The 72089-nt window shown below is 39.9% G+C and overlaps 1 long non-coding RNA gene across 1 annotated transcript; it reads left to right on the plus strand.

Annotated features, from left to right (window-relative positions):
- Positions 1-24258: 24258 nt before the first annotated feature.
- On the plus strand, positions 24259-57627 carry LOC150039647 (uncharacterized). The gene is made up of 4 exons (XR_016534283.1): positions 24259-24382; positions 53812-53883; positions 54587-54765; positions 57287-57627. It is a non-coding gene; the product is annotated as an uncharacterized LOC150039647 (long non-coding RNA).
- Positions 57628-72089: the final 14462 nt, after the last annotated feature.

Consider the following 72089-nt stretch of genomic DNA (forward strand, 5'->3'; position numbering starts at 1 on the left):
CCTCATTGCCTGTGGCAGGTTCTTTGCAAAGATGTCTGTAATTATTCCCGTCTCTGGATCACACCCAGGCTGTGCAGTTTGGCAGTATCTCCCCTTAGGAAGTAGAGTCTATTTATCCACCTCTTGAGTTCAGTTTGGCTTCCATGGTTGCCTTGGCCCAAAAGAATCAAGTAGACATGACAGTGTGCCAATGCTGAGGCCGGGCTTCACGAGCATTCCTGCATCTCTGCTCTCTGTATGCCTTGCTCAGGTTCAACTCAGTGAGCGCTGAAGAGCTCGTGGCTCAGAACAGAATCAGTGAAGGACTCGGCCAAAGGAACAAAGCTAAACCGCCCGACCCCATCCCAGAGGGTTCCATACGTTGGTTCCCGACACAGCGCTGCTCAGACATGGCAGTGGGAGAATGAGGGAGGGGGAGATGATTAGACCCATTCATTATTGGAACCCTAAGTTCCTGGCACTATTTGGAGGTGGTAGTGATTAAGTTGACAGTGCCTGGATGAGGAAGTGCCTGCCTCTGAAGGGTGTTCTGCATGGCCCCTTCCCGTCCCTCTCTCTGCCTCCTGGCTTTCACAAGGTGAGCAATTCTGGGCTCCAACACTCAACCCCACCCTGGGCCCTCAGCCATGAAGCCAAGCTATCCCTGACTGAATCCTCTGCAAGTATAAGCAAAAATAAAATGTTTCCTCACCGAAAATGGCTCCTTCTGGGTCTTCACCATACTACTGGAAAAGTCTGACTAGCCAGAACACAGAGAACAAAGCAAGAGCAAACAAAGGCAATTATTATTTTTACTGGCTCGGTTCTGTAGTGGCTTTGGGCTCTCAACCCATAGCTGACCCAATCCTCTCCAAACTCCACAGGCAGCGTGAGAGTTTGTAAATCCTCCTATGGATTTGAGGTGCTTGCCTAGCGTGTGAGGAGACCCACCCTCCCCAGGTTCCATCCCCAGCATCACAAAATAATACATGAATATGTAGATTAATAACTGTGTATACATTTGCATAGATATCTACAGACGAGTTGGAGAGCCTCCCTTCTCTGATTACAGCGCTCTAAGGAGAGCATACTCGTCTTGTTTAGAAGACAATTCAATGATGATAACTCACTTTTTGCATGATGGAGCCCTGGGCTACTTTTCTGAGTTCATCACTCAAAAAATCTCCCAACAGCTTGCCATTCTCTGACCACGTTGCCATTTCTTTCATCCCTATGCAGGCCCTTAGTATAGCCCTTACTGCATGCTCGCTCTCTCTCTCTCCTCCCCCCTTCTCTGAAGACTCCTTTCCCCTGAGTGCAAATGGCTGCCTCCTCTTCCTGATTGAAGTCTTGGCTCTGGTGGTCACTCCACAGTGGGTCTCCCAGGTCCCCCATGGTCATAGGCATTGTCTGTACTCTACTCAATTCATTCTATTAAAATAACAATGCTTATCAGAGCTGGGCGTCAGGGGCTCACACCCATAATCCTTACTGCTCAAGAGGCTGAAATCTGAGAATCATGGCTCCGAAACTAAGTCGGGTCAGAAAAGTCCAAGAGACTCTTATCTTCGATGGAGCGACAAAACACCAGAAGCAGAGCTGTGGCTCAAGTGGTAGAGTGTCAGTCCTGAACAAAAGAGCGAAGAGAGAGTCCCCAAGTCCTGAGTTCAAGCCCTAGGACACAGACACACAGACACACAGACACACACACACACACACACACACACACACACACACACACACACACACACAAACTATATAAATATAACTTCATTGGTATCTGAAAAGATCACTACAGCACTAAATGGAGAAGACATTCTCTGAGGACAGGAACTGTATCTCCCATATCCACTACCAGACCCCTAGTATCAGTCCAGGAGCCCACCAACAATTAAGTAATTGATAGGTGACCTCAGGAAGGCAAGAGGGCCCTTTGGTCCAGACAGATCTCCAATTTTCTAACCCTCTCTCTCCTTCCCCATTTCTGTCTCCCTCCCTCAATCCCTCCTTCGCTCCCTCCCTCCCTCCTTCTCTCTCTCCTTCTCTCACCCACCCCCAAACCCGAGTAGCTTGTGAAAAATATAGCAAGAATTATGTCCTATGACTGCCAGATGTGCAGCCCAAGAAGGAAGTGGAATTAAACCTGAAAATCACATCAACAGGCAAAGCCATGCTGTGAGGCCCTATTAAAGCCACAGCGAGCAGACTGCTGTTGTCTCCCCATCTCATCAACAGATGATGAAGGAAAAGGGGAAAAATATCAACCCCCCTCTTTGTGGGGGGTTCTTCCTGGGGTGGGGGTGGAGAAGGGATGATGACTCCCCTCGATCTCTCAGTTCCATGTGTGACGTCCTTACAGGCACAAAGGAAAACCGTCTCAAATCTTGTCTGTCCTAAGAGGCTGGGGGTACCTGCTTTAATGAACTACTTTTGTGGACAAGTTGCCCCCCATGGGCCTCTGCTCAGCTCCCCACTCCTGTCTCCCCAGCAGAGAAAGAAATGGATGCCTTATGTTCTTCATCTAGTTTTGGCTCAGCCTCACAGAACCAAATCAGCCTTGTAAATGAAACTAGGGGAGACCCCGCCTTTACTGCTGGGGTCACAGGAAGGCCACAGAGACATCTTGCTGGACCTACATGGTCGCATTCATTTGAATGAGTGACAATATATGAACGTAAGGGATTTTATACTAAAATAAAGTACCTATGTCCAGTTTCTCCTAGAAAAACAAGTCATCATGGAGCCCACATTCCCCCAGCCCCAAATGCTGCCACTGTTGATGAAGATTAAATGTCTGGACTTCATCTCAGCTCACTTCACATAATGTCACTTCTATACCTCATAGACACTGAGTCTGCAGCCTTTCTTACACCTACATTTACAAACACACTTGTTCACAGAGTAGTGAAAGGAACAGACATCAACTCTTGGTGGTCAAACCCGCTGCAGGCCATGAACAGCCATCTTTGCTAGATAGTCATCTTGAACTGAAGAGAAGAGCCAAGATTTTTCTGTAGCCTTCACCTGGAGTGAGGAGGAGGAGGAGGAGGAGGAGGAGGAGGAGGAGGAGGAGGAGGAGAAGGAGGAGGAGGAAGAGAAGAACAAGAAGAAGAGCAGGAAGGAGAGGAAGGGAAGGAAGAGAATGAAGAGAAGAACCAGAAGAAGAAGAGGAGGAGGAAGAGGAAGAGAATGAGGAATGATGAAGAGAAGAACAAGAAGAAGAGGAGGAAAGGAAGAGAATGGGGAGGATGAAGAGAAGAACAAGAAGAAGAGGAAGAGGAAGAGGAAAGGAATGAGGAGGATGAAGAGAAGAACAAGAAGAAGAGGAGGAGGAAGAAGAAGGGGAGGAGGAGAATGAAGAGAAGAACAAGAAGAGGAGGAGAAGAAGAGAATGAGAAGGACAAAGAGAAGAGCAAGAAGAAGAGGAGGAGGAAGAGGAGGAGAATGAGGAGGCGGTGGAGGAGGAGGAGGAGGAGGAGGAGGAGGGGGAGGAGGAGGAGGAGGAAGAGGAGGAGGAGGAAGGAAAAGAAAAGGAGGAAGAGGAGAAGGAGGAGGAGGAAGATGACATTCTCTCTGCATAAGCACCAGCTTTGGCTATGATTAAAGATCATCTCAGAAGAATAGAAACACAAGGGGAAAATGGCAAGAACAATCATAACGAATACAATCATAAATACAATCATGTACGGTGGATTGCCAACTGTTCAAAATCCATATCTCCATACCGTTACCCTGCCGTAGCTAACTGGAGCATAAATGTGGGTCCCGTGTGCCTTTGGTGCCTCTAAGGACTCTGGAATTTCTAGGACCTTAGTAGATGAAGAAAAACATACGCACCCCCAACCCAGGAGTCAGTACCCACCATGATGGTTAAGATCAAACAGGTATGGCTCCAAGCCTGACTTGCCCTTATCTCTGTAGCTTCCAGTATATCCCCAGGCCTTGGTTTTTTTTAATCTGTAAAATGGGTATAACAACAAATGTGCTAACCTGAAACGTTTGTTGGGAAGGACAGATCAGTTTGAGGTGTACAGCATGCTTGGCACAATGTTCTGGCACGCCATGGATAGGACTGTGTTTCCATGATCCGTTTTGACATAGGACCATAAAGATCCCAGGGTCTTAATCAGGGGCCGGCTGATGCTGACACAGAATTCAAGAAATTCTGCAGCTGGCTCTAGGAACCATAAACGCGAGCAGGGAATGGTCCCAGAAGGAGTTGGGAGAGACATTTTCAGAACCACAGAGGTTCTTACCTCTTACATTCCTCCTCTCCTTACCACCCCAGCTGCCAAGATAAGCCACCTCGAGGAATCATCAGGAAAGAAATATCACATCACAACTGCAGAACTTGAGCATAATATACTGCAGACTCAAGAGGGAGAGGGGAAAGAGAAAACTAAAATAAAAACTGTAAATTTATTACAAGGTTCAATATTTCTGTCTGAAAAAGAAATCAAGAGTTCTACAGTTAGTACTGAAAATCCAAAGTACTACGTTTGCTACAAGAACTTGAATTTTATTTTACCAGAAACAAACTTTTATATGGATATGTAAGCTTTGTTTTATAAAAATAAAACATGAAGTAGAACAAGTAATTGAAATGGAGTAATTTTTTACAAGATATATACTTAAGAATGACGATGAAGAATTTTATGTAGAGAATATATTTTCTAAATATTTCGTAAGAAAGTTATCTAGTCAGACCACAAAAAATTTGTCAGAATATTTATCTTACGAGTTGCAATAACAATAACTATCAAATACAGGTTGTAGGGCATGTGCTTATTTTTTTCATCCAAAATCCGATGTATTTGAAGACTGTGCCAATACCCATTGGGACAGGTAATATCCAATAGCTTAAATAACAGAGTTTCTATTTCAGATAACGTTGTATATTATCCAGTGTCTGAAGATATATTCTCTTCAGTAATAATGATGAGGACCTCAGTTCAAACATCTGTCATTATTCTGTTCTCACTCCAAAACTGATGATGCCTAAGAGTTTGGAAATATACCAATAAAGTTTTGCTATCCAAGATAGACCAGACTTTTATCCCTATTAGAAAGTCCAAATAAGGTGAAATTCTGCTCAGTACTCATACAAAAAAAGGAAGCACTTATAACTTCATGTGCATTTTGATTAGTGTAACTTCATAAAGACCAAGATGTAAAAGAATAACGATTTGTTATTTCACAGTGAGGGACGAGAGTACCAGGATTAATATATTGCCAGGCCAACCCAGAACAAAGAATAATCAATGATTTCATTGGGGAAACCTGTGCAAATTTGCAGAGGAATCCCATAGTATACTGATGAATGTGAAAACCAGGCTAGGACTGACTAGTCTTATTGTACAGCTTTAAAGTGTGAAGAGGGAGGAGTGTTGTAAACCAGCTCCCCACGGGGTCTGACAACAATTATTTAAATACTTAAAGTCTCCAGCAATGGCCCTAAGGGCATACAGAAAAATGAAGAAACATTTAATCAAGAGAATCAAATAAAATCCAATAAAAACAGGGAAAGTCTGTGGCATGAGAGGAATGGTTCCCTCCTTCACCTCTCCCAGCCTAACAGGATAGTAACTCCATTACAGTCAGACGTAGTCAGAAACATAAGACTCCCCATCCTTCATAAACCAACCAAGAGTTATGGTACTTTGGGCAGAGTTCCAGGAGAAATATGAGGAAAACGATGCCAGGCCTTCTCGTTCAATCCTCCCTTCGCTCAGCTCCATGTTACAGAAGGTAAATTCTAATGACTGTAGGTGAGAAGACAATGTTCCTCTATTCCCACTATCCAGACCGTGGGGTGAAATGCTTAGAATACTGGAACTCTGATTACAAGGATTATGGAAAAGCCACCGTAACTGAAACATCATGGCAGCACATGTGGATTAAAGGAACTGAGAATCTGGAAACAAGCCCTTGTGTTTACTATTGTCTCATCTCCAAAGAGAAAGAGAGATGGGGAAAAGGAGTCCTTCTAGCAAATGGCACTGGAATGGCACTGGAACACCTATAGTCTAAACCAAAAGTACTTCAAATTGTATTAATGACGCCACCATGAGAGGTAAAAATATAAAATATTTGGAAAGGAAAAATGAGGCATAATCTTCAGGTAAGCATAAATCAAAACCAAGATGAAACATCTGCCATTCTGGTTACATAAAAGAGCCCCATAAAATCCAGGGTTGGAAAAGGTATCATGAAATCAGAACTCAGAATGGCGGGAACATAAAGAAGTACAGCATTTCACAGATGGCCTAACCATTCTTCAGAAGATTAATACAGACCTACATGTACTCCCAACTCCATATCAGCCACGGGCCCTGATGGCAAGCACCCGTCATCTCTGGCTGGGCGCACCTGGCTTTTGCCTTCATCCTCAGTGACACATGGGAGCACAGCTAACAGGAATGTAGCCCAAACCTGTCCACCCCAGGCTAGTCCCAGCCTCAAAAATAACCAACATTGAAAGGGCTTGGAATAATATCTCAGTGGTAAAGCACCAGCCACCAAGCATGTGGCCCAGAGGTGAATTCAACACCTCCAAAATGAATGCACACACACCTTACACAAAACAATACTAGTAGCCTGCTTTTCAGTGCATTAGCTTGGGGAACGATTGTGCCTGAGGTTATTTTCTAATTGATCAGTAAAGCTTCTCCTTATCACAGTTCTATCTAGTTGATTCTTTTTGAGCTTTCTTTCAGAACTGCAAATCAGTCATTTCAGGACCAGACTAGAGGTACAGCAAAGATTATCCTGAGGCATATAATTTGTTTTAATTTCAGTGAATCCTCAAGAAAAATTTCTGAGACACCTTCAGTACATTTTGACAACCCCTATTATTCTCAATGCCACAAATCATCAGGAAAATTCTAATATTAATATAGTGTGGAGTTATGAAATATTTGCCCAGAGAATAGTTCATATTAAAATTAATATTTAAAATGGCTTGTTTTCTACCAAATGGATTTCATTAATTTCCTACTAACATACAAACATACAGGCCTTTTTCCTGTCTTAATTGTTTAGTAACTACCATTTCTTCTAATCAAGTTAATCTTAATCCCTTTAAAGCACAACTTACAGTAATTCCACAACAAGGCAGCTAACTAGTAGGTGAGTTTTAGAAAAGATGGAAATAATGGCTCTGTGAGGGTTTTCTAAATCATTTTTCATGTATTTTAAAGCCTGCAGGATTCCAAAATTTTTATGACCTTAAAATTATCTCACTTTTTAAACATATAATATTAAACTTGAAATTGTCTATGAAAGAAGAAAAATATGTAGGAGGCTGCAAAACATAACAGTATCCCAGAATCAGACTAAATGTGGACTGTCTGAGCTTAACAGAAAGGCCATCGCCGTGCTAAGTCTTTTCCTCTTACCTACAGAGACCATGCAGTGAATTTTAAGAGTGCAATCTGATGAAAGAGGAAAAGGAAAGATGCTTAGAGAATATAAACTACTCAGAGCATCAGAGTTTCATGGGAAAAGGTACTGTGTTTTAAAATCATATTAATAGCACATATGTTCTCTCTAGGTAACACAACATGCATAAAGCTTACTGAGTGTTGTACATCTAATAATCCATATGCATAACAATTGGCATTGTTCTTTACATGCCTCTACAAAGTGCCGCTCGGGTTCATCTTTCTCTGTAAGCTTTTTACTACCCCACACCGAGGAAAGCTGCAGGAAAAAATAATAAAATAGCATATAGGATAGTTGTGATGGACAGCAGTACCTTCCCACAGAACTGGATGTCTGGTCGACCTCGGTGAAATAGATATTGTTACTTCAGGCCAAGGTGTTAAGTAATTTTGCTCTGTGTGTTCTGAGTACTGGGGAATCAAGTCTCAGTCCCTGATGGCATTGTAAGTTAAGGTGTAACTGATAAATCCAACAAAATCCAGCCGAAAGAATAGGCATTGTTGATCACACATTGCCTGCCAAACAGCCAACAGGCTTGATCCGTGTTCTGTTATTTAGTCTGTTGAGTTTTGTGGATGAGTGGTTCAAGTGAAGTTTCCAGTGTTGTTTCTCAGTCTTGAGAAACGTGGATGGTACCATCAGTCTCTTCCCCACTCAGTAGTCAAGGGCACATCTTAGAGACACCATTCTGGTTTCTTTGGCAACAGAACAGCATCAAAACAGGGAAGCAACCAGCAGGACAGGAAGAGCTCTTTCAAGTTCACATCTAAAAACACCACTCCCAGTCATACATCTGGAAAACAGGCCAAGGAAGACACATTTGAAAGATACTCTGCCTCAATGGGAATTTTGAAAATTATGTAAAGGAATAGGACATTTCCCTTTTGTGGGAGGACAAATTAATACATCATACTAAATCCACTAGGACAACAATGTTCATTGCAGCACTGTTCACTATAGCAAAGATATGGAACCAACCTAGATGTCCCTCAGTTGATGAGTGGATCAACAAGTTGTGGTATTTGTACACAATGCAATTCTATGCTGCTGTCAGAAAGAATGACATCGCCCCATTTGTTAGGAAATGGAAAGACTTAGAAAAAATCCTATTAAGTGAAGTAAGCCAGACTCAAGGGAACTTAGGCTCAATGGTTTCCCTCATTCGTCATAATCAGTAGAAACCTTGGGCTCTACTAGCAGAGATCTGCAATAGAGCAAAATCTTGATACATAAGGCCATATAGTATGAAGCTAATTGAAAGGACCTCCAGGACATTGAAACAAAAGCCATATAACGAATGATTGTTGTGCTTAATGTACTATGTTGTCTCTCATCTCCTTTGCTGTCCCTTGGTTATCTCATATTGGTATACTATCTCACTTTATTATCTGATATATTGAATTTCTTTGTATTTGGTTATTTGAAATTTGATAGGGAAGGGGGGAAAACCAAGACGGGTGGAGGGTGTGGGGGGTAGGGTAATGGGTACCAAGACATGTGAAAGGGTATCAATGTATGTGAATTAATGCACCTTCTATCTGGCAAATATCATGTAACCCTTTTACTAATTACAATAAAAAATAAATAAATAAAAGAAAAAGCATGTGCACTGTTTTGCTTGCAGGCATAGAAATTACATTATTCACAAAATATTTTCTACATAGTAGGTAGGGTAGCTACACTGGACATGAAAGGGCGGGGACAATTAATATGGATGAAACAGTCCTGTTTCATTAACTTTCTACCTTATTGTTCATTTATTTCTTCAATTTCGGGTTTGTCTGAGAGATGAGAGACTCTCTTCTCTCTTTGATTATATCAGAATAAAAATAGATATTGGTCTGGAGGTGTGGCTCAAATACTATAGCACCAGACGTGCAAGCAAGCTGAGCAAATATGAAGCCATAAGTTCAAACCAAGTATTTTCTAAAATCATCATCATCATCAATAAAAATAATAAATAGCATAAGCTGGGGACAAGGCAGAAAAGTTCATGAAATGTTAATTTCTAATTAATCAGCAAAAAGAAAAAATTCAGAAGTGGAGATGTGGCTCAAGTGGTAGAGCATGAAATAGTTGAAATAGCCAAGTGAGAGCTCAAGGTCCTGAGTTCATGTCCCAGTGGTGTTTCTCTTAATCAAATATGAATGCACACATACGCACAGGACTGCCAAATACTCAGCTCACTCCCTCCAGCAGCTCCTGAAACCTGTTATTAGGTTGCAGGTTTGAAGTCTATAGCAACTCCACATCTCTTAGGCACCTTATTTCAAAGAGGATTGAACAGAGGGACCAGGAAAAGACTTAATTAACTAGGGCAGTATTTCTCGAGATATTTGTTGTTGACATTGCAAAAGGGACAACATATTATATTTGATTTCCCATTTTCAAAGCAGAAGGAAAGGCAATCCACAACATAGGAAACATTTCACTTTCCTTCCTATTTTAATCAATCTTGAAAGAAAGACTGGGGTGGGAACACTTAAAGCATAACTCTGCGGTTATTGAAAACCCCAAGAATGATGAACTTCATACATATGATGTTGAAATAACACACAATGAATTGTAGGCACTCTGAACGGCAGTGAAATTTACAACTCCTTTCCTCTGTTCCAAAATAAAATAAGCATTTCTATCTTCCCAGCAAGTGGTCTCCAAAATGAATGCTGTTCTCACACCCATGAGGAAAGAAATAACTTGGGGCAAGAAAGCACAGTGTGTTTTTATTTATAAATTATATACATCACATCACTTTACTAACATGCTGCCAAATATAAAAATTGAAAAATAAACTGTATGAGATATAAAATGCATAGCATATTAGGCATCTCAGTATTTTTCCCCACATTACCTGACATACTGTTCCACATAACTCAAATACTGACTATGATGATGTCTCGTGCATAACTATAAATTTCTACCTCCCTAAATATCCCTTCCACATAGCTCAAAACAAAAAACTTGAAGACAACTCTTATTGCTGGCATGCCTCTTTTAGAGAGCCTAAAAGGACAGAAATAAGTTGAGACCATAAATGATTCTCTCAATTTGGGTAGGTACGATACTAACTGAGTGCTTCCCTGGTGTGAGGCATTGTAATGTCTTCTGTTTAATTTTCCCCAAAACTGCATGTGGTAGATCATCTTCCCAGTTAACAGCTAAAGAAACTGAGGACTAATGTACCTTAGAATTGGCTAGTTAGAAAACAGTAGCAAACTGTGTAAGAATCCTTTCTTGACTGAATTTATTCTGGGTCCATGGCCCGCCAGAGAGAAGCTTTGGATTCCCAAGGGGATCCTTAGCAACATGGGAAGGAGGGGGAAATTTGGGTTGTCTGGAGGCACAGGGAGATGTCAGGGTTCCTCTCATCTTTTGGTAGAAGCGAGGGATGCTAATATTCTGACGTGGACAGGACAGTCCAAGAACATACCCACAGTGCTGTGGAGGGAGAATCAAGAGGTATCAGAGATGAATGACGAACCAGATATGTTCATCACAGTGCAATTTGTAATAGCTGAGTAGTCCAAGACTCAATAAATTACAGTGTATCTATTTATCAGAGCTCTGTGGCTACTAGCATGACACTTTTTCAAAAGAATAACCATATGAAAAAAATTCACACTTCCTATTTACATGTGCAAAAGCAATATTCGCCAAAACATTCATATTCACAAGTCCTAAAAGTAATCTGGTCTGCAGGGTGGTTGTGTTAGAAAAGTATTTATATGTTTATGTATGCACATGGGAAATACTTTGAAAGACATCAGCCAAAGTATTAATTACTATTTGTTGCTGAAGTATAGTAGAGAGTCCATATAAAATATTTTATGACAGAATCATTATAAATAGCCACACATACCACTGTAAGAAGGAAACACTCATACGTAATATAATCTATTATCTCAAAGTCCTTATGAATTCCGTAAGCCAAAGATTTGATACCCATCTTTTCAGAATGTGTCACTGGCAGCATTTTATTTCATTTTATTTTCTGACATCAAGTTCTTTAATAATAGAAAAGAATAGCACCAGGTGTTTCTCACCAGATGCTTTTGCAATGGCAGCAGAGTTCACTGGTATATTTTTTTCAGAGCCAAAATAACACCTACTATTCACATGCCCTATCTTTAAAGCCTTCATTGTTTCACTATGATTCAAAAGTGAAGTTACTCACTCCCGTCCACACAGCAAGAACAATACAATCACGACACTGAACTGAATAAATGCTTGAAACTTCATAAATAGTAGGTATCTCATCTCAGAATGTCTTATGAGTAGAAATCATTATGATGCTGTCTGCCATATAATTTATCATCATCATCGTTTGGGTTTTTGTTCTGGTACTGGCGATGGAACTCCATCACCTGAGCCATACCACCAGTCCAACATTTTGCTGGTTAATTGGAAATGAAGAATTTTCTGTTTGGACTAGCTTCAAACTGATCCTCCAGGTCTCAGCATAGTGAGCAGATAGGATTTCATATGACAGTCACTGGTGTCTTGCTCAGAAGTCTTACTTTATTAGAACACACTCTAACAAATTACCCTTTATTTTACTGACCAGTACCTCATAGTGACCTGGAAAAAAAAATACAACTAAAATGGTAGAAAACCTTCAAAAATACCATGAGATTTATATCGGCCAAAAAAACCTGCTAAGAAAAAGTTTATTCCCCAATACAGATGAAAAATTTGACCTACAGTAGCAAGAAAAACAACAAAAAAGAAACAGCTGGACAAACACAAAATGGAGAAAGAAGATAAGAATTGTGATTTCTTTCAAAATTGTAATGATTAAATAAAATAAAATTTGCTTATTTTCATCTTCAAGGAATCCAAATGGTTTACATTATATCTAGCATACAGACTATTACTAAATAATAACAGTTAACAATATCACAAAGTATAAAGGTTTTCAGAAACATAAAAATGTTAGAAGGTATTTCAGATACTTCTTTGATTCAAATTAGAGAAGATATATCTAATTATGACATGATATCAAAAGGAATGCTGTATAAACTAAGTAAGCAAAGATATTTGCCAGTAATATTAAAAGTAATTCCTGAATGTTTCTCAAGTATGTGAAATACAGAGAAAATCAATGCCTAGCATGACAGTGCCACTTGTCAAAACAGTCTGTTGATTATCTTTATCATGCTCATGGCAAAATAGGATACTGTTGGATAAATAACATCTTCACATAATTTAAATCCATGCTATGTTTTATTAATTTAGATCCTCCGTTTACCCCAAGAGGGGGTGGAGATGATTGGCTACATCTTCTGTTGCAAATATACACAAAGCCTTATTTGCAATGGAACAAAAACACAAATTTAGAATTGGATTGCCGAATGTCCAAAACCCACTCTACTACTTCAGTGCCTGTCTTTGCACAAATTACATAATACTACTGACCTTCCGTGTCTCTATACATTAAAAATAAACAGTTCCAATAATCAGATCCCTCATAGGGTCCGGTAAGAAAAACAATGAGATGTTATTTGTGAAGTTCTGGCAACACAGTAGGGATTTGATTGCTGTGAATTTTTTTTTTATCTCCTTCCCATTGTTACCTTTCTTTCCTTGCTTTCATACCTAGATCTTCACAAGGCAAGTTGATCTGGAGGGAAAACAGAAAGAAGGAAGAAATAAAGGGGGGGAGAAGGGAAGGAGGAATAGAGGGAAGGAATGGAGGGAGGGAGGGAAGAAGACAAAGAGGAATTCACCTTACCAGAGGCTTACACCTGTAATCCTAGCTACTCAGGAGATTGAGACCTGAAGATGGAGGTTGGAAGCTAGCATGGGACAGGAAAGTCTGTGAGACTCTTTAACCACCAAAATTCAGATGTGGAGCTGTGGCTCAATGGGTAGAACTACAAGGAACAGAGCTAGGTCCCTAAGTTTAAATCCTAGTGCCAGCACCAAAACAAAGAAACTCACCTTAAATTCAAAGAATGTTCTAGGGAAAAGGAACTGTAAACAGCAACAGGCTCAAATCCCCTGATTATACAGATTGTGAAACAGACCACATCAGGATCATGCTATAGAAACATGCATGCGCAGGGACCATTTCCTCTTATCCTCCAGAAATGACTAAAACTAGAGGCCATTGGGGAAAAAAACCTTCAACTTCCAGGGCTCAAAGGGCTGATTGTTCCATGGCTACAAATTTCCCTTTTACCCAGTTTATACAAGATGTGGAAGGTGGTAAACTAGGAGTTAAAAAATATAAGCAACATTTCTTTTCTGGACTGTCCTATGTCCTTGTGAGAATTGCTTGTTCATGCAATTCTCAGAGAACACCCCTTGGGCACAGCACAAGGGCTCCACCTTCAACCTCAGAATGAAGAGGAACTTTTCAAAAATGCTATCTGAATCTTTAAAAAGCAGATCAGAAATGCAGTCTCTTCTTACGAAACGTGAACCATACAACATTTCACTTTGCAAGCTTTCATCCCAAGAATTTTATTCTCCACTGGTGAAATCACACAGGTAAAATTTTAAAATAGGGGTTTAAAAAAACTATTGCATTTCCTTTTAAGTTCTTCTATTCATAAATTATTCTTTATATTCCAATAAATACTTGGCAGTTTGGGGAAGAGAAACTTCAATCATGACAAAAGAAAATAAAATTCAGTGCTATTTAGAGCCATTACTTAGACTTTGAAGATTAGTTTTTACCAATCACATTGGTGAGTGATATAGTTTATATTAAAAACCACATAAAATATTCTCTTAATTCACAGAGTAAAACTCCCAAATATAGGTTAACTCCTAAAGAAGGTGATATCGTGACATCACAGAATGGAAGGCCATCTTTCTTCTATCATCTACTTATAGATGTTGGTATGTGCACCCTGTTTTTTCTTTCTGGCTCTACCACATTCTCAGATGTCTAAGTCTTGATTAAAAAGTAGTCACAGATACTCAAAGGAAAGGGACTATCTAGCTAAGGAAAGCTAGAAAAAATTATATCCAGAGCTCTTACCTTTCCATTATTCTGATTACAAACCTGAACACAGAAATGTAAGTTTGGTGAGTCCCAAAAATGTTGGAAAGGGTTGATTACCCCCATCGGAGCAAGGATTAAAAGCAAGTCCTATTTTCGTTGTATTTTTTTATTCAGCACCCAAACTTTTCAATGTGTCTTGCTCATTTATAATCTATATTTGAAATTTAAAGAGCAGTTGTTAAAAGCTTAGTTCCATGGTAGGTGTTCTTAAAATGTATTCTATCCTCTATAATGATATGGTGGCTTAGTTATTCTATTATGGCGTGTTTATCATTGAGAAAACAGAGTGTAAAGAAATTAAATAAGCCCAGAGTTGAGTCAGTGGACCAGAAAACCTGAACTCTCAATCCCTCTGCTGTATACCACAACCCTCCCTATAATCCATATGCAAATGAGTACCCAATTCAATTCAACAAATGTTTCAGAGCAATTTATATTTAGCAAGACATTGTACTTTATGAGAATGAAGCATAGAAATATTAGAGGACTTGCCTGAAATCTCAGAACACTTTCACAAATGTCCATACTAGAACTCAAGTACTAAACATTGGGCCTGAAGAGCAAGCAACAAGACAAGTTGAAAGAGAACAAGCTCTGGAAATGAGACACATTGGTCCTCAGAATCCAGGCCCATCACATCCAATGTATGACATAGGTCTAAAGTGAACCTTACTTATTTTACATCCCCACCAATTAACTAAATTAAGTATTAGGTACTGCTCTGCAATTTTATAGAACTTTTTACTTTGTTTAACACATTCTAGTCTTCTTCGCTGCAAATGAAGTAGATACTCCTCTTAAAAACAATGTGAACACAGTAGTGGTTCTTGCCTGTAAAACAAGGTTTTGAAAGGTGAGACGGGAGGATCATGAATTCAAGGGTCACCCTGGAATACATTTTGAAATCCTCTCTAAAAACCACAAAGGAAAGAAAAAGAAAATATGGTTTCAGAAATATAAAAGCCACATATAGTTTTTCAGATAAAATAAAGGACTCTCAACCAAATTGGAATTTAAGAAGCAATTTTTCAGTTCAAGGATGTCTTAAATATTGCATGTTTATCTAAAATTAAAAATTTACTGGGCAGTTCATATATGTTTGCTAAATATGGCAACCTAAAAATGGCTGTGCTTGAAATAACTAAGAATTTCTTGGAATATCATTCAAAACAGAACAAAAATTTCTTCCTCCTAGAAATTAAAATATCTTAAGATGTCAATAACAAAAAAAACCCATAAGGAAAAGAAAGGAAGGACTTTGAAACTAATTTCCCTTGGGATACATAGCCACTGTAATTATCAGAAGCATTTGGAAATGACCCATATATTGCTTAGAAATTTTGATCAATAATACTTCTAATCTTTTGCCCATTCTCCTCAAGATTTAATTTTTGGAATCTTATTTATTCAAAAGATGTTAGACATTGTCATTTTATTGGTTTATTTCCACCTGTGAACTTTGAACCATAATGGAGACTTTTGTTTTGTATGGTCTGCTCTCCTCCCTTGGCCTGCAAAGGAGACCCTTTGGACTGGACATGGAGATCAGAACAGATGCTCCAGTGCACAATATCCAGACTCAGAGCACAGATTTATTTCCTCCAAATCAGTTTTGTTCAGTGAAGTTTCCCCAGACTCTCAACCACTGCCAAGGTTAATGTAGGCCCTGACTCTGCCTGTTGATTCATATTAAGACAATCAATGATCTTGTTTCATACAGTGTCTGTTTTTAATATAACCTATTTGATGAGGCTGTATTAATTTAGGAGAAATATGCACTGGCATTCTGGCATGCACTTTTCCTAATTATCTCACAGCTCTCATTCCGCAGTGAAATTAGACTGTGGTTATCACGGTTAATGGAAGCCCATAGCTCTTAGCTAAGTGATCTCCTCCAGTGGAAAGTCATCGTTTCTTGCTCCTGGCTACATAAACATGATTGTGCTATCTAAGCAATCCCCTGTGGCTGTGGATGTGAATGTTTTAACAAAATATTCTGCTTTAGAGCTACAGGGTGGCACCTCATTTCTATAAGTAGGAGGATAACAAGATTGGAATGGGAGGACTGTGAAAGGAAAAGTTACCCAATAACAGAAGTGAGACAAGGAGAAGCAGTTTTCAAGGGTGTGCAGGAAATAGGAAGCCTGACCTGGTAGTTATGTGTTCAGATTCAAAAGAAATCCTTTATATGTTCCCTTATGCTTCTCTTGAGTTCTACATCACCTATCTCGCACTGCCCATTTTTCTTTTAAGAACTCAGTAGAATCTTGGTCCAAATGAGGACTTACTCTTCTGTGTGCCTGTCCATCATTCACTTACTAAGTGCCTACATCCCTCACTAGAAAGAAACCAGTCACTTCCTGCATGAAACATGAATCCATGAGGCAGGCAGCTCCACAAGTTAATTTAAGCCAATCATTACAAATTGTAAATACACTAAGAATTTTTAATGGATTGATTTGATACAAAATGATCTGGCAAAACAATTTTTGAAAGAGGGACAACATCTGGGCTGAAACTGTTGTGATTACAAACATTCAGTTATCGGGAGAACCAAGAAAAGAAAATGAGCCCGTGAAGGAATAGTACTCATGAAATCCTGAAGCAGGACCCTTTCTTATTCTAGAAACCAAGCCAAGGCTAGAGTATGAGGAATCATGCAGAGAATACAAGAGAGACTGATTATAAGCTTCCACCAAAGGGGCCTTTTGCCTTCCCATGTTCCTTCTACCAGTGGACCCTGAAAAGGGTTTGACAGCACATCATTCCCCTGGCCTACTGGACAAATATGTAACTTAAAAGGAAGTAATGACACAGGGCTCATCTTGTATTACTGTCTATGCCAGTGAGGATGCCTGGATCAAATAGAAAGGTTAGAAAGTTGAGCCAACTGTAGTTGCATTTATTTAAATGGACTATGAATTCCAGTTTTATCTGTGAAAACAGGAAGCCAGTCCATTTCTGAAAGACTTGCTATTTACAGTAGGCAGTGTTTGGTAAGCTATTTTCACCAACAAGACACTGCTTATATATTTCCACTTCTTTAAGGCTTACATTCAGAGTAGATTTATTTGTTTTCATTCTAAAGATAAAAGACTCAGGAACAGATATAGCAATGAACTAAAATTGGGAGTATTAGTGTTTGAACCCAAGGCAATCAAGTCCAGAATACATATCCTTAATCATGATTACTAGCAGCCAAAATTCATCTTGGGAAGCTAATCAAACCATTAAGGTGCATCAGTATTTAATGCACTGAGATGGCAGCAAGATATTTGACATGTCAAAGAGTATACTTGCCCTGAATGTGCATTAGGTAGAAGATATGAAATATATCTTTAATGAATTTCCATATCTCTGCTTTCTTAGTTATAAGAAAAGATTATCTAGTCACACTTCAAATGGTTCCACTGTTGCTATAGAAACTGCTTTCCTTTAAGTTTTTGAGGTGACTGTCAGCTTGTAAAACACTCAGTGCTAGCAGCAACACAGCACTAATGGATGCCTTTAGGAAATTCTAATTTCCCCCAATGTTCTCCATCCTCTAACTTTTTTTCCCCAAATCAACTTACATACAGAACCTAATGAGAATCAGTGTACTTGCTAGGCAAACATAGTTGTAAATCAAACTGTGGGTCTCAGGCCAGGGCATAACCCTGGGAAGACCTCCTAAGATCCTTCTGTAAATGACCTATTTCCCCTGAAGTTTCTGGGTCTCTAACAAAGGCAATGAAGGAGAAAGCAATAGGAGAAAGAAGAGGAGAAGGAGGAAGGGAGGGAGGAAGAAGAAAAGGAAAAGGAGAGGCTTCAGCGTGGAGGAGAAGGAGGAAGAGGAGGAAGAGGAAATGAAGAAAAAGAAGAAGAAATTTACCCACCTTTATTCAGCAGTGTTAAGAGCCTATTCGCTACCTTCTCTTTCTTCTGTCTTCAATCCTCCACTTCCAGCACACAGGGGGACTTTACCTCTCTCCTCACATTTCTATTCCAGATCCAGAACACTCTTTCTTCCGCCCCTTTTTGCTTTTCCTGCCACCTCATTTTTAATATAAGCATTGATGATTTTAATTCCTAGTGTATCCTACACATGCCCAATCTCTTACTTTTCTATTCTTATTATTTTTTCTGATTTTTATTTACCATACTTAAATGTATAGTTTGTCTTTGAAGTATTGTTATTGTAACCATGGTCTTCTCTCTTCTGAGTGGTAGTGAGGAAATGGAGATTTGTGTGTGGCATATAAACAACGGGCTTGATTTTGTAAGGGTAGTATTTTGTGTTCTCATATAAGATCTGAGATTAGAGATGACATAGAAAGGGAAAGGGGAGTTAAGAAAGAGGTTGATACATCAAGTGGCAACTCCTTTTTTGTACACCTACTTAAAGATAGTTTTTAAAAAAAACACAAAAATTAACTAGATCTAAAATACTTGGGCATAAGAAATTATACAGGTCTCTAGGCATTCACATATAGTGAAACCAAAGGAGGAGACAGGAGAAGAACAGAAAGGCACACTGCCTATGTGCATCTGATCATCCAAAATACTATATATCCACATGAACTCCAGGAAATGAAAGTGAGGGGTTTTTTTCTTTTTAGTTTCTCTTGTCTTTCCATTTTGTTCTGTCTGTTTATCTGTCTGTGGGAGTTTAAAGGGAGGCACAGAAATGGAGAGACAAAGGATAAACAAATGCAGCAGTGGGGCTCACTGGACACTATGCTGAAAATTGTTGAATACAAGTTGTGTACAACTTGTGAGTGGGGGAATGGGAGGGAAAGCCTGAGAGAGAGCAAGGGAAGAGGTGACATTACCCAAAAAAGAAGTGTACTTTTTACCGAACTGTAGCCCGTCTGTACATCCCCTTCACTATAATTTTTAAAATTACAATTACTTTCAAAAGGGAGTTGACATGATATGAACATTCAGAATGTCACAGCAGAACCCATTGCTTTGTACATTAATGTGTATCAATAAGAAAATGCCAAAAGGGTAAGCTCATGATAACTAAATGAAACTATTCTTTCTGGAGAAAGAAGCTAATAGGAGAAAAGTGAACTTAAACATTATATGCAGGAGGAAATAAAAAGGTATTTTCAAACTTATGGTAAGAAATAATACTTTGAAACTTTTTTTCACTGCTAACAGAATTCTGAAAGGCCATGGGGAAATTAAAACATCATCCACATTTTGCTGGGGGGGGGATCTTTTATCCACACAGAATACTGCAAATGCAAAAATTTTAATTGCATTGTCATCATATCAAACCGAGGAAGGTGTTCCTTTCTAATTTTTTTTGTCTAAAGCATCCTCTCAGAACATTTTTGAGGAGAAAAAACTGCATATTTGTTTACTTGAAATTGGATAGGAAAGGGGGGAAAACAAGATGAGAGTGGGGGTGGAGGAGGGAAATGGGGACTAAGACATGAGAAAGGGTATCAATGTATGTGAAGTAATGCACCTCCCATCTGGCAAATGTAATGTAACCCTTCTATTAATTACATTAAAAATTATATGCAAAAAAAATGTCTAGGAGAAATCCTTTGACAACCTGAGTTAATATAATGGAATGCTATTGGAAAGTGAATATATAGATGTACTTATACATATATATATATATACACACACACAGCTGTGACATTGCCATTCATAAGCAAATGATAATTTAGCTTTGTCTTCAAGTGAGATTGAATATAAACTGACTTTCAAGTTCAAAAAGCCATCGTTAATCTTCATACATAAGGACATATAATGTGAAGCCAATTGAAAGGACCTCCAGGATAGTGAAACAAAAGCCATATAACGAATGATTGTTGTCCTTAATGTACTATGTTGTCTCTCATCTCCTTTGCTGTCCCTTGGTTATCTCACATTGGTATAGTATCTCACTTTGTTATCTGATATATTGAATTTATTTGTATTTGGATATTTGAAATTTAATAGGGAAGGGGGGAAAACCAAGACGGGTGGGGGGTGTGGGGGGGGAGGGAAATGGGTACCAAGACATGTGAAAGGGTATCAATGTATGTGAATTAATGCACCTTCTATCTGGCAAATATCGTGTAACCCTTTTACTAATTACAATAAAAAAAAGGTAAAAAAAAAACACAGACCTAGCTCCCTTCGTTACCTGTCCCTTGGTTATCTCACATTGGTATAGTATCTCACTTTGTTATCTGATATATTGAATTTATTTGTATTTGGATATTTGAAATTTGATAGGGAAGGGGGGAAAACCAAGACGGGTGGGGGGTGTGGGGAGGAGGGAAATGGGTACCAAGACATGTGAAAGGGTATCAATGTATGTGAATTAATGCAACTTCTATCTGGCAAATATCATGTAACCCTTTTACCAATTATAATAAAAAATAAAATAAAAAAAACAAGGTGGTAAGTTTGGAGTAAGGAAGGAAAGAAGGAAGTTGAAGTGTACAGTAGAGACAAGAAAGGCTACCACAACCACTTAGGTAAGAGTTCTGACCAGCCATTTCAACTGTCTCCAACTTACTACTCTAGAAGGATCTTCTTCTCGCTAGGGTACGGTGATCAGCGTTTGGAGTTCTTTACTTTCCCCTTCTCTGACCTGTGGCCTTAGGAATTGAATCCATTTCAAGTAGTGCCTATGTACTGATGTGATCCCCAGTGTTCATCTTGAGTACTGCCTGTGCTCTTTTGATATGGACATGTGGGCCATCTAATGCACCACTGCTAATACAGGACCCTTGAACATGTGCCCCACGTCAGCCATCCCAGCCAGTCAGAATCAATGGCAGCACCACCTACTTACTTCTGTTTTCCCCAACAACATTCTAGTCAAAACAACTCTTCCCTGTCACTCCCAAAGGTCTTCCACAGGCACGTTTGTTCCCTAGCATTCATTCCCCACACTGCCAGACACAGGCATTTCCTTTTCTTTTGAAGAACAGCAACTTGCCACATCACAATTCTGAGGAAACATTTACTATGGTTTACCTCTGCTCCTAGAACCAACTCTTACTGTAGTCAAAAGTCCCTGCATCATCTGTTCCCTCCCAATGACCACTTTTCCTCCTCCTCCTCCTCTATTCAAAATATACCAGTGCCTTGAGCATGGGAAGTCCCATTGGAACGGAGCCCATGAAGTCATTCTCTTTTCACTCTTAGGGAAAGGATTTTAAATAAAATTCAAAGTTTCTCTTGGATGCTATATCATAATCTCTGGTTTGGTTCTTTGTACACTGTCCCTCTTTCTGTCCTTGGAGTCAGTCCTTCAAAAACCCTTGTCATTGCAAATTCCTCTCCTTATCTGGAAATTATGTTCCCATCTCCACACAGGATCCACTGCTTTTCCCTATACAGGACTGACAGTGATCCACAATTAAATATTCCAGGATGCGTTCTGATTTGATTACTCATTCTAGTAAAAGGCCACATGGGGCTTCAACAAAACACTGCACAGTGGGAGAAGGGTTTGGCAATTCAAATCAAGATGATCCTGAAGACTTTGCATATATTTGTTTCCTCCATTAGTCTGCTCTCTGAACATACAATATTTACTGCCTCCATTGGTCTGCTCTCTATACATATATTTACTGCCCCTGTAGTATATCAGGCATCATATACATTTTGAAGGGTGACTATCAGCAAATGTAGGTGAAAAGTACACCTTACTCCTGCAACCACTCATGATACTCATATGTCCAAATACACTTCAAATGAAAACCAGTATCTGCTCTAATGCAAATTGATCTGCAAACCTTCCTTGGTTCATAGTACACATAACATATTACATTTTAATGTAGATCTGTTTCATTATCTCTGTACATGCTCTTTTCCACATTAAATTAGGTCTTATCCTTCTGTATCACAAGAGTAGACTATAGCACAGTATCAGCAACACAAATATTTGCCTCACATTACCAACTCAAAAGACACAAAATGACTGGGAAAAAAAACCTTCAAAATATCTCTGTTTTTTCCATTTACCTTCATCCAAATTCCCCTCCATCCCCCCATTTCCTCATGACCGCTTTCAATTGTTAAAAGGAGCACATCATGGAGAGAGGAGGATGGATTTTTCTTCTACTCTATAAATACATACTTCGTAGACATATGTATACAAATATACATATTGCATAAGCAAATTTAATGTATCTTAAAATATAATTTATAAGAGGACAACACTTTTCCAAATGCAACTCAGCAATATGAATTTTTAAAATAGGGTTGTTTCACAGTCATTGGGTGACTGAAAGGTGACTTTCACCCGCAACTACATTAGTTAGTCAGCAATTCAATTTTGTCAGATCTGTAAGAGGGGGTAATAGCTGCAAATTGTCCTGACAGATGCTACCAGCTGCTTCTGTATAGCAACAGTTATACAACTTGCTCTCTCTCAGTTTGAAGCAGAAAGAAAAAAATTTTCTTTAACAGTTATTTTCCATTTTCAAGTTTGGAATTAAAAGTCTGAAACTGCCTCTGTGCACAGTACACAAAAGCCAGTTCACAAAAGCTACTCTGATACATAATTTTAACTGCTGACTCATTTTTTCACAATTTGACCACATTTTAATGTTTCCATGAAATTTTACACTACATCTGAAATAATACCGCATTTTTTTCAAGAACTGTTCAGATCCTTCACTTCATGAAGCCTAAAAACCATGGTGAGTGGTGTGTTCAGTGTATAATGCAGGGAGTACTTGCCACAGGTCCAAGCAGGAGAAACTGAAGTTCCAGGAAATCAGAATGTGACTACTACAAAATAAGTGTCTTGATTCCTGTTCCTTCATTCAACAACAGTAACATTCAACTCCACATGAGAAAACCATTCATATCAGGAAATCATTCTACCTTTAATTCATGAATTCATGCTATTTATTCAAACTCAACAACACCACCTGTGATTTTCATGGTCTCCAGAGTGTCATGCATATGCTCTGTTCTTATAACTCAGTCTTACTCCCAAGGCATGGCGCACTGACTATCTTCTCCTGGGAGGACTTCCTCGAAATTCTTCAGCAGCCCATTCTCCAGCTCAGAATCATTTTTAATATATTTTTATTGTACTTAATAGAAGGGTTACATTATATTCACCAGATAGAAGATGCTTTACTTCATAAACATTGATACCCTTTCTCATGTCTTGGTCCCCATTTCCCTCCCCCGACCCTCATCTTGTTTTCCCCCCTTCCCTATCCAATTTCAAATAACCAAATAAACATATATACAATATATCAGATAACAAGGTAAAATACTGTAACAATTCGAGGTAACCAAGGGACAGCAAAAGAGATGAGAGATAACATAGTACATTAAGGACAACAATCACTCATTATATGGCTGTTGTTTCTATATCCTGGAGGACCTTTCATTTAGCATCATACTATATGGCCTTATGTATCTAGGTTTTGTTCTATTGGAAATCTCTGCTAGGAGAGCCTAAGGTTTCTACTGATTATGACAAATGAGGGAAACCATTGAGCCTATGTTCCTTTGAGTCTGGCTTACTTCACTTAAAATGATTTTATTCTAAGTCTTTCCATCTCCTTACAAATGGGGCGATGTCGTTCTTTCTGACAGCAGCATAGAATTCCATTGTGTATAAATACCACATCTTGTTGATCCACTCATTAACTGCGGGGCATCTGGGTTGGTTCCATATCTTTGCTATGGTAAATAGTGCTGCAATGAACGTCATTGTGATAGTGGATGTGGTATGTCCTTGTTTCTGGACAACAGGGTAAATGCCAACTAGTGGAATTGCTGGGTCATAGGGGAGCTCTAGGTTAAGTCTTTTGAGGAACCACCTGTCAGGAAGGCTCTTTTCCTTTGTTTTGCAGAAACTGTTCTGTATTCAAACAGAACCCTACCTGTATTAATCACTTCTGGAAAGGATTGTACTGCACCACCTAGCAAAAACCCTGAGAAACTTCAGCTTCCTGAACAACTAGCTGCAAAAAACTATGAAACGTAAGTAATACATTCCTTCAGCATTTGAAATGCTCATCAACTCCAGCCTTCACTCACTCTATTCATGAACAATATTCTTATGCCATCTGGTCCCTTACCTCTTGGAAAGTTAATAACCTTTGCTTCCTCTCTTACCACTTGGACACTTGGTGATTTCTTTCACATATCTTACATGCTAGCTTAAGCTCCCAGACTTAACAACAAAGAGGTTTTATTATAACAGTTCTAAACACGCATATATTTTGACCATATTTATTCTTTTTTTAATCTCTGCTCCTCTTGTTCATTTCTGGTTGCGTATCAAGCTCATGATTAAAAATGAAATTAATGTCCCCTAAGATATATTCCTCTTTGTTATGGCTGGTATCTAAAATGTTGCCCCAAAGCTATATGCTAAAGATTCGATTGCCTGCTGATATGCTTTTTACAAAGTGGTGGGATCATGAAAACTTTGTTCTCACCAAAGGATCAACCTACTCATGTGTCCATAATTTGATGAGCTATTGGGAAGGGATAAAAACTTTCCAATTTGAGCTGGGACTTAAGGTTGTTAAATGCATCCCTGAAATGTGTCCTTGTAAATGATGTTTGTTCTGCTCTCTTCTCTCTCCTATTTCTCTTCTATCTCTGCTCTCCAGTCTTCAATTCTCTTTCTCCTTCTTCCACTTCTCTCCTTTTTCTCTTCTCTCTCTCTCTCTCCTGCCTACTTAACGTGAATAAATGGCTTCCTCCTCCACATATTCCTGCTACCATGATGTTCTGCTTCTCCCCAAAGCAGACTGAAACTATATCCCAAAACAAATGTTGCCACCGTTAAGCTGATTTTCTTAGGTATTTTGCCATGGAGCTAGAAGGCTAGCACATTCATTTACTAGCTATTTTTTCATATATTTTTATTGTGATTAATAGAAGGGTTACATTATATTCACCAGATAGAAGATGCAATACTTCACAAACATTGATACCCTTTCTCATGTCTTGGTCCCCATTTCCCTCTCCCCACCCCTGCCCCTCATCTTGTTTTCCCTGCTTCCTTATCTATCCGATTTCAAATAACTAAATAAGCATATATACACTATATCCGATAACAAGGTGAAATACTGTAACAATATAAGATAGCAGAGGGACAGCAAAAGAGATGAGAGATAACATAGTACATCAATCACTCATTATATGGCTTGTGTTTCTATATCCTGGAGGTCCTTTCATGTAGTGTCATACTATGTGACCTTGTGTATCTAGGTTTTGCTCTATTGGAAATCTCTGCTAGGAGAGCCCAAGGTATCTACTGATTATGACAAATGAGGGAAACCATTGAGCCTATGTTCCTTTGAGTCTGGCTTACTTCACTTAATATGATTTTTCTAAGTCTTTCCATATCCTTACAGATGGGGCAATGTCAGTCTTTCTGACAGCAGCCTAGAATTCCATTGTGTATAAATTCCACATCTTGTGGATCCACTCATCAACTGAGGGGCATCTGGGTTGCTTCTATATCTTTGCTATAGTAAATAGTGCTATCTAGATATTTTCTTTACCACTGTTTGCAATACTTCATTGATATTATCTCAGAGGCACACTCTGACTCAACTTTCAGATCTTAATGATTCTTTTATTTCTTTACACAAATAAAATTTTCCATTGTCATTCAACTCTTCTACTCAGTAATCTTCAGTAGCTCTCTATTTCATCCAATAATAGGCCAAAATTTCTCCTGAACCAGGAAACAGAAACTTAAGTCTCTGAGCTAGCTAATTAAACTTCTAAATTTCAAAATCACCATCTATGCATATGTGTGGACATTTATATAGTAATATTCAAATGGTAAAAGATTCTTTATAATCTTTTCTATTCACCTAATGAATTATTCCCATCATCATATACTCTTCTACTCCTTGGTTATGATTCCCACTGTGATATCATTAACAATTCGTTATGGATCCCATTTCTTCTAAGTTTCTCTTCTTTCTACTTAGGATGGTTTTCTCACACCAGTAACCTTATGTTTGACGTAATTTTGATACGATTTTCTGACCCTGTTCGAGAGCTCCGACATCAAAAAGATATTCACCATCTTTCTAGAAACTGGCTTTGGTTTAACCCTAAAATGAGTAAATAGGTGTTCTTCATGAACTGCACTCAAAGCTTACTTGCTACTTAAAGCAAGACCTCAAAAAACATCACAACTCATAAAATCAATAATATCACAGAGTTCTTTTGTAAAGAACTTCAAGCATTTACATATATGCAATGAAACTGATGTGCAGTCAAAATGACAGAAACAGATGGTTCTGCCATCACTTTATATGACACTTGTTTCTCCAGGCAGGTGAACAGAAGGAACCAGTGGTAGAAGGTGAAAAGGGTCTTGCAATTTAGAACCCACTGAAGTATAAAATGCCACCAAACTTGTCTCAAATTAAAACACATTTTAGTTTCTTCATTTGAAATCCTATACTGGGTAAGATTAAAAATCTCATAACTACCCAGATTTAAACTCTGAACTTCTGATCATCCGAGGCCTGAAAATACTCGTTTGTGATGAACAGGTCTTAGGGAAACAGAAGGGGCATTTCAAATTCAAGATAAAACTATATCCATTGAGAATCTATATAACTGTCCAAACAAGAGTTTTCAAGATAAAATATCCAATTTATTTTAAAGTAAGATGTTTTAAATGTTCATATTCACCAAGTTTCACCAACTTACATATTCCTTTATTTAACAGTGATTTATTGATAAGAAATAATACAGTATAATGAACAGAGCACAATATCTGGTATTGTATACCTTGGGTTTCCTTTCCTACCTCCCCTACTTGTTGATTCTGTAGAACTATAGTCCTGGAATAGAAGCCTGGCTTTATAAGATTCACTTTTCTCTACTGTCATGAAGCAGAATGTAGCATGTAAGTCCAGACAGTATTTGGCATTTTCTGAACAACTAAGTATAAACTCACCTCCTTCACTCACGTTCCTTCTCCTGCCATGTCCTATTATGCACATGTTGAGCACAGTTCAACTCCAAAGTTCAGAGTGTGAAAAAGTTCAAACTTTATACTTAATGCTATGAATATTATCTCTCAGCCCAGAAAGCAGAATCACAATTCTGCCATTCTTTGGTGTCACTACTTTTCATCATTCACACTGCAGCTTAAATTTTGCACCCAAGAAAAGTCAAAACTTCCTGCCTACTAGCACATGGTGAATATTCATCCTTAGCGTCCATTCTTTCTTTCACAGTGTGTATCAATACTCCACTACCTAAATATAAGTCTGTGTGTGTGTGTGTGTGTGTGTGTGTGTGTGTGTGTGTGTGTGTCTAAGAGGCCTGGAAACACATTTTTCTTGGTATATCTATCTGGCAATTCTCCTTGGAGCTTCCTCACTCATTTCTGTGTCCATCTTTATATGGTTCTCTTCCCTCAGGATTCCTATGTCCAACTGTCCTTCTCCCTTCTCTAAAAAGATATCCAGTCCTTAGATTGATGGCTCACAGTCATTGGTAATCATCTCATGCTAACTGCATCTGCTATGACTGTTTCCAATAAGGTTTCAGTCACAAGTACAGGATTAACACTGGAAAGCACCAAGGAAAGCTTAGCACCCTTTTGGAGTAACCAAGGAAAAATATAAGCCAAAATGAATCTAACCATGATAGCTTTCTTTTGTCTTCTACTTTCAATATTACCCACGTGATTAGTAATAACATAACTCACTAATTTGTAATTTTCTTCTATCTATAGTTGGTTCCAGTTGGAAATGGAAGTGATGGGTTGCGCTCTGGCTTAGTGAATTAACCCTATTTTTGATCAACTTTCCATAAAATCTAACTAAAAGTGCCTATATTATAGCAAATTTGATAATTAAATGATATTTTAAGAGCCTGGAGAAACTGGTAACACTAAACAGTTATCTACTGGATGGGACCCAAAAAGTGATTAATGTTACCTACCCATCATGCCCAAGTCCTGGAGTTCTTGTATCTGGGTCAGACTTGATCAACGTCCAAAATAAATTAAAAATATAGAAAACATTTTTAACAATATTGTCCATTCAGCCCTTAAGAACAATTGAAGTTTGCACTGCTAATTCTGATGAAATAACAAAAAAGAGCATAATGAAAATATACACGCAGTCTAAAAGATTTGCAATAGAGCAAAATCTTGATACATAAGGACATATAATGTGAAGCTTATTGAAAGGACCTCCAGGATGGTGAAACAAAAGCCATATAATGAATGATTGTTGTCCTTAATGTACTATGTTGTCTCTCATCTCCTTTGCTGTCCCTTGGTTATCTCATATTGGTATAGTATCTCACTTTGTTATCTGATATATTGAATTTATTTGTATTTGGATATTTGAAATTTGATAGGGAAGGGGGGAAAACCAAGACGGGTGGGGGGTGTTGGGGGGGAGGGAAACGGGTACCAAGACATGTGAAAGACATTTGTTTCAGAGTTCATTTGTTGGACTTATGCTAGGAAAAATCAACTAATGGCGATGCAGACAATAAAATATGAGGATTTACCTATCAAACAGCTTGAAAAACATAAAAACTGCTCTCCCTACACTTGTCTGTCTCCATGAGGTCAGCATTAAATAACTATTATGTCTGGCATAAAGAGCAATGGCTGCTCTTTTTTTCAAATGCCACCAGTTCCCATTTTAAAGTAAATGCCATTTGGTCAAAAATATGTATTCGTCTTGAAATCTGATAGGACTGAGTTGCAAAGCACTTCTGATTTTGTGCTCAGAGTACTTTTGTGGGGAAATTGCCACTACCCACTCAGGCCTCTAGGGCCCCAGAGCTCAGGAATCGCTGAGCTCTGTCATTCTCGCCTACTTCTGCTGATTCCATGAGCCTTAGTGCCACCTCTGTCCATCATCATAGCATGTCTCTAATGTGTCTTAAATTTTTTCAAATGAAAATAGAATGACATACAATGATAATTTTTATAGTAACTGTAAATTTACATTATTTTATTAATAAAAATCAATTGTGCAAGCCTCATGTATTACTGTTATACTGGACCCCAGTAATTATGAATACTGTCAATCTACCTTCTATTAGTAACATTATTCTGGAATTTTAGGGTTATTTTTAACCATTTTAGAACATATTAGTTTTACAAGTTCTCATTTACATACACACATACATACATAAGACAAACCCAAGTAAACCTTGCTTCTGATGTCTCTCTCTGTCTCTCTCTCATCTCAACACAACCCCCTTTCTTAAAACATTTATCAGGAAAACACTGACTAACACACTGAATTCATAACCTAACTTTGGGGATTGAAACTTCTTCCTACAATTACTTAATAAAAACAAATATTGTTAAAACCATTATCAATGCTTTGTTTTCATGCTAGCATATAAGTACTCTATCAAATTCTGAAGTACTTGTTTTTTGAATACATACCAAGAATATGACTAGCATTTGGCAGAGGAAGTGGATGAATATCTTAGTTTCCAGAATGCCTCTCTCTATACCCCTATGAACATTTCTAATTAGGGTTATGGCAACACTTGATAAATGTTCCAGGTTTCATACCCTGTAATCATCAGATTCTCATATGATTGGATAAAAAGATATTTGCATGATACACATGAAGCTGCCAAAATCTCTGACTGCTTAGTGCAACATCAAAGTAGATGGATGTGGTCCTGGGAAGGTAAAAGACAGAAAATTCCAAAATACTATGTCCCTCATTATAGCATCAGGTTCCGAGATTTTCCCTCAGTTCCCTCAACTTGAGAAAGTTACTAAGGGAATTGCTGATAACAGTATGACTCTTCTTTATAACTGCAGGGAACCTCAGGAGAGCAGTCATTATGTTTTCCAACTGTTTAAAAATAATTTCCTTTCTGTAGCTGAATTTTTAATGTTTACTATCTGTAAAAGATGGTTTTAATGTACACGAAAGATGGAAGGCAAATTATCAGGAACTGCCCCTTCCCCTGGGAATTTCTATTTATAATGCGAAAGACATGAACATGAATGTAACTTCAATAGGAGTACATGAAGACATTAAATTTTAGGTAACAGAAGATCAATAGAAAGGTTATGCCAGACCTGAGGGAGAAAGAATCAAACCTGCTTGTGAGAACCTCAGAAGAGAACAAAGTGTAGACTTTGAAAGAGTGAACCAGAACTCACTGGGAGGATTTCAAAATGGAGGAAATCACTGAGTAGAACTTAGGCCAAGTTCTCAGGAAAGGGGAGATCATAGGCAATGACTGGAGGCCAAAAAGACTGAAGAAAGGAGTGAAAATGAAAATCAAAAAATAGGCCAATTCTACATCTGAAAAAACACTCAACTCAAATACATTATCCTCTACAATGATGCAGTAAAGAAAAAGATCATGTTAGGAAAAGAACTGTAAAATCTTTTTTGTTACCTCCCAAACTGTAAGTGAAAAGTCCAGCCTTCTTCCATTCAAATTGTTTGTCTCAGGTACTTATCACAGCAGTGACCAACTGACTGACACCTTATCTCTTTTTGTTTCTTCTCTGAGTCACTGTACTCTAGCAGTATTGACAACTTCACTGTCTTGAAATAGACCTAAAGCATTTTGAGTCTACCATTTCCTCTGCTGGGAACATTCACACTCAAAGTATTTGATATCCTTGTAACAATTCCATTCCTGACAACAGCTTGGCCTTTCATCAAATGTGACATTGTTTGCTGAAACCTCCCCTGATTCATCCTTTTAAAAATTCCCTATGCTCTCTTTTTCACCTGTTGCTCTATAACCTAGGTAACTTATTTGATTATGAACATACCTATGTCTATCTATAAATATGTATACCACATTCATCTTTTAATTTTTGTTTTCATGAGGGCAGGAATCTCCTTTTATCTGTGTCTGTTCACTTCTGAATCTCTGAAATAGTTGTTTGGCACCTGGCAGACATTCAATTACTATTTTATAACTTAAGAAACAAATAAATGGGTCAACCTGAATGAGGTTAAAATACCTCATTAAGATCATTAAGATAAAATTAAAAGTGTCAGAATACTCTATGCACATGTATGTACATGAAAAATGTGGCTTTCTGTGATTGGTTTGGGATGGCAGGGAAGGGTTTGGGATGGCAAGGAGGGAGAATAACAAAAAGGACGAGTATGCTTATGTGGACATGTCAATGTTAATGATGTCTGCAAAAAGGGACACTTTCCAGAAGAAAGTGAAGAGTAGCTGATTTGATAATTTTTTTTGCTAAAAAGTGTGAATAAGACAGAAAACTGGATTAACAGCGCAGGAATCCTCTACAGTTGTAATCCCCCCCCTTACATGAAGGAGTCTTGTCTCCCCAGGGAGCCAGGTGGCAGGAAGCCCTTCCCACTGTGAAGACTAGTTTGCAGAATTCCATGATTTGGGGGCTTGGGAAAAAGTGAAAATATGCAGTGTTTATGCAAAAATAAAGTCTATTCAATGACTTCAAGCCAGTGTTTCCACATGAAAACACCAAGACTGAAAGAAAAATTATGAAATCCAAAGATTAAATATAAAAGTCACTTCGATAAGATTAATGCATACTATGTATAATAAGATTCTTAGCTTCCGTCCTTGCAAATTATCAGTTGCCAAAGTTAAGGTAAGTAAAGTTATTTTCTACAAGGACTGTTCCATTTTCCTTTGTTATATAGACATTCATTCTTCTCCAACTGAAAAGAATTGCACATTGTAAGTGTAGATTCATAGTTCTCTATCCCCAAAAGAGAATCAAAGTAGCTCAATGTTTCTCAGTTAGCTAAGAGACTACTATGACATGTTTCCAACAGAGCATCTCTCTGGAAAACAATACTTGTGAATTATAAATTACAGAAACAAGCAACCCCTGGTTAAGGAAAAATCAAATGGAGTAATTCAGACTCTCCCAGAGTGACAAGTGAATAGCTTGCCTTGTTGTGTAAAAGAACAAGTTTCCTGCTCCTGGCTGTCCTCTGTCCACTAAAGAGTCAACAACATTTTATTGTTTCTCAGTACTCCATTTGGTGCATCTCAACTTGCTTTTTATATTGCCTTAGTTTATGAAAATAAATGTTGTACTTTCCTGGTGGGACCAAAAATAAATGATGGCTCATACTGTACGTGGGTTCTTGCTCATGACAATCCAGACTGCTAACAGATTGTTAATATGTTAACAGTTCTATTATAAGATGCTCAAAAATGTAATTTTAAGGCCATTTGTGGAGCTGGATTCTGCATGCCAGGGGTCATCAGGACTGACATAGGTGAGAAGCTGTATGACCTCTCCACTCAGGTGTCTGCAAAGGTGTGAAGGGTGAGATAACCCAGCAGTTTAGGGTAGCAGTTTTCAAGCTGTTCTGTTTACCCAGGGGTAGCCATTTTGAGCAGAATATTAACTAAAATAATACAGTAAGTATGATCGAGTTCCTTTTGGTACAGAGCTACTTAAAATTAAACTAAGGGTATTTCACATCCAGAATTTTCTGGCAATGACAAGGGTGAAGAAAAATTACCAAAGGCTGAACTCAAAGAAATTAGTATGTATTTTGCAGTTCCTATTCTCAAAGATATTGGCAGAAACATTTAATCATATGTGATCCAAAATATTTAGCTTTGGTGTTATTCACATGTTTTATTTATTATTTATATATGTTACTTACAAATTACAAGGTGTTCCTACACAGATTCTTGATACTGATATTATAAAGGGGAAGTCTAGCATTAGGTAGGAACCTCTGTGATATCACAAAGAAGAATATACAGAAACATACTTAGTCAGATAAACAGATAGGAGTACACTCCACACATTCATCTCGGTAAATTTTCACTGAATGAGTGGCAACATTTTGAAAGAAAATATTTAGTAGAAGGTTGTTACCTACTGTCACAATTGCTACCCTCAAACACTAGATAGTAACAGCGAAGTCCAGCTACTGATTTAGACTGACTCAGACAAATTTCATACAAGTCAATTTTCCTCAACACTTCAGTGCCATACACCACAGCAAATGTTTATACTCACAAAATTTCCATAAGTCAATGTGTACTCTTACCTTACGCTGTGTCGTTCAGTATTTTTTTTACAAACTAAAGTATTATAGAGAGTATTTTCACATTGTTATTATGTGTTTTACTTTAGTATTTGTGTATATTTATCATTTATACAACTGAAATTGTAGGGGAGTGTTTTGTTTTTTCAGGTGTCCACACCCCACCTGCTCATTCTCTCCCTCATATTACTAGGCAGAGGTGATATTTCAAGTAAACATGCAGAGCTTCTGTTTGCCAAGGATATTTAAATATTTTCATGATGATAACTTTATTTGGAAGCCAATTCTTTAAAAAGCCTTTAACCAGTACTCCAGATTTCCCAGCCTAGTATGTTTTTCCAGTAATTGCATATAAACGCATAGAGACAATTGCATGCTGATGCACTCTGACTGTTACAAGGCCCTGAGCCCAACTCTGAATTCCAAAGGTAGGTTCAGCATCACCTAAAACATACATTGAGTTTAAGGGAAAAAAATTCCTGAAAGAAACTAAAGAAGGCTCACTACTCCCCTAACTTACAACTAAATATACACAAAAACAATGGTAATATGCCAAGTGAGAAAACCCCAAATCAACTCAGACCCGGTGATCATAAGGCCAGTGGGATGTGTGCACTGCACTGCACTGCTGGCCACGGCCACTGGGCTACACCTCGTCCAGGTGAGGAAGAGGCTCCTTCTGATACGCTCTCCACAACTCACACGCAAGTCATTCCATACGTGAGAGCACGTCTGTTTTCTTCACAACTGTTATCTGGGAATAGAGCTATCTTCTTCCTAAAACTATTATAAAGGACTTCAAACTCCCAGAAAAAAATAGAACTATTAGTGTTTTCTGGCATTTTTACATTTGTGTTATTTAAATGTAAGAAAGAAAATGTTACTTTCTATAAGAATGCCTCCTAAATATAACAAAGCAAAAGGGCTAAAGAGACCAGGCCGAGCAGGATTCACAATCTTCCCAGGGCTAGAAGTTCAGCAATAATGTTTGCCTAGCAAGCAAATCCTAGAGCTGCCAAATAGAAAACAAGCAAAACCTTTTCCAATTGTATTCCCTCTGAAACATTTAAAACTTCTGCCCAATGACAATCCTTCCTGAAAAGGCCTTCTGAGGTCAGAGATACTTAGAACTGTGCGGAAGTATCAAGTCACATGGGAACAATGCATCGATGCAGGTCTTATTACTTGTGATTAGAGTCAGATAACTAACCTCACACTATGACTTCTAATAAACATTTCTATACTATACTATAGTATTCTTGAAAGAACTCATACTGCTTTACACAAAACATCTGCAGCTGTGAGGAGGAAAATGTCCACTGACTCACACTGGAGTTGGGGTATTTTGACATCATTTTCAAGGTAAGCAAACAGAGAGAGGTTAAATGACATTGGAAGGTCACATGTTTCCTCTTTCTGAAGGAAGATGATGGTTGCGTTGCAAATAAAGAGAACTTCAACCAGAGAGAATTAGTGGAGCAGTCACAATTTGACCTTTCACCCTCTGACTGTAGCAAGCTATTAGAATTGTGTATATATGTCATCGTTATACTATTGCATGAGAAATGAATTAACTAATTTCCATGCTGATACTCGTGCTGCTAGAAAATCATGCTTCCATTCAATTTTACATAAAAGTATACCAATGAATTTAGACTGTTCTACTAAATCTCATGTAATGTTAAGATTTTTATTATGTCAGGTAACTGAAACCATGTTCCCCATACTTCAGAATTTAACATATCAGAAAGCATGGAGAAGATACACAAATGTGTAGCTAAGTTGACAAAACTCGGGTTCCTTCTGAATTACTGTCATGTTTTTACTGCTGTCCCTGTAAGTCAGCAGTGTCAATGAGAAGCCTACTGTGTATGAATCAATAGATAATGAGATGAGTGAAGTTTTAGGATTGGAGGCCACTAACACTAGTTCTTTGCTATAGACTTTCAATCCCAGTTACAATATAATTATACTAACCTTAATTTTCCAATGACAAATTTGAACATTTATTTGAGAATCACAAAACAGACGTTCCTCTGCTTACATGTTTCAAAATAGTACTCTTGTTGAATTTTAATGCAACCAAGACATAATTCATATCATAAAAGAGATACAAACTTGTATGAGACTTTACTTACAAGTAGTTATTTTCAGATAAATTTGTATAAGAAAGACAAGGATGTTTGTATGGCACAGAAAACATGTAAAGGGGAATTTTTAGGGATAGTTATGATTTTAACGTAGCCGAGATTATAATGGAAATCAAGACAGTCTTTACGACCCATTTGATTGAATAGTATTGGTTAGCAAGGGTTAAGGGAGAATTTTTGGAACCAAATGTATTAAAAACTAGTTTGGAGAAAGAGAATACAATTAAATAAATATAGAAAAAAAGAGATGATATGAGTACAAAAGGTGAGAAAAATCAAAGGAAAAGCTGTCTTTTTCCTTGTTGGTATTGTTTATATCAGTTTCCCTTTGTCCTCCTCTATCAATCTTCCCTACCTGGGAGTAACAGAACCACAAAAGCAAAATGGAAAGTATCAGTGGTAAATTAGCTTTCTTAGCTAGTGATAGATGTCTCATAATCAGGAAAGAAATAGGATAGCAATACAAACAGAAACTCAAGTATTTTGTGGTATCCAAACTACTGCATATTCTAACAGGGTACTGGAACTAGAGTTAACAAGTTCTCATTTAACCTCCTCTTCATCTTTAAAAGCAGCACTCAAAAGTCTTCACAGCTTAACTTGACTTTCAAGATCATGCATTTGGGATGTATTTATCATTGTTCAGAATAGGGGAGGAAAGTGCCCAGGTAAAAGAAAGGCAATTTCGCAAAATGAATTAAAGATAATTCAAGAGAAAGGAGATTGACAAAGAAAGAAACACTTGCCACAACTGCATACATTTTACTTATTTAAGGTACAGATAATGAGATTTTATAATGATCCATACATAAGATTACCACATAAATAATTTTATTTTCTTAAAAAATGGGAAATGCTGACCAATTCTAATAGCTGAGAGATACCAGCCAGGTTTTTGAGGAAGTTATTTAGATGGGAGGAATGATGAGTACAATAAAAGGACTCTGGATACCCCAGAACAGAAGAGCATAATAGAAGGAAATGTTTAAATAAGGAACTGTTTTAAGCAAGAGGTCATGAAGGGAATTAGCTGTTCCCACGAGTCCAGATGCTCCAAATCCACAGGAGCAATGGTAAGAATTCTATGTTTCACTGATAAGGGAATGAGGGGGATAAAAGAATTAAGCTGAAATAGACATCCTAGGAGGAACTGGTACACATGCCATGGCCATACTCCAGTTATATTTGGAAAGAAACTAAATCAGAACAATGTAATTGGAGTTACATTTCTAAAGCAGAAAATAGATTAAAAAGTAACAAATGTATGGCTTCCTTCTGCCAAGTCCTGGGTAGAGAAGGAAAAAATCCACAACTTCTCAATACTTCGCAAAGAACCACTAGTCTTGAAAATAAGAACCAGCATCCTAGCAAAAGCAGAAAATACAGGAAACAACATCACGAGACCGAGACGTGTCACTTACTACTCAAAGTAGTGAAAGATGCAGCAAACCTGCAGATTTTAACCATAGGGTTTTGAAATAGAACAGAAAATAGGGTGCTTGAAAAAGAACAGAAGAGGTTTACTCATCCTTCTCCTTAGAGTTAAGACCAATCTCCTAGTTTGTTCCTTGGTTCTAAACAAAGTAGAAACAATCATAAGCATCTGGATAGAACATAAAATGATCCTTGTACACTCTTCATGCAAGATAGACACCAGGAAGAAATCTTTTATTCAAGGAAGTAGGGTTTGCCCTGTTGAAGAGATAGGAGAGTGAGTAGGTAGGTGCTGGAGAAGGATCTTCTGTAGAATTATGAGTCAACCCAAGAAAACTAAATTTCTGTATCATAAAATTAGCCAGCAAAACAGAAAGAACAGTTCAAAAACATGAAACTTGCTTGGCTTGATTTCTGTTTATATTGGTGAAGTACTTGCTCATTGAGGATCAATATTTCCACTGCAAACAACAAGCAAACTTGACTAAAATATAAAATCACTTACGTCTGGAAAGCACTGGGGAGATTCCAAGGTGTTAAGAATTTGAGAACCAAGATCAAGGAGAGAGAGAAAGGATAAAAGCAAGAGACCTAAATACCAAATCACCACATGGAATGTACAAGTTCTAACATCCGAGCTGAAAATAAAATCATGGGGTAGTTGCTAAGAGATGGAGTAGGTAGATCCACTTTTAAGCTTTGTCACCAAGTTTATAAAACAAACTTTGACAGTCATAAAAGAGGACACGGGTATTTTCTGCATGATTTTACTGATGTTAAGGCTCTACTTTGCATAAAAATGTTGAAAGAAAGCAACATTTGATCGTTGGCAAGTGGCATGCAGAGATGGAGAAACTTGAGAATACATATACCATACTAGCAACACTCTCCTTTTTGAGAAGTGAATTTTAGAAGTGCCCTTAAGATAACAGTCCAATAAGTCACATTTTTATTAGTATTTGATATGTATTTTTGTGTAAATACAACATATGTATGTAAATACATATGTATGTAAATACGATAAAAATTAGGCTGTATCTAGTATCGGTAACATTACTCCATTTATGAGGCAGCACTGTCATGATGTAATGACTTTCTAAAGGTCTCACCTCAACACAGCAATGAAATTCCAAAAGGGTGTAGAGGAGTCATTCCACCTGCGAACATCCTGCCCTGGATCCTCCACAGTTCATGTCTAATTCATGTCTTCTGCAAACACAATATACATCCATTCTATACTCCATAGCTCCCCACATCCTCACGTATTCCAACAGCAACTCAACAGCAACTCACAGGTCCAAACTCTCAGCTAAATCAGACATAACTAGACCTAAAACATGATTCATCCTGAGGCAAATTCTGTCTAGCTAGGATGTTTTAAATCAAAGTGTTAAGGTTAAGTGCTTCTCAAACACAGTGGAAGGACATACATCAAAAAAGAAATGGACAACAGGACCCACGTAAATTCACACAAGGAAAGCAACATTAGACCCCAAACTCTATACCAGTTCTCTGCATGTGTTCTCTATTGGACACACAGTGGTGGTTGACACCACAAAGCCTTTGGCAACCCTGCTTCTTTGGCTTTGTAAGTTCATCTATCATATATTTTTCTTCCACAAAGCTCTAAAGCAGAGAGAGACTGCAGAGAGGATGGGTTTTACTCCATCTTCCAGGAAATTGTTCTCCATTTCCACCATAGATTGGCTAACTATACTTCCATCAGCATTCTGTCAAATTACCTAAGCACTCTTCTTAGAGGATTCAGACTTTCTCTACAGCACCCTTCTTTCTCCCAATCCTCACCAGCACAAACCTCAATATGTTGCTAGTGACAATACCGGTTTTCTGGCCTGCTCTTCCAAATTCTTCTGGTTTTTATCCAGCTTCAAAGCTGCTTCCACATGTTTAACTATTTGCTATAGTGATAGTCTCACTTTTCAATATCAATTTTCTTTTTTAGTCTGTTTTGTGATGCAGTCGCTATACCACAGACTGGGTCAATCATAATCAGTAGAAGTTTTTTTTTGTCTCACAGTTCTGGAGACTGGGAAGTCTGAGATTGAGAGACTGCATCTGGGAGGTGCTTCGTGCTATGTCTAAAAAGACAGCAGGACAAACACAAAGTATGATAGAGAGAAGAAAAAAGCTCAAAGAAATTCACCTTTTTTTGAGAGACTTTTGAGAGTTAGAAAAGCCTACAAACCATAACAAATAATCTATTCTAAACATGGCAGTTGTAGCTGAACATCTTTGATATTTTCTCCAGTTTCTTACTAATTTAAAACACTTTGTAGTCTGTGAGCTGGGAGTTGTAAACCTTAAAAAGGTTGTATTATCAAACATTTAAAACAAATGTAGAAAAATTCATATGTAAAATCTTAATAAAAAACACATAAGAGGTAGAATACTAATTTATAGGAGCTATTTCCAAAAAAGAAATAATCTATAACTAAGTTTCAAACATGATTATGAACATAGATCACCATTTTAAAATATCTCTGGATTGAAAGAATGCCACGGTTTATAAAACTGTATTATTTCTGGTGAGATGATTTTTATGGCTAAGTAAAACAAAAGGTAAGATTTTCAGCAAAAATTTAATATCAATCAAACTGTTTTATATTATTTATTTTTTTCTTTTTTTATTGTAATTAATAAAAGGGTTACATGATATTTGCCAGATAGAAGGTGCATTCATTCACATACATTAATACCCTTTCACATGTCTTGGTACCCATTAACCTCTCCCCCACCCACCACCCACCCCCTGTCTTGGTTTTACCCCTTGCCTATCAAATTTCAAATAACCAAATACAAATAAATTCGATATATCAGATAACAAAGTGAGATACTGTAACAATATGAGTTACCCAAGGGACAGCAAAGGAGATGAAAGATAACATAGTAGATTAAGGACAACAATCATTCATTATATGGCTTTTGTTTAATTATTATAAAATTTATCATCTAAGCAGAAGTGCATCTTGTGTATTGGAAACTGCAGCACCAAATTGTTGAATTATTTCTTAACGCTGCCTCTAACTTCCTTTACATAGCAGCAATAGATTTTGTTTTGATCTTGATTTTTTTAGTGATTCAGTCCATATAGAGAATTAATAATTAATCTGGTCCTAATATCAATAGCCTGTGAAATACTAAATTAACTGACATTCCGGATTCTTAATTACTGTTTTCCAAGTTAGCATTGATCTTTTCATGGTTGGCTATGGTGCACATTAGATATCTATAAGCAGCTCCAACAGCAACTGGGACATTGTAGGGTGCTCAATAATGTTTTATTGTTTTTGGTCGTGGGACCTGAACTCTGGGTCTCGGCATTGGCCCTGAGCTCTTCAGCCCATAGCTACCACCCTACATCTTGAGCCACAGCACCACTTCCTGCTCAATGAATTTTTGTTATTATTTTAGGAACCAGAATTGGCCACCACACAATAGAAAAATTATTGCTCACAAACATCACATTAATATATAAAAGAGAATGGCTATTAATATCTTTGAAATACATTGTGAAAATATGGCAAGAAAATAAAAAGGTAGCTTGTTAATGATAATCACACTGATAAGACTTATTATTCCTTGTATATTCTACATATGTTCATTCAGCAGGTTTCTCATGTTGAGTACAACAGACTACATAAAGGTAAAGCAAAAAGTAATTCTTGTCCTATAGGATTTAGTCTAGAAAGAGAAATAGAAATCTTATTATACAGGTGAAATTTGTTTTTGTAGAGCTCACTGTGAAACCAACAGTAAAAATACCTACTTAGTATGAGGATATCTATGTACATGTTAAGACTTGAAGGAAGAGTATAAGGGTAGGGCAATAATCTCTACCATGAAAGAAGAACCCCATACTTGGAGTTTGCAGTACATACAGAAATCTACATAATAGTTCAAGGTAGCTCTCAGGAACGAGAAACTACCAGAATAAATGAAGCTCATACCACTGAGAAAATCTGAAAAAGTTCTCAGGAAATTTGTGAGACCTACATACATACACAGTTAATTATTTGAAATGTAAATATAATTGAGAATGCTATATTTATTTTTAAATCCGTATTCCCAGTGATCACATAAGTCCTGAGTAGAAAGTATATCAGAAGAAAAATCACAATTGCAAACATGAGAAAGGGTAGTAATGTTTGTGAAGTAATATATCTTCTATCTGGCAAATATAATATAACCCTTCTATTCATTACAATAAAAATACCTTAAAAAAGAAAATTTACATTTTCAGACAGTATTTGTGGAGCATTATATTTCTGCTTTTGTTAGCTCCAATTTCTACAGGCAGATCTACATATGAACATTCCTGGACAGTCTTCACTTTAAAATGTTGATTCAGTACCCAAGTAATTTTAACTCCCTTAGTCCATAGGCTATGGGAGTGAAATCACAATTTCAACAAGTGCTGGAGGCCTAGGATGTATAGGTATAGGTACCAGAATATACCTAGACAGCTTTATCATATCCATGTTCCTCCATAATGCCTAATATTCTCTATGTGATCCATTCTTGTACTAGAACTATTACTCTTCAAAAACCTCAAGGTGTTCAAGGAAGAACTGAGCTTCTTTCCCAAAAGAAATGCCAGTTCCTTAATAGCAGGGTATATACCTCAGATTATATCTTAACCTTTCACCATTACAATTGTAATTATAATTAACTTTTGTTGAGTTTTTGTTGCAGACCCTGTTAAAAAGAGACTTAAATAAATTAGAGATCTAATTAAACTCGACAGTTCAGTAACTATTTCTTAAATGCTTTCCTCTCCCACATTTTTTACATTTTAAATATATTTTTGTAATTAATAGAAGGGTTACATTATATTCACCAGATAGAAGGTGAATTACTTCACATACATTGATACCCTTTCTCATGTCTTGTTCCCCATTTCCCTCCCTCCATCCTCGCCACTCATCTTGTTTTCCCCCCTTCCCTATCCTATTTCAAATAACCAAATAAACATATACAATATATCAGATAAAAGGTAAAATACCGTTACAATATGAGGTAACCAACTCTCCCACAATTTTTTTGCCAGTCCTGGGCTTAAGCTCAGGGCCTGAGGACTGTCCCTGGACTTTCTCAAGGCTAGAACTCTACCACTTGAGCCTCAGCACCACTCCTGGCTTTTAAGTATATGGTACCAAGGAATCGAACCCGGGTCTTCATGTATGCTAGTCAAGCACTCTACCGCTACGCCAAACTCCCAGTCCACTCCCACAATTTTTATAGTTAATTTTCAACATAGCATCTAGTGAGTATCACCAATACATTTGTTCACCCTGTGTCCCACCATTTCAGTGCCCCTCTCCCTCCCCCAAATAGATAACATACATACCAGACAAAAGGTACAGAAATCACAAGTGGTGGCAAAGGAGAAAACAGACAAACATCAAAAAGACAAAAGGCAAAAATCAAAAGGCAAACAGCAAAAACCAAAGTCTTATCTCCATCTCTTGTAGTTCATTTCTATAAATCGTATTTCTGTATGATCATATGCACATAGCTATTGAGTTTTTTGATCTAGAATGTGCCTATAATTCTCCAAGTAAAAACATTGGAAAGTAAAAGACAAAAATTCACTAGGATATGATAAAGTATACAGGACTGTGAACACTCACACTGTAAGACCAGAGGAGGATATTATTATTCTTCTCTTCCAAAATCTCACTATATAATAAGCACTGGTATTTCTTGGCATGGTGGCTTTGAAGGCTCCTGGGCATCACCTCATTTCTATATACTTTAAAGCCAAATCAACTCTCATCTCACCTTACCCTCTCTCCTGTATTTCTAAAATAGCTGCACAAATGGGGGTTTAAAGTGTTAAAACTATGACTGGAATTAAGAAAGGGAAACTAATGTGTGTGTCCAGTCTTAGAGATCAAGAACATGCACAAGCATTGACTTGACTCATTTAAATCTTGATGTTTTCAAGCAGTTCCTATGTTGCTCTGAGTGTCTATTAATACCGAGTACCCGCTCTGCCTCACTCAGCCTTCACATTACTACACCATTTCTTTTCCAGTTAGTTTACCAGATCAATATAAAGTTAAAAATGCTGATGGAACTATTTGAAATGGAAGACTAGGAGACTTAAGGGGGATTATGTAGGCTCTCAGAAATGATTTGAAGAGTTAAATCTCTGTTGGCTTTAGAAAGATTTTTAAAATTGACATTCTGGCACATTGCTTCAAGGACATAACAACTTTGAAGTACAACAACCGAAATGATAATGCTAAAAAGAAAATATCTACTCTAGGACAGCAAAAGGCTTAAGGTAATTTGTCCCAGTAATAAGTTTTAAAAACTGTACTCTCCATGATTTGGAGATACAAATGAAACTTTATTACAGAATATGGAATTCATTCTTTGCTCTGATGGGAATACTGGCCCTAGAAAGAAAAAATACAATATTGTTATAAATTTTAAAAAGTTAAAAGTAATACAATGGCAAGCCCTCAAATCTGTCCACTAAGAATAAAACTATTGATTGTATACTTACTAAATTTAATCTGAAAAGCCTCAGAAATGTTGAATTTCTCTTTTTAGGCCCAGCCTAAAAACACTTTTTCCCTTATTTGGACATTATGTTATTTAAGATGCAGTAATTTAAACAAGAGAAACACAACCCAAATTTACTTTACATAAAGAAGAAAGTTTACAGCTCATGTCCTGGAACGACAGTAGGTTGGGATATGATTTCCCAAAAGGTCAATAATGTCTCACAGTTTTGACAGTTTTCTCATTATCTTGCATTTCTCCTCCTTGTTCTGTTTATTCTTTGGAACCCTCTACTACACCATCCTAACAAGCTTCTAACACCAATACCCTTTGAAATAAAGACAACTGCCTCCCAAAAGTTTGATGAGAGACTCTGGAAGTTAACTTGTTGCCCCCAATAAGGCAATAAGTCAAACTCAATCATTTTGATCAAATTTTTGGTTCATATTTCTGTACTATTACATCAATGTGTGGTACTAGTTTTAAGGCATGGACCATTAGGGATATTGTTTTTTTCTATCTAAACATTTACCCATATCTATAAATTCTAATCTGCTTTGGTTGTTTTTGACAGACACAAATAAAATGACTTTCAAAATTATATTACTACTTGATTTGTAAAATGTACTATATTATCCATCACAAAACAGTACTATATATAATCAACAGTTAACTAAAATATGGCCAGGCACATGCTCATTCCAATAATCCTAGCTACCCAAGACGCTCACATATGAGGACAGGAGCTCAAAGCTAGCACGGGCAGGAAAGCCCAGGAAATTCTTATCTCCAATTTGCCACCAAGAAATCAAAGGCAGAGCTGTTATACAAGTGGCTGAGTATTAACATCAAGTGAAAAATCTAGTGGATAGCAGCCTGACATCAGTTCAAGGCCCAGATACTGGCATACATACACAAAAAGTTAATTAAAATACAATGAATCAATATCAAACCATGTAATCATAATTCAAACTATATTTGCTTCCCTGACTTTTCCAGATATGATGAAGGTTGAATATTCTCCACATAGTCACACTGTTTGAGAGAGCTAATAGGCAAAGCAATATCACTGAAAACTTTTGTGCAAAAGTTTCAAGCCTAATATTAATTTATTTAAAATGTTTGAGAAAGTTTGCATAGAAAATCTAGACAAATTAAAAAAATATTATTTGGTTTTACCCCACTTTCTCAAAACTCCTTATATTCGATAGCAGAAGAAATGGAACGGTACAGCATTAACTTATGCACATATCAGCTGTTTCTATCTTAACTAGGAAGCACTGTTTCATCTCTTATCAGACACAAAATGGATTGAAAGTTAATTGGAAAAGTATTTCAGAAGAAAAGTGGTAGAGAAAGGTCTAATAGGTTTTTGAAGATGTAAAGATTCATATTTTTATGTTGGAAAGGATACCAAACCAGAGAAAAGTTTCTAGTTAAGAACACAGTGAATATTTTTAATGTATGAAAAACCTAGCTACAATACAGCAAAATAATAATAGTAATAATAATAATAATAATAAATCTACAGTTCCACTATACCTAGCAGGTTATGAAATATTTGTGATAAGCTTGAACAACCACTTTTTCATGAACTTAATAATTTTTTCTTTTCTTTTCTTTTTTGGTTAGTCTTGGGTCTTGAACTCTGGGCCTGGGCGCTGTCCCTGAGCTCTTCACCAAATAAAGGTTATACCCTTTATTTTAAAAGCTATACCTTTTCAAATTAACATTAAAACTTATACCACTTCTGCTTTTCTGGTGGTTAATTGGAGATAAGAGTCTTACAGACTTTCATGCCCAGGCTGGCTTTGAACTACAATACTCAGACCTCAGTCTTCTGAGTGGCTAGGATTACAGGTGTGGGTCACTAGCTCCTAGCTTAATCTTTTTTGCTAAGTACTCACTTTGTTTTCAGATGAGGGACTGCTTTCCCAAGAGCCCTCTTTGTCTATTGATATCACCTCAAAAACCTTCTTCTTTTCAGTCACCATCTGTGGCTGCCTGCCTAGATATTATATATTCTTCCTGACCCCTGGAACTTGATCTGCATATATTATCATTGTGCATATAGTAGTTGTGTAGTTCTTTTTTTGCCAGTCATGGGCTTGACCTCAGGGCCTGGGCAATGTCTTGACCTATTCTCAGGTAGTACTCTACCACTACAGCATAAGGAAAATTTCTTGACCTGAGTCCACTCAGAATGCCTAGGCACCGCATTTCCTCTGTAAACACCAGACACACCCAACACCATTCAAATAATAATGGTTGCCATTATTATTTGAATGGTGTTGGGTGTGTCTGGTGTTTACAGAGGAAATGGGTGTAGGAATCTGAGTGGATCAGGTCAAGAAATTTTCCTTTTGTGTGGTGAGTACTATGGAATTAGCGTCAAGCATTGACCAGCAACTGACCTTTCTCATGGGACCTGGAACAGAATTTCCTCTGCTGTGATGGACTCCATACTGACAGACATAGCCACACCCTAGACTTCAAGAGTTTAGGTGACCTATCACCAGCTTTGATCAATTTTGTGAAAGACAGGCTGTTCACCCTGGCATTTGCAGACAATTACCAAATATAGTGATACTCATGGAGACATTTAGCTTGTCGACTGCTTCACAGATAGGTTTTTCTGCTCATAAGTATTTCACTGTACAGCTGTCATTAAGACCTAAATGCTCAGGCTTACAGAATACACATTATTCTCACTTATTTTATTGTGTCAAAGTGGTTATGTGGTGCTTCTGTATTTCCTGAATAAATATCAGTTTTAAAGTATAGCCGTCTTTCAAAAAATGTTTTTGTTTTTAAGCTCACACCTGTAATAGTAGCTACTCAGGAGGCTTAGGTCTTGAGGATCATGGTTCAAAGCCAGCCCAGGCAGAAAAGTCCGCATGAGACTCTTCTCTCCAATTAACCACTCAAAAACCAGTAGTGGAGCTGTACCTCAAAATGGTAGAAAAGAGAGCTCAGGGACACCCACCATCTAGGTTTTGAGTTCACACCCCATGACTGACTTAAAAAAAAAGTTTAATTTTGCTGATATTCCCAGAATTAATTCTATTTTGACCTTTTGGGACAGTGGGCTGGTGGGCTGGAGGACTTTCAGTCTCTTTGGATCTCAACACTATGATTATGGATGCAGGAAGGCGTCTCTAGGGATTATGGGTAAAACCTATACTCAATAAACACCTAGGTCCTGTAATAACTCTGTAGGTTCCTATCCTTACTGTGCAAAGTCATCATAAACATGGCAACTTATGACAGTATACAAACAATAATAGAACTCAAGAAAACAGCACTGTTTTCTAGTACCTTTTCTCTAAAAAAAAAAAAAAAAGGTGGGGCAGTGGCAGTGGCTCAAGTCTATAATTCTAGCTACCTGGGAGCCAGAGATTGGAAGATCAAGATTCAAGGCTAGTCTAGTTCAAAAAATAAATAAATAAATTGTTTCTGAGAGTCCATCTCAACAGTGGTACACCCTGGGGAAGCATAACGAAAAGGATTGCAGTCCAGGCTGGCCCAGGCATAAAGCAAAATCCTATCTGGAACATAATCAAACCAGCAAGTGGTCGGCAGCGTGATTCAAGAGATAGAGCACCTGTCTTTGCAAGCTCAGAATCCTGAGTTCAAATCCTAGCATTGCAAACTAAAAAGCAAAAACAAGAGCAAAAGCGTGTGTCCATGCCTGGCGTGCCATTCACTGGCAGCAGAAACTCAGAAGGAGGCGGGAGTTGTAAGACAGGATAGGAACATTTAGTTTAATTGCCTGGGGAGGGTCAGAAACAACTCTTTGTTCAGCCCCACCAAGCTAATTAGTTGAAAAAACAACATTCTCAGCCCATAAACAAGAGTCTTTTTTTTTCTATAAGCAATTAGGAATGACCCTAATCTTATTCACTTAAACATACGTCCCACAGCAAAGCTGGAAAGACACCAAAGCATTGGAAAGACACCAAAGTTGAGGCTGCACAACTGCCTTTGTGAATCCTCAAAGCTTCCCAATGAAAGATCAACTGCCCTTCCTTCGAAGATTTTCTTCTTTGCTTTCTCCTGAGCATAAATTTCCAGATGTGCAGCAGGTGACAGCAGGAAGCCAGAGTTCTAACCCATCATACTAACCCAGCCCTTCCCCTGCCCAACCTCACACCTCACACATTGCTCCCTACTGGACAGTTTGCATTGTCTCTGCCTTCTGCCAGCCTGGAAATACTGTGAGGCCCAGTGAAGAGCCATCACCTGCCATCTGAGTGCTCTACTGCTTTACACAGGGAAAGGATGAAGCAAACTATTGTTGAATAAACCAATGGAGGATGGATGGATGGATGGATGGATGGATGGATATGAAAGGAAGGAAGATAGATGGATGATGGATAGAAGGATAGGGAATGGATAGGATAGATGATGGGTGGAAAGGTTAAAGAGAGGAAGAAAGGAAAAAGGAGGAAAGAGGAGGACGGGAGTTTCTTTAATAGGGAATAAAGAGATCATTTGTTAGTATAAAGATTTGCAAATGATCACAGCAAATAACACTTCAAATGGGAGAGAGAGGAGAAGAGGAAGAGGGGGGGGAGAGGGAGAGAGGAGGGGTGAAGCTGGTGCTCCAAGGTTGAGGGGTAACTTAAAAAAATAATCCAACTAACTGAAAGAATGACTGGTGCAGCCAGGAGCAGAATTCAAATTTTGGAGCTCTATTCTCCCAGCTGGGCACTTAAGAGTTTGGCTCGTGTGGTGGTGGCAGTTCACGGAGAGTTCAAATCCCCTCACAGACACGTGTGGGTGAATAAGTGGCATAGTCTTTCTTTCTTCCAAGTGCTTGATAGAAGCTTCCAGATGTATGGGGGTGTGCATAAGAGAGCCTCGAGTGCTCCACTCTCGATGGAGTCTATAAATATGCATGTTGGGTATCATGAATCATTTAGAGCTGGCTTGGTTGCTTTTCTTTTCTTTTCTTTCTTTCTTTCTTTCTTTCTTTCTTTCTTTCTTTCTTTCTTTCTTTCTTTCTTTTTTTCTTTCCCTTCCTTCCTTCCTTCCTTCCTTCCTTCCTTCCTTCCTTCCTTCCTTCCTTCCTTCCTTCCTTCCTTCCTTCCTGGCTATCTAACTTTATTCTTGAAACTTCTTGCTAAGTTTGAAAGGACACCAAGGCGGAGAGAAATGTAGTTACCAGCGAGCTTGAGGCTTAGGGGTGAACACTTGGGCTCTTTCACCACTTTCAGAATTTGTTATCTCCGCTTATTTCGCTTTGGACTTTGAGTTTACTTCCCCTCGTGGGGGCTCTGTCTCCACGTCAGAACAAAGGGATACTAAGTCCACGCAGTGTGTGGATATAAAACACTAGTACAGCAGACAGAAGGAGCACGCAGAATGGCTGGCCTCCTTCCTTTCCTCGTATGACTCTAGTCCACAGCCAAATCTAACTACATCATACGACAGCCAGGCCTCAAAGGTTAGCAATTACCAGTCAATAAATGTTGCTCAAATAGAAAGTAATGGAGGAAGCTGCTTCTGACAGGGTCTCAGCCAAGCTATGCTACAGTAAGAAAACACTAAGTCTGTTGTTTTCATATCCTATGCTCTCCCTTCTTCCTCCCTTTTTCTCTCTCTCTCCTTCCCTCCTTTCTTCCCTCCCCCCTCCCTCCCTCCTCCTCCTCTCCTTTTCCCTCTCCCTCTCTTCTGGTGTAAGACTTGAACCTAGAACTTCACATATGCTAGCCAAACATGGGACTACTTGTGTCACACCCCATCCCTAGATACTGATTGTTTTATTTTTGTGTTTTTGGAGACAGAGTCCCTCTACTACCTTTATCTGAGTTGGCCTTGGTCTTGTGATTCTCTCAAGTAGCTGGAATGACAGATTTGTGGTACTATACCTGGCTATCATAAATAACCTCTTCCACCCTCATACTTTGTGTTTGCCTGGATAGCTTTGTCACCCCCCTCCAGTCCACCCCCAGGGTGTTGTTCTAGAAACTGCCATCATAGAAAAAAAAACATTAACCTACCATCGATGGTCCACAGGTAAACACCTGACCCAATCAGAGTCCTCCTCTGAGATCGGGATACTGGGAACTTGTATTGATTGTATTGGTTTGCCAGATCAGCTTGAGACCTGCTGATATCTGTGTCTACTTTCACATGGACACATAGATATCATATGATATTCTCCCACAGAGGAGTGGAGAATGCCAGTCTAAGTGAAGAGATTGGGTAGGAAAAGGCGATTCAAAGATAAGACGAATTGATAGAAGAGGTGGGCGTGGAAATGTGGAAAAGTCCCAGTTTCCACTCAGACACATGACCTGCTCACGTGCCTTCCACGAATCACCCCAGTATTCTGATTTCCTGAAACTTACCATGTTTCTGTCACAACCAAGAGTCAAGGTCTGCCAACTTTAACGTTTTGGTTAAGTTCAAAATAATTTCAAATTACTCTTTTATTTCAGATCATTTCCATGTGAATTCTTGCCCACTAAGAAAACAGGAAGAATGGTTTTCTAGAACCATCCACTCACCCCCACCCACCTACCTACAGAGTATACCTCACTCAGACCAGTGCCCCAGCTAAGGACTGGAAGCTACTCTGTCTACATTCTAACAGCTGGCTCCTAGTGCCTCTCCTGAAGGAATGGCTTCTACCTGTCACTGCATGTGGGCTGGTTCAGTTTGGAATTGGAGTGGGGGAGAGTGAGGGATAGTTTAGAACCAGAGCGGAAGATCTCCTTTCAAGCAACTGACCTCACTCAATGAGAACAAGGAGAGCCAGCAAGGTCAGTATGTGAACTTGGCCTATATCCAAGGAACATATACAGTCTCCACTCAAACCTTTCTGTCTGGAATATAATAGGCCCTGAGAGACAGCCTATGAGCCAGTGAACTTGACCCCAACAGCCATCCTTCACTTTTCTCACCTCCAACACCCTCCCCCGCAAACTTCTTCCCTCTCCATTAAGTGTCCCTGGCCCTAAAGCTGTCACACCTTCCCAGGAAAGGAATCATTTCTAGTTTCATGTTGCATAATATGAAGCAAGGATTTGAGGACAATGGTTTCAAATCTAATTATGGTACTACATGGACCTCCTGTCTGACCTCGGCTTTCAAGATCAATACAGATGTTTTGTCTGTTTCCATCATCTGGGTAGTTTTCAAACCAAAGTTAAGTTTACTCCCAGGTTCAGTGCTGAGTCTTTCTAGAAGAGAGCCCTTCCATATAGAAAGGGCACACTACCATCTAATGGGGCATCTTGGCCTTCAAAACTTTCTGGTAGGATCCATGTTCCCAGCCACCCCCTCTCCTCCCCCCCCCCCACAGATGGGCACTAAAAATATTTGTAGGGTGAATTAAAGGGAACGAAGGTAGTTAGAAATTTTGTTAGTGTAAACTGGGTACCAGTGGCTCATGCCTGTAACACTGGCAACTCAGGAGGCTGAGATCTGAGGATCTGAGGTTCAAAGTCAGCCCAGGCAGGAAAATTTATGAAACTCTCATGTCTAATTAACACTGTGGCTTAACCAGAGAGTTCTAAGCATCAATCAACCAATCATTCAGTCAGTCAATCTAAGGGTCAGCACCCAGGTTCTGAGTTCAACACTCAGTTCTGGCATGTGTGTGAGCATACTTTTGTGTGTGTGCGCGTGTGTTTATGCATGTGTACACACACACGCACACACACATAATCTTAACAGAGCATACATTTTTTTTAAAACCAGGTTCAGAAAAGTTGGATGTCTTGCTCAACATCACACAGCTCATGTGGCAAGATTGGAACTCTAGGTAATCAGTGGTTGATCACCTATTACTGGTGTCCTGCTTGACATGGAGGCTAATAATGCTAACATTCATTAACTCTACCAAGAATCTCATAATTTAAAAGAAGACCAAGGGATGAGTACATTTGTATAATGGTTACTACTGATTGCCATTATTGACTGAGTTTCGTGCCTGTAACCCCATCCTCCCATGCATATACATTCTCATGTAATCCGTCTTAGAATGTTATGAGAGGACAGATGATACTTTACAAGTAGGGAAACTGAGGCACAGAAAGTTCAGTTGTTTCGCCTGGGTCACCACACAAGTCCACAGCCACTCAGTAGCTGGACCAAGGTAGACCCCAGAGACCTGTGCTCTTTGCCTTGAGCATTGACATCCCCAGGCATAAGATGGGAAGCACGATCTTCAAGAACCATTTTTTGCCAGTCCTGGGCCTTGAACTCAGGGCCTGAGCACTGTCCTTGGGCTTTCTCAAGGCTAGAGCTCTACCACTTGAGCTACAGCACCATTTCTGGCTTTTTTCTATCTATGTGGTACAGAGGAATTGAACCCAGGTCCTTGTGCATGCTAGGCAAGCACTACCACTAGAGCACTCCTGGCCCAAGAACCATTTTTTTAAGGCAGGCTGTACATCCAGTGTCCTGCATGGACTGCCAGGAGATGCAGCAAACCCAATGGACTTGATGAGACTCAACCTCAAACCTACCAAGTGCCCATGCCATGTGGTGGACACACAGAGGGCAGGTCAAAGAGGGAAACAAAGAGACCTATGCCAGCGTGAACTGGGTGGAAGCCACAGGAAGACCACAACGGCACAATGCACAGAAGTAACTCCCATTACTCTGCTGAGACTCTGGGCATTCATCACAGCAGAGCAAGAAATGGGGTGCCCAGGACCTAGAAAAGACCCAGGACTCTAGCAGCAGACAGCGTTGGAGCCTTTCACCTGGAAGGTCTTTGGAGCCATTTGGATTCCTTTTCCAATGATCTTCCTGGTGTGATAATACACATTCTCATTCACACATTGCCTTGTGGATCCTTCTTGATGTTCTTCCCTTACGTGGAATGCCAGAAAACATACTGACCACCACAGGACAGGGTGGCCCAATGGCATTGTCTAGCATACACAATGCCCTGGGTTCAATTCCTTAGTACACAGAAAAAGCCAGAAGTGGTGTTGTGGCTCAAGTGGTAGAGAGCTAGCTTTGAGAAAGCTCAAGGACAGTGCCCAGGCTCTGAGTTTAAGCGCCAGGACTGGCAAAAAAAGGAAAAAACAACTGACCACATAGAAGGTACTTAACAAGTGTCTACTGGTTGGCCAAAGGACTGCCCACCCAGGCCTACCTGGCACTGGTCATTTTAGAGCTGTCTAAGGAATCGATTTTATTTCAAACAGGTTGTAAGATACTATTTTCTTTTCTTTTCCTTTTTACTCTTCCTTGACAATGAAGTGCCTTTGAAAGTTCCTAAGTGATAGATATTATCCTATAATCAAATGTTACCCTGCTGTTTGATATCTATTCAAATCCAGTCTGGGCTAACTCTCATGTGCCAGATGCTTGGGTTGAACTAAGTTTGCTGAATCTTCAAAACAACCCTGAAAAGGGGGGGGGAAGAGAAGTGGCAGGGGAGGGGGAGGAAGGGGGAAATTCTATCGTCTGTTTTCCTAGATAAGGGAACTGAGGCACGTGCGTGAGTTTATTTGTTCACAACATGGTGGACCTGAACTTGAGCACATGAGTGAGTTCACCAGCTCATAAATGGCTGGGTAAAGGTTTCACCTCTGTTCTCTTTGCCCCAGAGCCCTGGCTCTGTCACCTCCATAGAAGCTCCTGGAAATGTCTTGGTGATAAACATCCAGATGACCATGGCTGTGATAACTTTGTACTGGCCAACACCTATCACCTTGCTCTATCCTATGTAGGTGTCCACCTCATCACTTAAAAGAACAACTTCATTTGCTCAGCAGAGCCTCTGTGAAGCAAAGTTCTTTTTTTTTATCCTGAGGAAGAAGCCGAGACTAACAAGGTGGAGACTTGATCTCCACAGGGATGGGAGTTCAAGTCACAACCAGTGGCCTCTAGATCAGATGCCATCTACCTGGTTGGGAGTGGAGGCTCCAATCTCAGCGCACCACTCTCAGCTCAACCCATCCCATCCATCCTCCACCCAGAAAGAACAAAAGGAAACCTTCCCTGGAAGCACCAAGCAAAGATGTCAGCATCCTGTGTCGCCACAGCAACCAGCCCTCCTCCATCTCCTCAGGAGGAGGGGGGGGAAGCAAAAGTCAAACTGAGCCTCCTGTGGAACATTTTGTGGGTAAACACCAGGACCAGTGTGTTTGGGCCTCTGTTTTCTCACGTCAATAGGGTGAATCATTCTTGGAACAGGGGCTGGGAAGCTGACCAGGTTCCTAAGTAGATAAGGTTAATGGTGCTCTTCCAGAGATGGCGGGGTCACTTTGAAAATTAATCCTGTTTTATTTTATTTTCTTTCCTCTAGAATGTGGGCTTATACATGAGCAGATTCAAAATCAGAGAAGAGAAGCCAACAGCAGTTCCTGGCAAGGGATCTGTAAGCATTACCACATCCCCTTTTAGGCTGACATCATCTTATTGCCCATCTCTTGGCAAGGTCTTGTCAACTTGAAGATTGGCAGATAGGAGAAAGAACACAGCAAGAAACCAAGGGACGTGAAAGCTTGGTGCCACTGTGTTCACAATGTCTAACCTGAGTCCTGGTGGAGGCCTTGCTCATTCCTAGTCTAGTTACAGACTGCAGCTATGAGCAATGATTTGGTTTGGGGCTCGGGGGTTTTTGGGGGGAGTGCTTTTGTTGCCAATATTTGATCTTGGTAGGAGAGGACGTGGAAGCTGAGGTTAGAAAGACAAGAAGCAGTAAGCTATAGGACCATGTAGAAAGAACATCTCAGACCAAAGTCATAAGCAGGTTCCAGGATAATAACTACTCTCTCTGGATGGAAGTGGGTAGTGGGCTCTATAAGAGAAGTGTGGGGGTGGGGGGTATGGATAGGACATGGAAACTGTGGTGGAGGGGGGAGTGAACTAGGAATGTGATGGAAGTTTTATGCTAAATATTGTGTGAAGTCATTGGCAAATTCTAAGGCAAAACAAAGGGAAGGGGCTATGTTATTCTCAGAGCCTGGCCTATATAACCAGTACTCAAACATGGGATGAATGAGCTGAGATAATGCACAGAAGTGTTTTTCAAGCAGTGAAGTATTGCAGAAAATTTTGAGATCACAAAACTATTGCAGACTTCTAGGTAGCAAGGAGGGAAAGCGAGAAGCATCTGATTCGTAGAACACCCCATCCCTGTGAAAATCACTCCGAGCCACATCAAGATGCAAAGCTGGCAAGAGCCCCACCCACACAGACTTCTGAAGAAATCACCAGCAAGGAATTCTTTCTTGTCCACCAGAGACAGAACAGGAAGGTGAAGAAGGGCAGGGCAGGGGGGTGGAGAGGGAAAGCCCTGAGAGCTGAGATCTGTGTGGCTCTGGTGTGGAGGAAGTAGGTTCTAATGAAGTACTGACTTCCCCACTGACCTCTTCTCCACAATGCAGCTGCTTTATTAGAGCCACTTGGTGGCTGGGATAGCCAGAGTTGTGACTGAAGAAGGAATGAACAGTGGGACCTTGTTGCAAAGAAGATGTGAGCTGGAAAGTGGGGGGAAGGGTAGTTCAGGATACAGGGTGTGCCACACACACACACACGCACGCACACACACACACACACAGAGCAGCAGTTTGGAGCAGTAGAAATTTTGTCCTTTGGCTCATGTTGAATGTGCTGTTTGGAAATGCCATGCTAAGGAATCCATGGTTGTAACAAATTCATGGATACATTTTCACTTTCATGTCAGGGAGACAAAGAGCTGGACTCTGCCCACGCTTAGCTATAGCCGGCAGGTTTCAGCACTCTGGACAGCAGCCAGGCGGGTTCATCAGCCCTCCCTTAGGTGGTGATGAAGATTCACCAAGACTCCCAGGCTCAATGGGGAAAGCCAGGAAAACCCACCCATAGTGTCAATTGGCAAACATCAAGCCTTGCCTGACCCTGTTTCCATTTCCAAGAGAATTAAAGAGGAATTAAAATCCAACAATCTGGGATATAGGAAAATAATTTCTTACCGTACTTGAAATGTGCCGTTGCACTAAAATTACATGGAAAGTGCACATATTTTCAAAAGATTTATGATGAGAAAGAGGAGGAAAAACTCTAAAAAGCAGTTGGTAGGCTGTCAATAAAACTCAAAGAAACATGAACTTGTTGAGAAGTGGTTAAATAAATGGAACTACCTTCATATGGTAGAATACTATGCAGTCATTAAAACTGTTTCCAAAAACTCAACAATGACCTGGAGAAACACTTCAAGTACCAATTTTGAAAATGAGGGCTTTTTAAAAACAATATATAATGCAGAATCTCAATCTATGCATGAATGTTCACAATAGCTTAATTCCTTCCTTTCTTCTCTCTTTCCTTCCCTTTCCTCTTCTCCCCTTTCTCCACCATCCCTCTTCACCTCCCTTCTCCCCTCTCTCCTCCTCCCTTCAGCCCCTCCCATTTTCTCTAGGGTTTGAACTCAGGGCCTTTCAATATGCTATGCAAATGGCATACTACTTGAACCATGCCCTTTTTTTTGTTGTTGTTTTTAAGATAAGGGCTCACTTTTTTTTGCCATCTTTCTATCTATACTTCCCAGGTTGACAAATGTGTACCACCATTACTATCTTTGTCAAGACGATGTCTTAAACTTCCTGCAGGGCCAGCATTGAACTATATATAATCTTCCCAACCGATGCCTATTGAGTAGCTAGATAGTGGGCAGCAGACCCTACACTAGACTATCAGCTTTGTACATGCTGTATGATTCTGTTTATATACCTTTTTGAAAATTATAGTTACATATGCACTTATGGGGTACAAAATGGTATGAGCGTTGGATGACTAAGTCAAGCTAATTAATAGAGGAGTTGTCTCAAAAGTGTTCAGGGAGTTTTTGTGAGAGCATTTGCAAATGTACTCTCAGTGATCTGGAAATGTACCTATGCTCAAGTATTAGCTATTTCACCAGGTTCTGTAACAGATCTCCAAAATGAATAATAAATAATTCATGCTTACTCCTTCTGTCTAACCAAGGCTTTATGCCTTATGATTGGCCAATGGCAAGACTAAAGAGAAGCAAATTGGAGTGTTCCAGAGCCTGCAGATGGAGTAGAGGTTGTGAGGACTGGGGCAACACCAGGGTGTTGATTTCTGTATTTGGGTTTTGTCTGGCCCATGCCTGTATGTGTCAGATAAAACTACAGATAATCTCTCTCTCTCTCTCTCTCTCTCTCTCTCTCTCTCTCTCTCTCTCTCTCTCTCTCTCTCTCTCTCTCTCTCTCTCTCTCTTCCTCTCTCCCTCTCTCTGTCTCTCTCTTTCTCCCACCCCCTGTTTCTTCTCTCTCTCTCTCTCTCTCTCTCTCTCTCTCTCTCTCTCTCTCTCTCTCTCTCTCTCTCTCTCTCACACACACACACACACACACAATTCCATGCACCAAGGAGCTCATGCTAAATGATGGTCAATGCTCAATCAATCAAATCTGTGACCAGGGAAACCTTATTTTACACAACCAATGTAAATTTCTTGGTGTTGAGGTTGTGTCAAGGTTATATTCAATGGCACAGTGAAAAAACTGAGCCAAGGGCACGAGAGACGTCTTTTTTTTTCTTTTTTTCAAACTTCTTACAAGCCTATAATTGTTTCAAAGTTAAAAGTTAAGGGTAGCAGTACATGCTAAAGACACCTCAGTTTTGCTTTAAAAGATTAAAGAAAAAGAAATGCAAATTTTAGCTGAAAGGAAACATTTCATTATATTAACTGTGATGGGGATTTTTTTTGAGAGTTAATGGAATAATGGTCATTTACATATTCTTTCTTACCCATATTTTCTTTTCTAATTTTCTAGGGTAAATATATATCACTGTGGGAATCCCAGAGGGATTGAGGAATATTTGATGGAGGAAAATAAATACATGCCAGGCAATAAAAACATATAACTATTATTTGTTTAAAAAGAGACTGACTAAAAATGTATAAAAGGCAGAGAAGAAAAAACACTGGAAATACAAAAATTTAAGAGCAAAATGGAATTATCCGTTAAACACAATGGGAAACCATGGGGTCTAAAACCAATGCTGTGCAGGACCAATGCAAAAACCTTGCTCAGAAGACAGTCAAAGAACAATGACACAAAATCATCATCAATAAAACAGAAGATGTGGGGAACCAAATTTAGAGATTCAGCATGCCGCCAACTGGTGTTTCTAAAAAGCAACCCTTTAAAAAAATAGGACAAAATCAGAGAGATAAAATGGAAAAATACCTTCCACATTTCTGGATGACCCAAATTCATCATTTGAATAGAGACCATGAATGCCACTCGTTAGAAATAATCCCATAACTGTTCTAGAATTTCAAGGGCAAATTCAAAAGTTTGTTCCACATAGCTGGGTGTAGCAAGCTACAACAAGACAGCACACAACAAGATGGCTTACCTAGAAAGACTAAAATGCCACACTGGGCTCACACTTTTCTCCTACAGCATTAAGTTTGAGGAGGGAGGGTTTATTTTTCTTCTCACCCACTGCATTTCTAAGTGGCTCATGACAACCACCTCGACCCAGCCACCTCGATAACCAGCAGTAAAATTTATTAAATAAAACCACTGCTCATTACTGATTAAATCAGCACAAAACCCACTTGCCTCAGTATAACTTTATAATATCTCCAAACAGTGGCTATCAGCATAGGAATAGATGGTCTTAGCCCCTGTTATCATGCACAGTATGGCTATTGTGCTCAACTTGAAGGGTTCTGCTAAATAAGGGACTAAGAAGAAAATGACCCTTGCTTCTCTGAGATGTAACTGCCTCCTTAGAGAGCAAAGGAAGATTGGAAATCCTAAGTATATTCCAAAAGTGAGAAGTTATAAAACCACTGGGGCGACATGTGTCTATGCATTTGAAAGGGAACGATTAGGACACCTAAAAAAAAAATTCTTTCACGGGAGCAGTAACAACATTGAAACAAAAACATCCACAAGTGAATGGGCAACACACACACAGGGTTCACACTTGCTATGTGAACGCATTGCACTTGAGTCAGGCCACCAGCCCTTTTTGCATGGGTTATCTTTGAAGATAAAGGCCTGCTTTCTGCCTTGTAGCAGCCTGGACTGTGATCTTTCTATCTGTGCTTCCCCTGTGGCCAGGATAATTGGCATGTACCATTGAATTCAGCCACTTGAGATAAAGGCTCAGACTCTCCCCTCCTCCTCCCCAGGGCTGGCCTCAAACCACAATCCTCCTATTTCTCACTCCTAAGTAGCAAAGATCATACCCTGCCTGGCTGAAAAGGAGCATTATTTAGGATCAAATGGGAGATAATTTGTAACAAAAAGTGTATGAAAGTAACTCTACAAGCTGGGGTTATACACCATCCTTATTTTCTCCTTCTTGGCCTGCTCTTATTATATAACTTTTCCACAATTTATTTGTACTGCTTTTATAATCAAGCAGGGGGGAAAAAGCCATGTTATTTTTGAAGAAAGCAGGATCTCAGAGGTCACAGTGACTTTATGCTATTTGTCCTCTGTGCATCTGGAGAAATAACTCTTTGATTTTGGCCCTAGGCACTTTGAACATATGAGCACAAGACCTACGAAAGGTTTATTCTGGGACAAGTCAGCACAATTGCTCTCAGTCCTGAAGACGGACAATTCTCAAACCTTCTGTCCTTGCTCGGGGTCAGTGCGTCCATCCACCTACTCATCCATGCAAAGAGAAATGACTAGAGAAGGAGCCGGGTGCTCTGAGCACCCCCAAAGCAGATCACGCCACAGCAGCAAGACAAACATGCAAACAAACACAGCCCCGTGTGAATTAGAATACATAGGACAGTCAAGGCATGCAGCCATGTGGAAGAGAAAGAAGGGTGTCTGGAATATTCATACAGTATTATTAGCCCTGGGTCTTGAAGGATAGAGAACCAGGTGGGTGGGCGAGGTGGAGAAGATATTCACGGTGCAGCACACAGAGAAAGAGAGAGACAGAGAGACAGAGAAACAGAGAGAGAGACAGAGACAGACAGAGACAGGGAGAGAGGAAGGAAGGAGAGACAAATGAAGATGAGGTGGCAATGTTACTACTGGAACCCTAAAAATTGGAAAGTGAGTAGGAGGATGTGCAAGTTAGGATCCTTTGGTGATAAATCACAAAAATTGGGGAGCTCACTGGAAGAATGTAGGACAGCTCTTACAAGAACCAAAGAAGTGAAAGAATTAGGCTCAGGAAATGCAGCTTTAGGAAGCTTGTGGAAAGCTAGGTTGGTCTCATGGGAAACCTGCAACAGGGTGGAACTCCTGCAATCAGTCCAGTGTTCCTCGGAGGGGGAATTTTAATGGCAGCCAACCATTGGCTGGAGGAAGGGGTGAAGGTTGACTGACAGTGGAGGCTGTCTAAGTGGGGCAACTTCACCTTCCAATGACAAGTCAAGCCCCACCCCCTTCCTTCCAAGCTGTGGTTCTCAACCAAGCGCGCATTTTTCCCACCCAGGAAATATTCGGAAATTCTTTCAAATGACTTTTACTTTCTAAAAAGTAGCAGTGAAGAGAGGTGCTACTGTCATCTACTGGGCATAGGCCAGGACACTCCTCCATATCCTGCAATGCTCAGGCTAGCCCCAGAACCCGTGATTCAGCGCAGGAGGTGAGAAATCATTTTGGATTTGAAGGAGGAAAAACAACAACAACAACAAAACCCCCTGAGCTCGACAGAGAGACAGAAACAACAGAAGTCCATCAGGTAAAAAAAAAAATGGATGGAAGGACGGAACAAACCATGAGATGATAAGGAGGAGGGGAAATGAGATGGTGAGGGAGGTTCAGGTGTTTGAGGATGATGAAGGTCATGGAAGAGAACTGATGGGCGGGGCAAGTGTGAGTGTGTTCGTATCCATGGCACTGCCTTTGTAATTATATGGCTTTAGACTCCTTACCAATTCCTTGCCTGCTACTTATCAGCAGCTTCCTTAGGGATAGGACTCATCTGTTTTCTTTATCATTGCATTCAAATACCTGGAAAGATGTCTGGCACATAATACAGGATCTTCAAAGTACTTGCTGACAGAATGGACAGATTAGATATAGTTAGAGTCCTGGATGTAGATTGATTGGTAAATGATAGGTTGATGTTGACAGAGAATGTAGAAAGATGGGAGAGGAATAAATGAACTAAGGGTACACTTAGCAATACTTCGTGCACAAGGGAAGAGTTGTAGGTTATATTCTTACAGGTGGTCTGTCAGATTCTTCTCTCCAAACCACTGCGAAGCAAGCTAGCATTTGAGCACACAGCAGAAGACTCCAGCTGACTAAGCCCCATAATTCTTGGACTTTCCAGGTCCTGGCTGAGCCACATGGTATGTGGCTGTCACATTCTGACCTGCACAGGGTGCTCAAATAGGCCTGTGCAGGAAGTGCTCTGTCCCAGGAAGGCAGAGACAAGCTACTAGAATGACTTCAAGGCAGTGTCTTGTCTGTGTAGCCTACTAGTTGTTTATTTATCAAATATATGTATGGTGTCAGCCTACCATGTGCCTGGCACAGTGGCAGATACAAAAGATCCATTGGTTAAAAAGATGCAGCAAAGGTAGTCTTTACTGCTATGGTCTTTAAAATCAATGGGAAGAGGCAGAGAATAAATGGGTCAACAGAGACATATGCAATGATAAATGGTGACAAGCAATATAATTACATAATCAGAATATAGATAAATAACGAAGAAGGAAACTGGCTAGAACCCTATCATACAAGCACACAAGGTCAGGTCAAGGACAGTCTGTGAGAATCTGGTAGTTTCATACCAGAACAGGAATGGAGTCGATGTGTAGGAAATTAAAAAGTAGCCATTTAAACAATATCCACTACAGACATCATGGTGCAAAGCTTGCTCCATGTATATGCCATGGCCAACATGATCACAAACCAAATGACCCTCTTCCCTGAGATTTTTCCAGAGACTGGAGGGACTCTGAACAGAAAGTGGTCCCTGAGGAAAAGTGCAGGCCAACGTTGCTCTTCAAACTCCTGGAAACCCTGCTCCAAGCCAATGCCAAAAATAATCCTATTAGTCACATTCGAAGTGCTAAGCAGAAACAAAAAGAAATCAAAATTAATTTCAATTCTTTACAGTGACAGCAGCAATTAAGGTGACAAGATTATGGAAATTATCGCCACCGAGGGAGATCTTTGCCCATGAGGGGGAAAAATAACCAGTAAAACAGGAGAAGTAAGAAACAGGGATTTGAACTGGGTTATGAAAAAAAAAACCTATGGGCCACCAATTCTCTGGGAACTAGAAATGGCCATTTCGCCATGCAATGATAGTTTACTCTGCCGTGACTGTAACTCTGCCTTGGTGGTGGAAAGCGACTGAGGTTTGTAAAGTTTGCACATTCATATAGTAAGATTTTTGCTTTTCATAAGGTGATACTCAAGCAGGTTGTCTCCACTTCTTTGTCTGCTGCCTGGTCCTCTCTCTTTTGAGAACCATACCTTTCTCTGTGCTTTCTCCTTTCTTACTGATCCCATCCACAGCAACCTGGGGTTATAGAGGAGTGTTACAAAGCACTCAACACCATACTTCCTAACCAGTACTGCTGTTTCCTGAGGAACACTAGGAAACCTAGAAAAGACAGAGAGGCAAGCCTGTGGCTTTACTTCTTCAGGAACTTTACTAGACCAGGAGATGAAGGGGCACTTCTGGTGAAAGTAGTAAATACCGTCTGTTCAGTCTGTTGTTACCCATCTACCACCCTCTAGTCTCTGTACTGTCCAGAGAGCCTCGACCCATGTGTCTTAGGAAAAGGCATTTAACTCATGCTCTGTAGAACCACTCATCCATGCACTCACGCATCCATTGATGTATCCATCATTCATTTAGCCATTCAACCATCCATCCATGTATCATCAATACATGCATGCATGGATCCATCCATGCAGCAACCCATCTATCCACACACGCATCTGTCCATCATCCACCCACCCATCTATCTATGCACTTACCCAACAGTTGTTTATTAACCAGTGTGATGAGAAGGGAGGAATGGTAGAAATTTTCAATTGGATGCTCTCATAGGAAAGGACATGACAGAAATAGACGAATGAATAACCAGGTCTAGAGAGGGACCAATTCAAGGCCCTTGTGCTACCTGTATTGGAAAAAGCGAAGAGGAGGGTGGCCAGGTAAGAAGAGAGGAGGGCCTATAAACTAAGGCCAGGGAGCTGCTGGGGATAGAATAGATTATGTAGGACCTATAGCCATTTCAAACATGAAGCTTGAGCAATCATTTCATATTCACATTTCAGCCAAGCTCTCCCCCCCCACACACACACTGTTGGTCTATCAAGTAGATTCAACCATAATAACAGTATTTATCATCGAAACCACTGTTATTGTTGTTCCATTGGAGACTCGAGAACAATGAAGCAAGCAGAGAAAGTAATTTCCCCAAGGTCAAGGTCACCAAAATGGGAAGGAACACAGTCAGGATCCCAGTAGAAGGTTGTCGACCTGAGATGATTAGAGAGATTTTTCTGTCTCCAGATATCTGTGCTGTATAACCTCTTGCTGGGTTAAGCATTGTTCTGCTTGTTTTCTTTCTTGTAGTTGAAGTTGCAGGTACAGAGTCCCCAGTCTCATCCTGATTCAGGGTCTGGGAGCTGTCCCTAAGCCTCTTTGTGCTCAAAACTAGCATTCTACCCCTCCAGCCACAGCACCACTTCTAGTTTTTGAGTGGTTAGTTGGAGATATGAGTCTCATAGGGGCTTTTCTACCTGGGCTGCCTTTGAACCACGATCCACAGATCTCTGCCTCCTGAGTAGCTAGGATCACAGGTGTGAGCCACCAGTGCCCGGTAGGTGTGGCTGTCTTCCAGGTGATTCCTTGTGCGACAAGGAGTCATAGTGGGAAGAGACAGTTGGAGGGAGTTTGGGCCCCAGTTCAGGGCAGGTCTGAGACCGTGCCCAAATCAGCCCTGAACAGAAGCAGGAGTAACCAAGCAGGTTGTGTTCAAGACAGGATATCATTAGGCTAGGACTGAAGGGATTTATCTCATTTCATATAGGAAAGATTCTGTTGCAGTATTTCTTTTAATGATATTTATTCTTTTTTAATAATTGCAAATATAATGCATACTGATGGTGGAAATTACCATTACAAATAAATAGAAAAATAGTCTTTTCTGTTTGTTTGTACGTGTTCTATATCCCTGGCTGTCCTTGAACTTGTGATCCTCTTGTTCTAGCTTCTCTAGTGCTGGGATTACAGGTATGCCCCATCATACTCAGTATTACATTCATGCTTAGTAATTCTGTGCTTTTCAATCCAATATAAATCTGCCCCTTCCATGTATGTACACACACACACACGTTCACGTACACGTACATAAACACACACACACTCACCTAGACTCTCTGAGCCTCTGTTTTCTTTTCTATAATATGGAGATAAAAATATTCACCTTTCAGGGTTACATAATGGATGCTTAATTACTTACTCTGTTTTTCATCCACTTGACATTCTATAATGAACATTTTTCATGTGTCATTAACTACTCTTCAAAAACATGACTTTTAATGGCTGCATAATATGCCATCATTTAATGAGCCATAATTTATTTAACTATTCTGCTCTTATTGAACTTTGAAGTGTTTTCTAATATTTTGCTATGCGAGATAACACTGCATACTCAAATCTTTCTTGACATCTTTTTTATTCCCCCTTAGGATAAACTTCCAAAACAGAAATGACACAGAAAAACAGTACATGAATCTTCAATGTTTTTATGCATCTGGTGTCAAATTATTTTCTTGGGGGTGGGGAAATATATATTTCTAATGCCATCTAATGAATAGTTATTTCAAATTCAACACACCAGTCAGAGAAGTGCATGTGTCAGTATGTTTGTGGATGGGAAGAAGAAAGATTGAACCCATAGGATGTTTCAGAGCCATCCAACCTTTTCTATGTATAGAATACATTCAATTCCTTATATGAGAGACTCAGAAATGGATGCACTTTCTAATCACTCCCCCGATGCTAAGAAATCTTCATCTTGGGAAAGCCATAATTTCTCATTGGCCAAGTTTTTAAGATTAGTCCATGTCTTAAAAAACAAAACCAAAACAAACTCACTAACTCTTGCACTCATCTGGTCCCTATTGCTGTGTCCCAATCATCCTGACGGGATTGATAATTGTGGCAATTGGCATAAAATGATTGCTACCTGCTGAGGCAATCACTTCCAGCTTCGGCAGAAGCTGATGAGCAATTCATTATGGAGGACGTAATTGATGTAAAAGCCGAGAGGAAACGTGGGATTTCTCCTAGGATCTCCAGAATTTCGTGCATTTGACCCTCCCTGGCACCGAATCAGCTGCAGCGAGCAGGAATTTGAGATCGGACCAGGGTGGCAGGGTAAGCATACCATGCAAAGTGCATGCAAATATTTGCAGAACCTGCCTTGAACTTGAGGATGTGACCTTGAACAAGAAACCCATGTATGAGACAGCATCGTCTGGATGATGACAACGACCTTGGCATCAAAGCTCAAAGCTAGCCTCTCCAGTCAGCCATGAAAGAATAAAAAGGGGGCAGAGGAAGCTGCAGGTATAGCCCAGTGGTAGAGTGTGTTATTTTGCATGCATAAGTCCCTGGGTTCAAATCCCAGCATCATCCCTTCCAAACAAAGAAACAAAAACAAAGAGGTGCAAAACATGTGTTCCAACACAGGCTAGCTATCTAGGCCAGATCTCTGGAAGTGGACAGCCTGGATTTGATGCCTGCTTTCATTTTCTCCTGCCCTAACTGGGAGAGGCTGAGTAAGATAGCCAGGTCCTGCTTCTCTCTCTACAGAAATGGCATTATTAACATGGCTGCTTTTCGTAACTAGACCAATGATGATTCTAGAACCCCTCCCGCTGCCTGCAGTCCATCCACCATAGGCAGCTGTTGCCTCTGCAACAGTAATCCTCCTCAGTTTTAGACAACACCCAAATCTCCAGGACTCCACAACACCCCAGCTCTTTCCATCCCTCACCAGCCACAAAGCTGGCTCAAGATGCCCTCTGTGTTACAGTAACTTGACCTACCTACAGTGTGCCTCTGGACCCCAAATGAGGTAGGAAAAGAAAATCCCCTATTCTGCTTTTGGCTCTCTTCCCTCTCCATCAGTCTAGCTGGTTTCCCCTCCCTGCATTTCAGCCCAGAGCAGTTGACTGAGACTCATCCGCTTCCATCACCTGCCAGGCCAGCTGAGCTGCTAATATCTTCCTGCCCAGCTCACCTCACCTATCATGGCAGAAACAGGGACTTAGCTGCTTCACGGCCCCCACTCTGCACCCTTTGCATTTCCACAGTGGCATCTTTCATCCCTCATTCTATGAGCGGCACCCCAGAACACCACCGTGGGTCTGTTTCGCACAGCCTTAAGGGAATACCACAGACTGGGTGATGTATGGTGAGCATGAATTTACTTCTTGCGGTTCTGGAGCTTGCAAACTCCCCCAGGGAAGAGTAAGGATCAGGGGTCTTCACCCTGCAGGATCTCATGGCAGAAGGTGGGATGGCAGAAGGAGAGGGGGGAATGGGTAAGGAAAGATGGATGAACTCCAGACATGTCATCCTTTCCTAGGGAGCTCACCGTGGGTGGCAGGAAGATACTGAGATCCCCCATTGTCTCTTGGGAACTGAGCCCCCCACACACACACCCCAGACCCTTCCTTCTGCCTCTGTTGCCTAAGAGATTAAGGTTCCAAACACATTCTTTCGGGGTGATATATTTCTATCAAAGCAAATACGCTTTGCACCAAACAAACGGGTGGGGGTGGGGGCTCAGTTTCCCTTTGCAGTTTCTCAAAATGTTATCTTTCTTACAAAGAACACATCACAAATGCAAGTCAAGTCTTTGAAGGGTCCCAACAGTGGGACATAAGTGGCAGAAAAGAACCCAAGACTTCTCCAAATAGCTAGCCAACAGAGAGTAGAATAAGGACTCGTTCTCATCAGTCAGGCACAGTTAGGTTAACCACAGCAGGTTAGGTCAGGGGAGGTTGACCTTCCTGTACACAGGGTGCTCGTATCCAGTCGTCACTACATACGAAATTTCTAGCATCTTCTAGACCTTTCTCTGAGAAAGCACACAGCATGCTAATTTCCTTCTCCCTCAAATTATCTACTTCAGTGGCCATGTTGGTGTTTAAAAAGAAAACCTGCGCAGATCCCGACTTTTTCCAAATGATTTTGACATCCCTACAAACCAGTCCTTCATCTTCGGAAGGATGATGGAGTTCTACACTCTCTAAACCCCCTGCACCACACCCATCTCTCTCTCTGTGGGTCTATCGAACACCCTGGGTCACACTTAGGTAGAACTTAGGGCTTTGAGTTCTCCTTTAGTTTCATTGCTCAAGGCTGACACTCTACCACCTGACCCACTCTTTCACTTCTGGCTTTGGGCTCATTCCTTGGAGAGAGTGTCACAGACTTTTCTAGCGAGGGTGGCTTTGAACTGTGGCCCTCAGATCTCAGCCTCCTGAGTAGCTGGGATTACAGGCATGAGTCACTGGCTCCTGGCTTCTCTTCACCTTCCTGAGGGGATGAAGTCTGCCCCCTTCAGGGGCTCTCTACAATGACCTCACAGTGAAATCACCTACGGAAGTTGAAAAACTACCAAGTATCTTGCCAATCTCTGGGAGAGCCCTCAGGGTTGTGGTAGTAGCATTTGGTGGTGGTTTGGTATTCGTGTGAGTGTTTCATGATAGCACAGGCCTGGCACCGAGTTTGGTGTATACAATCCTTTGCCATTTAGCTCTTCAGCATTCTGTATGTTAACATTTTACCTTTAGCAGACTTTCTCCTATAACCATTAAGAGGAGTCACTAAAATATCACTTGTCCCCAAAACCCAAACAAATCTTCCTTAGTGGAAGCTTCTATCTATCAGATAGGTGCATAAAAGATTTTACAAATAAATACGAAGCTCGAGCAATAACTCCCTCTTATGGAATCAGTGACTCACCCATTTTTACCCCTCCACGGCTAGTGCTTATCTGCTCCCAAACCTGGCCTGCTTTGCTTTATGGTGATTGTTTTTCTTCAGCATGTTTTAATCGGGCAAAGGGCTCTCCCCAGGTTGACTCTTAAGGGCACACATGGCAATGTAGCCAGATTAACCTCATCTCTTGCTCTCGCTCCTTCCCATTCCCCTCTCCTCCACCCCTCGAGTAAACAGCTCTTCCGGTAAGTTTCCTTATGCTCTCTGCACACATAGGCATCATGATATTATTTGTCCTCCATCACTCTTTCCTTCTCCCCCCTCCCCAGCCAGCCAGCCCCCTTCCCTGGGATTTGGTCATCTGTAGACACCTTAGCAAAACTGCATTATTCCTGACATCCACCCCATTTGCTTCCGGAACCAGTCAGGGGAAGCCTCATTCCTGCTCCTTTCACCTTGCTTGACTTGTCCACCTTCACGGTGATTTCTATGTATCTGAATATCAGGCGAGCGAGGGTTTCGGTGTAATGAGACTAGACGGATTCTGATTCTTCCTCTTTATTATCTTGAAAGCCATATTAACCTAGTCTAGGCCGATCTTATAATAAAAGCTGCAGGGAGAGTAGACTGATGGAGATAAAGCAATTCCTTGCTTGGAAGTATCATCTCTCGTGCTGATCCCCCATCACTTAAAATCAATTCTCAGCATGTAGGGTACAGCTCTTGTTCTCCATGTTAATAATACCCACGGTCCAGGGCCTGATGATATCCTAGAGGCAGAGGAATGTGACACCACTGACTTCGTATGAGAGGTAAAGAGAAAGGCAAGGTTCATTCTGGACCTAAACAGGTGAACAGCAGGGTTGCTATTGAGGATGAAGAGAATAGACTTTCCATTCAGAGGACAGAAGGCCTGAAGAGACAGTAGAGCATTGATACGTTTTATAATTAGCAGATGGACCAGCATTGTCCGTGCGTCTTGCGCTGTTCTAAGATCTCACCATTGCTCCATTGAATTCTCACACTGAGAGCAAAGAGCCATTGTGCTCAGAGCTGTGATCACACAGACGGGGAAACAGGGATTATGGAGAACTGTCCTAGAGTTACACATCTCAATTAAGACAGGATTTCATTCTAAATAATAAGACCAGGCACTGGTGACTCACTTATATAATCTTAGCTACTCAGGAAAATGAGGTATGATTATCAGTTCCAAGCCCATAGGACTCTTTTTTTTTTGTGGGTCATGGGGCTTGACCTTGGCCTGGGTGCTATCCCTGAGCTCTTCAGCTCAAGGCTACCACCCTACCCTTGAGCTCAGCCCCATTTCCCATTTTCAAGAGATTAATTGGAGGGAAGAGCCTCAGATCCTTTTGTGCCTGGGCTGGCTTTGAACCTTGATCCTCAGATCTCAGCCTCCTGAGTAGCTAGGAATTACAGGCGTGAGCCACGGGCACCTGTCTCCCGGAGACTCTCATCTCCAATTTCACACCAAAAAGCCAGAAGTGACTCAAGTAATAGGGCACTAGTATTGAGCAAAAAGTTCAGAGATAGACAGGTGTGGCGTAATCCTAGCTACTTATGAGGTTGAGCGTGAGGATTGCATTTCAAAGCTGGTCTGTGGCTCAAGGGGTAGTGCAGTAGCCTTGAGCTGAAGAGCTCAGGGATAATACCCAGGCCCAGAGTTCAAGCCTCAGGTCCTATTAAAAAAAAAAAGTTCTGAGACAGTACCCAGGCCCTGAGTTCAAGCCCCAGGACCAGCAATGCATGTGCACATACACACATGTGCACATACACACACAGACACACATGCACACACATGATGGCATCTCCTTTTATGCCTACTCCCAATCCTTTTGTCATAGCACACAGGACAAAGAACCACCAATTTAAAGTATGAAGCAGCTGTCTGGACCTCTTATCAAGAAGACACAGCCTTAGGCCCACAGGCTGGCAGGGAAGGCACGCACAGATGAGGCTCTGAAATGACATTATCTCTCCCACCCCCACTTTGCAGGAGAAGCGATTGTCAGAACCATGGACAGGACGCTTCTGGACTAATTCCTGTTTTCTGATCATTAGGAGAACAATAATAAAAACTCAGACAGGTCTTGTTAAGAGTCAAGCGCACTCTCGCTCCAATTCCCTACATTCTTCTAATCCACCATCTCGCACTGGAGGTACTATCAGAGCATCCTGGAAACTATAAAGTCCTGAGACAACGGGGTAACAGGTTCAAGAGGCTGTTCCTGATATACAGACAAACTTCAAGAGCAGAGAAATCTCCCCTGGGAAAGCCACTCTGCTGTCATTGTTCCCTTGTTTTCTAGGTAGTTACAGCAACTGCTCTGCCCAGGTAAAAAATGATGAGAGCCCATTGAATTTGTATAACACTGAACTTATAAAGTTCCCTCACAAGTATTGAAAAAAGTATCACCAAAGTGTGATAACAGAGGCCACAGGAGACATGTAAGATGTGTCTGGGTAGTGTGAGAGTAAAAAAAAAAAATCATCCTCTTAATGCATTTTAGGGAAAATATAATTAGCAAGTGAAAATCATGATCTCACAGGTTTTATTTCTCCTGATCAACTCCTTTTTTTTTGCCAGCCCTGGGCTTGAGCTCAGGGCCTGAGCACTGTCCTTGGACTTTCTCAAGGCTAGAGCTCTACCACTTGAGCCTCAGCACCACTTCCAGTTTTTTTCTATGTATGTGGTACCGAGGAATCGAACCCTGGTCTTCACAAATGCCAGGCAAGCACTTTAACCACTAGGCCAAACTCCCGGTCCCTGATCAACTCCTTTCTGTGTGTTGATTTAAAGGGAAGTGGGTAGGATTGGATAAGGAATGTTGATGCATTTTTTTTTTAAGGACGATCGAAGTCTGAAGAGTGCTGGGTGATTTTTACAGAGTTACAATCTGGAGTAAGCACACTGTCATTGGTTCTTAGCTCTGTTGTGTGGGATAGGAAATCTCAGAAGGGGGTGTTTAAGCAACTCACCCCCTTATTAGTGATTTCTATACATTATTTGCACAAAAGACTTACGTTGTTTTGAACCTACATAGAAGGTAAACTGAGTACACACTATGTGTAGTTGTCTCAACTATTAAGTCTGTTATGTAGACTCATCACCTCCAATTGGCCTTCCTTCTTCCTTCCCAAGATAGGATAGCAACCTTGGTGAGTCCAATTTTAAAGTGGTGGCCTTTCAGTTCCTTCCATTTTCCCACAAATAACATGATGGCTTTGAAAGGTCCACAGTAAACAGGTGTGTGCAGCTGTACGCTACCTTTCATTCATTCTGGTAGCTGCCCAGGAGTGTTAGTCCAGGGCCAAGGGATAGTTGTATCTTTAGTTTTATGGGTTTTTTTTAACTTCCTAGATAGTGGCTACACTGGTCTGCATTCTAACCAACAGTGAAATGCAACATTTGTCAGGCTAATGGATCTCCTGTCTAAAAACAGAGACTGGGGGTGTCAGGGGAAAGGGGAGGAAGACATAAGGAGAAAGAGAGGAAAAGGAGAGAGTAGTCTTGCCATGTGACTGGCTGGTCCTGTTAATGTAATGAGGAGGTCCTGGCAAGTTGATGTTTTTCTCATATCAGAGCAATGGGGGACGGAGGGAGTAGTTAAAAGTGGTAAGAACAAAACAGACACACAGAGAAGATCTCATTTAATAGCTAGAAGAAAAAAAAGTCCTCGTGGAATTTAAGTGTGGCTGTTCCCGTGTGCTTCTGGAACCTAAGTAATGTATAACAAATCTTCTCCTTTTGTCTCTGCTAATCTGCGTAACTCACAGCCCAAAGATCTTAAGCCATCATAATTTGGTATAGACTATGAGGAGGGGAAGGAATGCAAAGAAACAGGAATCCTCTGGCAGGCACCACGTAGCGATTTATAATCCAGGAAACGCGACAGAAGTTATCTGAGGCTGACAGTCAGACACAGGTCAACTTGAAACCCACACTCAGAAAGCTGTTCCCTGCCAACCATCATCATCTTTGCTTTTGATCAGTGCAAATGAAACACGAATATGTCATCTGGGAATTTGTCAGGTGTCTCTCCACCGATCAGAATCACCAATCCTGTCTTAGAACTAGAAGAGATCTTAGAGGACTCAGGGAGAGATTGTCAAGGTCATGCCCTTCAAGACCCAGGCAGGGTCCCAGCTGTCACGTAGTCATCCTCTCCTGACTTCTCCCCTTACTTGTGGCTTAGGGAGGGAGAAAAAGAGTTCTTCTCGCCCATCCAAGCCAGTGTGGAGCCATTTCCATACTCCTGGCTATCCATGAGGACTAAGGTACATTCCAATTACCATATTTAATCCTCACATCTCTCCATAAAGGTGGGTGGGAAGGAAAGGTCAGAACTCTGAATACAAAAAAAAGGAAAAAGTTCACTGGGGCATGTGCTTTGAAAGTGTCTCTAAAAGAAAAATGCTTACCAAAAAAAAAAAACTAGGTCATTGAATTGAAATGCAACAGGATCCTCATTAAAAGTTGGATGTTTCCTCATATGAATCCCCAAAATAGAGGGATGTGAGAAGGACATTCTATTTTGGGGGGAGATTATAGGAAAAAGTTGGGGCTTTGGAGCTGGACCCATTTGAGTTCAAAGTTTATTTTAGTGTTGTTGCTTGGTTAGTTTAGTGGTCTCC

Source organism: Megascapheus bottae, unplaced genomic scaffold (genome assembly GCF_031878675.1).
Source record: "Megascapheus bottae isolate mThoBot1 unplaced genomic scaffold, mThoBot2.hap1 HAP1_SCAFFOLD_53, whole genome shotgun sequence".
In the NCBI taxonomy this organism is placed as follows: domain Eukaryota; kingdom Metazoa; phylum Chordata; class Mammalia; order Rodentia; family Geomyidae; genus Megascapheus; species Megascapheus bottae.